The 68,600-nt window shown below is 56.8% G+C and overlaps 2 protein-coding genes across 2 annotated transcripts; both read left to right on the plus strand.

The window, feature by feature from the left end:
* The first annotated feature begins 1,374 nt into the window (after positions 1–1,374).
* On the plus strand, positions 1,375–9,018 carry HMOX1 (heme oxygenase 1). Its single transcript, XM_047066903.1, has 5 exons — positions 1,375–1,514; positions 2,979–3,099; positions 5,307–5,798; positions 7,159–7,258; positions 8,278–9,018. Exons 1-5 carry the CDS (start codon positions 1,492–1,494, stop codon positions 8,406–8,408), a joined length of 867 nt encoding a protein of 288 aa, XP_046922859.1. The 5' UTR covers positions 1,375–1,491; the 3' UTR covers positions 8,409–9,018.
* Positions 9,019–11,315: 2,297 nt separating this feature from the next.
* On the plus strand, positions 11,316–31,019 carry MCM5 (minichromosome maintenance complex component 5). Its single transcript, XM_047066692.1, has 17 exons — positions 11,316–11,416; positions 11,567–11,741; positions 13,637–13,763; positions 13,852–13,980; positions 16,865–17,037; positions 18,909–19,064; positions 20,453–20,619; positions 20,963–21,134; positions 21,544–21,655; positions 23,225–23,368; positions 23,690–23,755; positions 23,946–24,122; positions 24,772–24,884; positions 26,070–26,198; positions 27,422–27,564; positions 29,370–29,497; positions 30,673–31,019. Exons 2-17 carry the CDS (start codon positions 11,575–11,577, stop codon positions 30,772–30,774), a joined length of 2,205 nt encoding a protein of 734 aa, XP_046922648.1. The 5' UTR covers positions 11,316–11,416; positions 11,567–11,574; the 3' UTR covers positions 30,775–31,019.
* The last annotated feature ends 37,581 nt before the right edge of the window (positions 31,020–68,600 follow it).

Consider the following 68,600-nt stretch of genomic DNA (forward strand, 5'->3'; position numbering starts at 1 on the left):
GCTCATGGGCCAGAACTCTGAGCGCGGATTAGATGGACCCATTGCCCACCTGTCCCTGCCTGGGACTTGCAGACTGTCTCCAAGCAGCAGAGCTTTCTAGACATGCACAGACGGAAGGGACCTCAGGCCTCAGCTACCACAGTCCTCCAGCTGGGAAATCCATGCTTGACAGGCCATCCTCAAGCCTGTACTTGCATTTTTTTCAGACTTGGGCATTTGCTACCTCTGTTTCCAAACAACATACTTGTACTGAGCCAAAGTTATGTTTTTATGATTGGTTTTATGTTTTTTGTTTGTTTTGTTTTGAAGTAGGCTTCACATCCAGCACAGAGCCCAATGCGGGGCTTGGACCCTGAGATCAAGACCTGAGCTGAGATCAAGAATCAGACGCTTAACCGACTGAGCCACCCAGGCGCCCCTGTGTTTTTGTTTTTAAACTTAGAGTCCAGAATTGTGGCATTGGGACGGCACTTCAGGAACTATTCAGTTTTGTCACCTGGGCTTACCCAGTGTCCTAAGTGATCAATCTCATGCAGAACTAATTCAATAGTAGATCAGATAGGGAACAGCTCTGTTCCAAGATGAGTCAGCTGTGACGAGCCGTGGAAGAGTGCCCTACGCATGTCGGCAGGAAGATAGCTTTGTGACAGACATTGCTCTCAAGTTGTGTACCAAGTGTTAGGACAGCCTGGAGGGGGAGGGCAGACTCAGACTCACTCCCAGGTTTGGGTCCCAGTTTCCTGCTTTATGTGTGACCCGGGGCACACCACTTCATCCCCCCCCGCCCCCTAATCCCCAGCCTCAGTTTCCCCGTCTGTAAAATGGTAGTGGTCTACCCCACAGAATAGTTGTGGCGATGAACTATAAAATCAGTACAGTCTCTAGCACTTAATAGGTGCTTAAAAAAAATTAAAAAGGCCCTAAATGTACATTTAAAGTGAGAATGAGGGAGGTTGTCAGCTGAGAGTCCCCTGAGGAGGTGACATTTAGGGCTCTGCCGGCAGGGTCTGGGACTGGTAAGTCCCGGCTGTGGCCCGCCAGCCTCCTGCTCTGAGACTCAAGCCCCCGAGCTTTCTGGCTCTTTCAGATTCCTGGGGAGCACAAGTCCCATCCTGGCATGGCGGGGGGCCTCTGGAAGGGACAAAATCACACAGTTGCTCAGATTTCCAGACATTGTTGCCTTTTTTTTTTTTTTTTTTTTTTTAAGCGTCCTGTTTTAAATTGCTTTGTTTTCCGAGGGTCATATGACCGCTCCCCCTCCACCCCCGCTGGCCTGGGGCGGGCGCGGCGCGGGTGTTGCAACGTCGGGCCGAATGTGGGGATCAGCTGCTGGCCGCCACGTGACCCGTCCGGGCGATAAATGGACGGCGCGGCGCGGCTCGGCACAGTCGCCCTCGGCACAGTCGCCTTCGCCACTCCTCCCGCGCGTCCCGAGACGTCGGAGCCAGCACCCAGCACCCAGCACCGCAGCCAGCACCGAGCGCCGGCCGGATGGAGCGCCCGCAGCCCGACAGGCAAGTGAGGGGCGCGGGGCCGGGGACCGGCCTCTCCCCGGCGGGCAGCCCCTGCCCTGCCGCCCAGCTCTGGTCTCCAGTCCCTCCCCGAGACAGAGCCGGGAAGCCACATCGCTCACTCCCTTGGGTTTCCCGTTAAGGAGAAGCTGGGTTTCAGTCTCGTCCGGTGGGCCAGTTAGAGGGATAAAAGGTGGCTTACCTGGCTGGCTCCCCGGCCGGGGCTGGGGGACCAGATGGGTGTGACCCTAAGGTATCCCAACTTTTTTTTTTCTTTTTTTTGTATTGGACTTTTGAATGACCTTGGAGGTGCTCTCTGCTTAAATCTAGGATCCCTGGGGCTGCCCAGGCTGGGTGACAGTGGCTGGTTCTCTTACCAGAGCCCCCTGGTGGCCATGTCCTTGTCTTACTAGTTGTCCGGCACTTGAACGAAAACACCACTGTGGCTTTCCTGGCCCCATTTTACAGATGAGGACTTCACAGACCAGGGAGGCAACAAGCCCAAGGTCCCCTTGGCTAGCAGGTGTCTGAGCTGGGATTTGAGCCACCGTCTGTCCGCCTCCCAGTCTGGCTCCTTCCCTTCTCCCAGGAGTTCAATGAACATGTACAGAACAGGGGGTGATGTTTCTGGAAGGGGGGGTGTGGGAGAGAAAGGAGACATGACAGTTCTGCGGGAAGTGGATACAGACATATGGCAGAAATACTCCCAGAAAGGGATTCTTTTGAGTAACGCAGAGTTTCACAGGCTTTTTAAACCAAGCACTTTTATGATGCGCATAACATTTATTTTTTATTATTTAAAAAAAATTTTTTTTAACGTTTATTTATTTTTGAGACAGAGAGAGACAGAGTATGAACAGGGGAGGGCAGAGAGAGAGGGAGACACAGAATCTGAAATGGGCTCCAGGCTCTGAGCTGTCAGCACAGAGCCCGATGCGGGGCTCGAACTCACAGACCATGAGATCATGACCTGAGCCGAAGTCGGACGCCTAACCGACTGAGCCACCCAGGCGCCCCAATTTTTTTTTTTTTTTGATGCGCGTAACATTTTAAGAGATTTGTACCTGAAACGTCAACAAAACAGTTGAATTAAATCTTGGGTCCAAAGCCAATGCAAGCAGTGATGATGTAGAATATGAATGTTCATATTTCTGGGGGCCACTTCTCCCCGGGCGTGGCAAACCGCACCCCCCCCTTTTCGCCAATAACTTGGTATCAGGGTTTCCCAGTCGGTTGTAGGACCTGAAGCGCGTTGATGGGGCTGTGTTGGAAGGCAGTTGGGAAGGAAGGTGGCCTATGTATTAGATGGCAGGTTGGAGCGATTTCTGCAGAGGACTCTGATCGCTCTCTGAGGCCTGCTGAAGGGCAGATGGCAGGCTCAGAAGCTCAGCGTGGGGATGAACCCTGCTCAGAGCCACTCTTATTCACCCTCCCCCTCTCTCCCTCCCTCCCCCCTCCCCTCTGCAGCATGCCCCAGGATTTGTCAGAGGCCCTGAAGGAGGCCACCAAGGAGGTGCACGTCCAGGCAGAGAATGCCGAGTTCATGAAGAACTTTCAGAAGGGCCAGGTGACCCGGAAAGGATTTAAGGTATGTGGCCTGGTGGGGACCAGCCCTGGTGGAGGGTATGACAGGGGTGTGTGTGTCCAAGGCACCCAGGTCAGTGGTTTAAGTGGAAATTCGGCCCAGGGATGCTGAGGGACCAGATGGGCGTGTTCAAGGGAATCATTTTGCAGATGATACCACGGAGGCTTAAAGAGGGGAAGTGACCTGCGCAAGGTCACACAGCAAATTCCCAACCTGTGACGGTAGTGCTGTGGAGGGGCAGGGGCCCTAGTGCCATCAACTGAGCGCCTCCTCTGTGCTGGGCATTTTACAGTTTCTTATTCTGTGCCTCCCCTCTGGGTAAGGAAGATGAGGAAGGGAAGGTTCAGAGAGGTGAAGTAGCTAACAGAAGGTCACACAGCCAGTAAGTAAATGGGAAAGGCTGAAATCAAACCAAGGCTTGGTCGCACTTCAGACCTTGCGCTCGTAACGTAATTCTGATCTGCCTCTGAAGGCAAGGGGCAGCATGGGTTCGAGCCCGACCATGACCATTTCCTAATGGTAAGATTGTGGGGACCTCCTCTATGAAGTGGGGTTCCAACACAGTGTCTTCTTTTTTTTTAATGTTCATTTATTTTTGAGAGAGAGGGACAGAGTGTGAGCAGCGAGGGGTAGAGAGAGAGGGAGAGACAGAATCCGAAGCAGGCTCCAGGTTCTGAGCTGTCAGCACAGAGCCCGACGTGGGGCTCGAACTCACGGACTGTGAGATCACGACCCGAGCCGAAGTCGGACGCTTAACCGACTGAGCCACCCAGGTGCCCCCTCAACACAGAGTCTTCTTAAGCACCCGCTTCATGTGAGGCACTGATTTTCCCAGCACCGTTGTGGAATTCATGCGAATAAAAGGCAAGCACTCCAAGGGTCAGGCGGGTGTCTGGTGGTCAGACCTCAGCGTGAGGAAAGGCTTATTCAGCTTGAACAGAGGGGGTCGAGCAGGTGTATCCCCCCTGCTCCTGACACCCCGCCCTTTTGCAATCGGCACCCTCCCCCACTTCCAGCCCAAGAGATGCTGCAGTGACATGTGACATGCAGTTCCAGGAGGCGTGACACACACCCAGTTGGTGTACTGTAGCTGGGGACAGCGGGAGCCGCGGAGGTGACTGCTGGAGTATCCCATAGCCAACCACTGGGACTTTGGGTCTTGCGTCTGAGCCTCTGAGTTCAAAGTGGGCACAGAGATCCATGAGAGAACCCATGCTCGCGGAGGTGATGCTGATGGCGGTGACGTTTATCACCACAGCCTCTTAACCGAGGGCCAAGGGCCAGGCTGTGCCTAGTACTTTACCTGTGTCACCCTGCTTGACTCTCCCATCAGTCCCCTTTAGTACATGCTTGTCCCCTTTGGCAGGGGAGGGGACCAAGGCTTGACTTGACAGTCACTCAGACCTCAAATCGCCAAGAGAGGGCGAGCGGCTTACCCAAGGTCACACAGCTAAGGACCGGCCGAGCAGAGGTTAGAACCAGGTCGGTCACACTCGATAGCCCAGGCTGCTTTGTATCAGAAAGCTGCCTGGATTTCTGCCCTGTTGAGAAAGGAGGCTGCCATGAAGGTTTGCGGCTTACAAATAACTTGGAAACCTCAACCAGAACATCTTTGTTCTCCTTCAGACTCAGACTTAGAGTATTAATGTGTAATGGCAGTTCCCCAAGCCAAGGTGGACCGGGCCGGTCCCCCTAGACTAGACCAACATCTAGAGGTGTGGGGTTCGGAGTGCGTTTCCAGGGAGAATCGGCCGGCGGATAGTTACCCAGAGGTCAAAGTCCAGAGGCGCCGGGAGTCTCCAGTAAGCACTTTCATTCAGGTCCTCCCTTGCTCTAGAGCTGTGCTGGTTCCCTAGCAACGCCTGGGCCTGACTTCAGTTTCATCTCTTACTAGCTGTGAGACCTCGGTTTCCTCCCCTCTCTGAGCCTCCGTTTCCCTTTCTGTAAAGTGGGGACAGCAGCTCCTCTGTTCATAGGGACTAAGTTAGGCTGCGTGTTCATCCCATGGAATAAAAGGGTTTAGGCTCAGCAGGTGCATGATCGAATTCTCTGGCTGCTGTGTAGAGAGGATTTGTGGGGTGGGGGGGGGCAGCAAGAGGTGGGAGCCCAGCCTGGGGAGGTCGTGAGGGTCTCCTCGGGGCGGTGGGGGGAGGGGCCGGATGGGGTTCTTCCGCGAGGCTGGCAGCCTGACCTGCTCGCTCCGGTTTCAGCTGGTGATGGCCTCCCTGTACCACATCTACGTGGCTCTGGAGGAAGAGATCGAGCGCAACAAGGAGAACCCCGTCTATGCCCCCCTCTACTTCCCCGAAGAGCTGCACCGCAGGGCCGCCCTGGAGCGGGACATGGCCTTCTGGTACGGGCCCCGCTGGGAGGACGCCATCCCCTACACGCAGGCCACCAGGCGCTACGTGCGGCGGCTCCACGAGGTGGGGCGCAAGGAGCCGGAGCTGCTGGTGGCCCACGCCTACACCCGCTACCTCGGCGATCTGTCTGGGGGCCAGGTCCTCAAGAAGATTGCTCAGAAGGCCCTGGACCTGCCCAGCTCCGGGGAGGGCGTGGACTTCTTCACCTTCCCCAACGTCGCCAGCGCCACCAAGTTCAAGCAGCTGTACCGCTCCCGCATGAACACTCTGGAGATGACCCCCGAGGTCAGGCAGAGGGTCATCGAAGAGGCCAAGGCTGCGTTCCTGCTCAACATTCAGGTGAGGAGCTGGCTGGCAGCCCAGGGTGGCCACTGTCTCCCCTCACTGCTCCTGTGGGGACATCGCTCCTACACAGGGGCCGTGGGCTGTGGGTCATGGTTAAAGGCATGGTTAGGGAGTCAGGCTCCTAGTTCTGCCACTTCCTAGCCGGGTGATCTTTTTTTTTATGTATTTATTTATTTATTTTTGAGAGAGAGAGGAGAGAGCGGGAGAACACAAGCAGGGGAGGAGCAGAGACAGAGAGAGAGAGAGGGAGACACAGAATCCAAAGCAGGCTCCAGGCTCTGAGCTGTCAGCATAGAGCCCGATGGGGGGCTCGAACCTGTGAGCTGTGAGATCTTGACCTGAGCTGAAGTCAGACGCTTAACTGACTGTCCACACAGGCGCCCCACTAGCTGGGTGATCTTACCTCAGTTTCCCCATCTGTAAAACGAGGATGTAACAGCGCCTGCCTCTTAAGAGTTGTTGTGAGAGTCAAGTGAGTTTATACCAATCAAGTCCCAATGGCAGGACCTAGCACAGGGCCAGCCTTCTCACGGTTGGTTCGTGGTCTCTCAGGGTGTGAGAGGCACAGTTGTAGCACTCTGTGGCAACACCGTGCGACAACATAGACTTGTGTGTGGCCGGGTTGGCATTGCAGGGGTCACAGGTGTGGCCGGCAAGGCAGGATGCAAGTTTCTAGCATTGCCTCAAACCCAAGGGGAGCGTGGGCTTTGAGCAAGACCTTGAAGGATGACTGGGCGGAGCTGAGGGTGAGGTTCCTTCTAACCCGGATGTCGTAGAATCCTATAGCTCTCCCCTCCTCCTGGGGGCGCTGTGGGGACTGGGGTCTTAGCTCATGCCTTCCTGGGCCCCTTGGTTCCCAGCATGGCACCCAGCACCTGTTAGGGAGCACCGTCCCTCCCTTGCAGTCCCCTGACCGATGACAAGGGCAAACGGACCTGGTCAAGCCTCCCAGAAGGCTCTGTGTCTTTCGGAGGGCTTCAGAAAAACCCCTCCAGGGGCTTTGGAGCCGCTGGAAGGCTGGCTCTTGCTGCCTGACCTCTGGGTCAGCCTCGGTCCAGGCGCTTCCCCTGCAAAGCCTGGCTAGTGAGCATCACGAAACACACGGACCAAGGCTGAGTGGCGCAGGGGGCGGCTGGGTGAGGACAGCGGGCTGCAGGAGCCACGTACACTGGGTACCGCTCGCGGAATAAGACTTGGCCCAGGGACACGGGACAAGGGCACGAACAGCCCCAGTGAACCCTGACGTCAGGATGCTGGTTACCGGGGAGCATCTGGGGAAGAGCAGGCAGGCGGTTCTAACGTACTTGTCACCTGTGATGTCACTGAGACGGGCTGTGTGTCTTCTGTCTCTCAGCTGTTTGAGGAGCTGCAGGAGCTGCTGGGCCAGGACGCCGAGGACCAGAGCCCCTCGCAGGCACCGGGGCTGCGCCGGCGGGTCGGCAGCGGGGCGCGAGGTGAGGGTCCCCCCGGGGATGGCCGCTGTGGGAGGGGCGCGGGGCCCAGCCGCGTGTCTCGGGCGCCGCTTGGCTGCCCCGTCTTCCGAGTGTTCCGAGTGACAAGTAGGGCGCAGGCACAGGGCAGCAGCCTTCACAGTGGGGCTCGGGGCCAGTCCTGCAGCCTCTCCACACCTGTTTCCCCATCTCTGAAATCGAGAGCGGTCGATTGGTTCTCGTTCACCGTCACCCCCTCCCCCCGCCCCCCGCCCCTTTCATGGTTTCTGAGTGGAGACCCCCTGATGGGGGGCAGGGTGTCTGGAAGTGGTTCTAGCAGTTACCCTGCCGTGGGACCCCGGGGAGGCACGGGACCCCTCGGTCTTCTTGCGTGTTAGTCCTCCCTCATGTGCCTCCGTGGCAGTCCTGAGAGAACATCTGGAAAACTTCCAGAAAGACCAAAGTGCTCCATGAAATGTACCCTCATCGAGCCCGACACGGGCGTGGGCAAGATTGTGGTTTTGGGGGCGGGGGTGAACAGAGAAGTGAAGGCCAGCCCCCTGCTTGGCGGGTTACTGTAGGTCTTGCCCCTCGAGCCACCAGCAGCCTACCTCACCTGCCCTGTGGCTTTCCCACCTGTGCCAGGACCCTGTGGAGCCCTCTGTGGGTGGAACTGCGCCTGGGCACATGGGAATGAGGCCAGTCCTGATGGGATTGGCTAGCTGGTGTGCGGGGAGGGGGGGGGGGTCGTTACCCTAACACAGCAGTTCTCAAAGTGGGGTTCCCCGGAGTACCCCCGGAGGATGTGTCCTCGCCACGCGGGCTGGCTGAAAATGGAAGAGCAGACAGCTGGGAGAAGGAGTAAGCTCCCCGTCTTTGGAGATAACCGAGCAGTGGCCAGAGGGCTCTCTGTCTGCTCTAACAGACACTGAGGAGGAACTGTACCAGAGGCTGCCGAGACCCTTTTGCTGTGTTTTTCTGTGACACCCATACCCCCACCCGTGTCCACCTGTTGGTGACGTTGCCCCCTTTCTCTCTCTCAGATGCTGCTCTCACGGAGACTCCCAGAGGGAAGCCCCAGCCGAACCTCCTCTCCCAGGCGCCGCTCCTCCGATGGGTCCTTACCCTCAGCTTTGTGGTGGCAACGGTTGCCGTGGGGCTTTATGTCATGTGATTGCAAGGGTGCTGGCCCCTCAGGCTGTGAACTCTGTCCCACCGAGGGCCCTCTTTCTGGAGAGGGCACGTCTCTTGGCTGGCTTCCTTACTGTAGGCAAGGGGGGCTGTCTGGGCCCCCCGCCTGCCCTGTCCCTGCGTCCCTCTCTCTCTGGAAACGGAGGAAGAGCCTGCGGCATCTTCCCCAACCGAAAGCACATCCAACTCAACGACTTGCACTTCCAAACTGGGATGAGGGGTCCTGCCTGGACCCTCAGCAGCCCCCGTTCCTGCAACAGAGCCCAGAAGACATGGCCAGAAGTGGCAGCTGTCTTGAACCTCCCCATGCCCCGAGTTCGCGGTCTCCTTGACACGCCATGACCGCTTGCCCCGTGGGCCATGGCAATTTTTATACAAACGTGCAAAGATGTTGTGTCTTGTGTTTGTCTTGTTTTTGTCGGAGCCACTTTGTGTTCCTGGCTCAATGTGAACTGTGGTATTTTGTTGTGTTCTGTTTTTATAGCGGGGTTGGGGCGAGTTTGGGGAGGGGTGGGGAGGGAGGTGTTTAACGACACTGTGGCCTTGGTCGCTAACTTTTGTGTGAAATAATAAACTACATTGCCTGATAGTAACTTGAAGTGTTTTTCTTGGGCGCTGTTACCCTTGGGGAACTGACCTTTCCCCCACTTGTTTCTTGAATGCCCGGTGGGGAGAAGGGGCGAAGGTGGGGTGGAAGGAACCAGTTTCGGATGTTGGTCCCCGGTGTGGGAATGTGGGGGGCGAGCTTTTGGGCAGCGGGCGTGTGCAGCTTTGTGCGGAACCTTTTTGGATGCAGGACTGCTTTACTGAGGATGGCATTGCCCTGTTAGGCGGCAACGAGCAGCTTATGGGATAAAATTTATCTAGTCGATAACAGCGAATCTTTGGGACTACAGTGAGATGTGACACTGCTATGGAGCGCGGCTGTGGACGTTCGTTATTAACCTCTGTGGGGCTCAGTCCTGTCATCTGCAACACGAATGCGGTGAGACCCACATCACCTGCCCGTCTGGAGAAGCAAACGAGAGGCGTGTAAAATGTCAACATCGCCCAGCGTCAGCTCCTATTTTGAAAGGAGGGTGATCGGGGTTTTGTGATTTGGGCTAAGCGATTTTTGTGTCACCCCACCTGTCATCTCGTTTAATCCTCGCAGCAAACCTGCGCAGGGTGCTCTGGGGGTCAGGAAGGATTTAAGCCAGGTCTGTCCAGCTCTAAAGCCCCGATTTTTTTCCCCCTAAGTCATGAGAGCCACTGAAATATTAATAGTGCAGCTTCCCAATTTGGGAAAGTGAAAAGCCCTCGCTTAAGGTGTAGTTGAGAAAGCAGGGGACAAAGTGTTTCCTTATACCACTAGCACGTGATGACTGGGGAGTTTGGAGAACTTTGTCCTGGCTTTGTCACTAAGTCTGGAACCTTGGACAAGGCACTTGGCCTCCTTGTGTTCACTGGCAAAATGAAAGTAATACAACTACCTTCCGCAGCTGGTGGAGGGGCCAGGGGTGTCTAAACACCCGTCTGTGGACAGGGCTGTCAGAATCACCCCAGGGGATCTTGGGTCCCACCTGAGAAGTTCTGATTCTGGAAACCTGGGGCAGGATTCTGGAATCCTGTTTTGTGAAAAGCTGAGAGAGTTCAAAGTGCAATCAGGTCCAGGAGCCACTGATTATGATGACATTATGTTTGCAAAGAGTAGGCATTCAAATAGCGGCTGTAGATCTTCCCACCATAGGCCTCGTTTCCAGTTTTCTGTGAAAGGGACGTCAATATTCCTTATTTGTAGTGAAAAGGGAAAAGAGGGAGGGGAAAGACAGGGAAACAAACCGTCTTGATTCTACTCACAGGAAAAGGGCTGAATAATCTGTATTGTATGCATACTATGGAGAATTAGGAGCTGTTAAGTAGAATGAGTTCAGGGGCACCTGGCTGGCTCAGTTGGAAGAGCATGCAACTCTTGATCTCGGAGTCGTGAGTTCAAGCCCCACGTTGGATGTGTAGAGATTACTTAAAAAAAATAAAAATAATAGAATGACGTAAATCTATCCTGTCCTCAGAGAGACTTCCAGGAAGTATTAACGAGAAAAGCAAATTTCAGATTTATCTGATTTTGTTATACACTGTAAAAACACTGGTATTTTACACTCCCCAGTAAATAGGTTTACATGCCTGTGGCAAAGGGTAGGAAACATTTGCCGTGGTTCATCGTGGAGGGTGGGAACGGAAGACAAGGGAAGAGAGATGATGCAGCCCTCGCTGCTGCTTGAGAACGCCAAGTTTTACCAAATCTTCCCAGTTTTCCAAGCGAGGTTGGGTATCTGGGGTCGTGAGCTTTCGCAAATTTTAAGCACTGGCAAATCATGAAAAGTCGTCTACGATGGAAAAAGAAAAATCACCCTTTGGGTCGAAGAAAACACCCATGGGACCATTTTGGATCCAGAGGCGACTTATTTCTAACTCATCCCCACCGTCTGGAAGGGTGTGTGCCAGGGAGAGCCCGGCGCGGGGGGCGAGTGGGCTTGCGCGGGACCGACAGCTTCGGAACCCCCACTTCTCCCAGCCCCTGGCTCTGGAGGCGGACATGGTCTCACGAGGCTTGTAAAAGGCCTGAGGAGTGTCTACAGGCAGCCCTCGCACCGCGCCTGCCGCCCCCGGCGCGAAGGCCTCCTCTCCGCCATCTTGGCTCCCACCCCGCGCCGCCGCTTCCTTCCGGATCAGAAGTTTCGCGCCAAATTGTCCGGCAAGCAAAATGGAGCCCGGAAGGAGGCCAGGGACGTGACGTCACTGGCCCACAGCCAATCCGCTCCAGCGGCCTGTCCGGAAGGTGGGGCTCGCGGGCGCAGAGCGGCCCAATCGCTGGCTGTGGAACCTCAGCGAGCCAATGGGGACGCAGCGGCCGCGGCGCCCGAACGCGGCGTCTCGTTTTTCCCGCGAAACTCGGCGGCGGTGCGTGGAGGTGCTGTTGTACCCGAGTCTGGGGGTTGTGGGGTCGTAGAGGTGAGACCGGGGTCGGGGGGTCTGCAGGTCTCAGCATCCGAGGGCGCTGCAGGGTGGGCAGGCGTTCTCGCCGGCGAGCTGGGGTCCCCCCGCCCCGCATTCGGAGCCGAGCCCACCCCCGCCGGCTCCAGCTGTTTGTCCCCGCGCCAGGCGCAGTCATGTCGGGTTTCGACGACCCCGGCATCTTCTACAGCGACAGCTTCGGGGGGGACACCGCGGCCGACGAGGGGCAGGCCCGCAAATCGCAGTTGCAGAGGCGCTTCAAGGAGTTCCTGCGGCAGTACCGAGTGGGCACCGACCGCACCGGCTTCACCTTCAAATACAGGTGCGGGCTGGAGCGGGACAGGAGGAAGGGGGGCACACAGACCCCTCCCCCCCCCCCAGTGTGGCGCCGACAGGGGTCGCACGTCATCACTCAGAGCCGGCTAGTGTCGTAGAGCACGAATGGGGGGACACGGGCCCAGAGAAATGAGGGAGCATGTCCCAGGTCCGAGGATCGGGGGTCCCAGCCGTACTTCATCCGGCCGCACCCTTGTGGCCTTTGGTTTTGTACGTGTTATACCTGAAGGTAACTTTTGAGTGGTCACCTGTTGAGTGGGCTCCTAACAGCCAGCTAGAGCTCCTAGGGTCCTTTGATTTTTTTTTTTTTTTTTTTTAAACCCATGACTTGTTTCTGGTCGTTTGCTTCTTGCTGTTTTTCCGTGTACTGTCTCTGATGTCTCCTAAACTCAAGTTCTCTATGGGTGTAAAAGGTGAAGATGGTAGTTAGGATTTACTTCATTCATGCAGTCATTCCGATTTGCAACTTCCATTGATCAGCACCTGCTGCGGGCCAGGCACTGTTCCCTGAACCTGCTCTTTGTCATTGTATAATCCGCGGCATCATGTCAGATCCTTGTAGGTCCAGCCTCTGTCCCTAGCACCTTAAAAGGCAGAGGTGGCTTTGTAGGTTCAGGCTTGGGCAGGACCAATTACTGAGTGACTTCCAAGTAACAGTCTCTCTGTGTCATCAGTAAATGGTGCCTCCCCCTATTCATGTACCAGCTGACATTGACCATCTGTGTGCCAAGCATTGTGCCAGCATTGAGGTACGAAGATGGAAAGGCCTATTGCTTACCCTTTAGGAGCTCTTAGGTCCGTGAAGCTTATAAGTCAGTGGGAGCAAGGCATAGAGGCCAAGAGACGAATTACAAAGTGACAGTTACCTCACAGGAGGACTATATGGGTGCCTGGGTGGCTCAGTTATTTGGGCGTCTGGCTCTGGATTTCAGCTCAGGTTGTGATCTCGAGGTTCATGGGTTCAAGCCCCACTTCGGGCTCTTTGCTGACGGTGCGGGACCTGCTTGGGATTCTCTCTCTCTCTCTCTCTGTCTCTCTGTCTTCTCCGCTGCTCGTGCTCTGTCTCTCTCTCAAAATAAATAAATAAACATGAAAAGAAATTAAAGGGAAAAAAAAGGAGGAATATAGAAGGAAGTTAGGGAGGGCTTCCAGAGGAGCCCAAATTTAACGCCTGCCTGAGAGAAGGGTTTCAGGTGTGGAAGGCATTCCTGAGAGGAGCAGTTGCATGCATGGGCAGAGAGGTAGGGGTGGCTTTTTATAATAGCAAGGGGTTTTTTGGGCCAGGGTGGTCATTTTGTGTGTGGCTCTGGGACATAAGGCGGGGGGGGGGGGGGATAAGGTCTGAGATGAGGCTGAGGAGAGGGCCCTGTGTGGGTCAGTGGTCCCTAAGTGTGTTTTGGGACGAGAGTCCCATAGGATGCTCTGTAAAAAGTGCATCTGGTGGTTGATAAGACGGACACAGTCTCTGCTGTCTCTGGGCTCCCAGGTTTGAGCTGTGTGTTAGGTTAGTCTCCAGGAGAAAGTAAAAGGCTCCAGGGAGTCCTGCAGTGAAAGAGCTGAGTCTCCCAGACCGACCTGTGCGTGCACACAACCCTGTGTTGGAGTGTTGAACTGTGCTTCGGCCGTCTTGTGGACCATCTCCACGGAACCTGTTTTGTTTTTTTTTTTTTTTTTTTGGGAGGATATGCCTCTGTCGGCAGCAGGGAGCCTCCGCGGGGTTCCGTCACAGAACCACCTGGAACTCGATGTGTATTTGGGAAGAGGAGGGGGCGGGCAGTGGTGGTGCTGGTGTGGGCAGATTTGGGGTGCAGGTGCGCCTCGGCCAGTGTTGGTCTCCTCTGCACCCTCCCCCTCCCCCACCCTGCCACCTGCCCACCGCAGGGATGAACTCAAGCGCCATTACAACCTGGGGGAGTACTGGATCGAAGTGGAGCTGGAGGACCTGGCCAGCTTTGATGAGGACCTGGCTGACTACTTGTATAAGCAGCCAGCCGAGCACTTGCAGCTGGTGAGTGGGACCCCGTGCCTGAACCTCCCCTCCCCGCTCCAGGGCCGGTCCTGCTCTGGTCGCCAACAGCTGTCTCCTTCCTCTTCAGCTGGAGGAGGCTGCCAAGGAGGTGGCTGATGAGGTGACTCGGCCCCGGCCCACTGGCGAGGAGGTGCTCCAGGACATTCAAGTCATGCTCAAGTCCGATGCCAGCCCGTCCAGCATTCGTAGCCTGAAGGTGGGTCCCCTTAGAGGCTGGTCCGAGGGTGGCAGTGGCTGCTGCATGGTGCACAGGGGCTTCAGGCAAAGGCAGATCTAAGTGCCAGCTGTGTGACCCTGGGCAGCTCACTCAACCTCTCTGAGCCAGTTTCCTCCTCTGTAAAATTAACTCATAGGACAAATGTTTACTGAGCTCCTTCTGTGGTCAAGGCATTGAGTTGGTTCTTGGAGAAATCACATTGAGCTAAACAAAAAGCTCTTGTGTGGGGTTTGTGTCCACCCGTGGGGTGTGGGGGGAGCCCTGAGTAAAGCAGTGAATATCACCCAGGGTGATTTTAGTTACCTATTTTTTTTAATGTTTATTTTTGGGAGTGAGCAAGCGTGCATGCGAGGTGGGGAGGGGCGGGGGGGGGGGGGATTCCAAGCACAGTGCAAAGCCCGACGCAGGGCTTGATCTTGAACTATGAGATCATGACCTGAGCCGAAATCAAGAGTCGGATGCTCAACTGACTGAGCCACCCAGGAGCCCCACCCGTGATGATTTTTGGATGTTCCTAAGTGCAGTGGAAGAAATCGGGGGGGTGGCCCTGTGGGAAAGACAGAAGGCTTCCCTGGTGGAGAAACATCTGAGTGGAGACTGAGCAGTGGGCAGACAGTTGGGAGAACATTCCAGGGAGGCAGAGGTACAGCCTGGACAAAGCCTGAGTGGTGAGGGGGGCATGGTATGTATGGTCAAGGCCATGTTGAAGGACAGCTGGCGAGGCTAAGAGTGATCGGGAAGCAGGAGGGGCTGGCATCTGAGGGGTTTATTTGTTTTAGTTGACAAATACTGAAGGCTGCTGTGCTCCACGTGTGGGCTAGACCCTCATGTGAACAGACAGGACTCGGTTCTCACAGAGCTTATGGTGGGAGAGACAGATACAGGACTTTGAGATAACTTCAGGAGCCGTGATAGGAGTCATGAAAGAAAGAGAAACGCGAATAAATATGACAGTGGCCAAGGGAGGTGGATGGCGGTCAGAAGAGGCCTCTCTCAGGAAGTGATGTTGGAGTGAGTCTGAGTGAGTCATAGTCAGCTGCGCGACAGCCCACGGGAAGAACATTCCAGGCTCAAGGAGAAGCAGGTGCAAAGGCACTGAGGTGGGGACAGTGGTATGCTTCAGGGAACAAGAAGGAACCAGTGTGGCCGGACCCCAGTGAACATGAGGGTTGAGGGAAGGAAGGGGGAAGGGAGGAAGAGGCCAGAGGGCCCGGGCTTTCCAGCCATGGAAACGCACTTGGATTCTGTATGGAGCGCGGTAGGAAAGCAGGGGGTGTTTAGGTATTCGAGTGGGCTGGTTCCATTGGCAAACAGTCCCTTTGGCTGCCACGTGGAGGACAATTTATAAAATTGGCAGGAGTGAGAGCCAGGGGAGCAGTGAGCAGGAAGTGATGGTCGTGACGTTAGTCGTTCCGTTACAGGGTGGTGGTTAGAATCTAAGGAGGTGATGCACTTGGCTGTACTCGGCATGCTCCGTAGTGGGGCCCAGATGTCACCCTTTTAGCTAATGGCACCTCCTCATCGTGCGTCGTACCCACAAGGCCATGCTCTGGTCTTTGCTTGACAGATCTACTCCACATCCTGCAGCTCTCTTGGGGGTCCCTGTCAAGCCGCCTTTGGCTGGCATGATGGCAGGTCTGTTCCCGAAGCAGGTCTGTGAGTTCTGGAGCTTGTCGGCTTTATCTATTCCCAGCACCAGGGAAGGGCTCCGTGACTATGTTTGGAATTAAACTCAGTATCACGCTTTTCTGTGGAAGCGGCATCGGACCTGTTTTGGGGGGCAGCTGTTTCATGAGGGAGGCAAGCCTCCACTTCCCCCCAGGGACACGCTTCCGACTGTCAGACTCATTGGAGAACACATTGAATGACCCACTTCAGGTGATGGGTTTCCTACAGTAGAGGAGGAGCCCTCTCTAGAAGGATCACTGGTCAGGGATGGCTCGGAGGGGCTGAGACTACCCCAGTCCTTCGGGATTCTGGAGTGCCAGGTGCCCGCGTCTTTGTAGATTGTTGTCTGAAAAACATGCTCTGTGGTGGTTCCAACAGTTCCGGTGTCCCCAGCTTGTGGTGGGCACATGTGGCCTTACGTAGCACAGAGGGGGCCAGCCTCTTTCCTTCTCCGCCTCCCATCTCCCAGGCTTTGGTGGAGGGGGTGCCAGCATGAACCTGTAGCCTGCCTGTCCCAGGAAAGCCACTGGGAACTGGAAGAAAAGATAGCGAAAGGAACTTTTAAAAAAAAATCTTTTTAATTTTGGGCTCCTGAGTGGCTCAGTGAGGTGAGCGTCCGACTTTGGCTCAGGTCATGATCTTGTGGTTCATGAGTTCGAGCCCCGCGTATGGCTCTGTGTTGACCGCTCAGAGCCTGGAGCCTGCTTCGGATTCTGTGTCTCCCTCTCTCTCTCTGCCCTTCCCCCGCTCGTGCTTTGTGTCTCTTACTCTCACTCTCAAAAATAAATATTAAAGTCCTTTTAGTTTTAATTTTTTAATTTTAAGGAAGCCTCCACCCAACGTGGGGCTTCAACTCAAGGCCCTGAGATCAAGTGTCACATGTTCTACTGACTCAGCCAGCAAGGTTCCCCTGAAAGGAACTTTTCTTGTTTTGTCTTATGGAAAATTACATATGGAAATGGAATAGTGTAATGAATTTCATATACCTTCACCTAGGTTTAGTGGTTAACATTTTGCCTTTGTTCTTTTTTTTCTCTCTTTTTTTCTTTTTTTGCCAAAGTACTTTGAAATAAATTCTAGAAGTGCCACTTTATCTCTCAGTACTTCTGCATACGTGAGAAAAAGATTTTCCCGTGCACTCTCTGGGGTCCCTGTCTCCCTTTAATCAACCTCCCTTTGGATGGCTCTCTTGCAGTCGGACATGATGTCGCATCTGGTAAAGATTCCTGGCATCATCATCTCGGCGTCTGGGGTCCGAGCCAAGGCCACCCGCATCTCCATCCAGTGCCGCAGCTGCCGCAACACGCTCAGCAACATCGCCATGCGCCCCGGCCTGGAGGGCTACGCCCTGCCTAGGAAGTGCAACACGTGAGTGGGCCTTGCGGGGGCCCCAGGGCCTTGTGCGGGGAGGGACATCTGAGTGGAGACGGGAAGGGTAGGGACCAGCCTGCAGCCCCTGCAGGGAGAGGGGCTGGGGCAGAGGCGTGCCCTGTGGGGGTGGTGTGGGCCGATGCGCTGGGGCTCAGGGCTGAGAACCAGGGGCCATGTCCTTCTCCATTGGTGAGTTCTGTGCCCACCGGGACGTCCAGACGACTTGTGCGGGGAACCCAGGGTTCGAAGGGCAAAGCACTCCAGGGGGATGAGTCTGGAGTCTTCTGAAGCAAACTGGCTTGGTGGGGCAGCCGGGCCAGCGACATAGCATGCTTGTTCATTTACATGTTGCCTATGACCACATTTGCACTGTAGAGACTGCGTGTGTGGCCTCTTGGCCCGTAACACCGAATGTTTACACTCTGGCTCTTACAGAAAATGATCTCCACCCCTGGTCTGAGGGCCCACGCCCTCTCTCAGGCTGCTCATTGGCCTCTGCTGGTCCCCCTCAGCTACCTGACCTAAGTGTCGGCAGTGCCCTGGGCTCAGTCATGCTCCCTTCTTCTGCACTCATTCCCTGAGTGGTCTCGGGCTTTAAGAATCATCCGCGTGCAGAGGACACTCACATGTGTCTCCCCTGAACTCCAGCGTCAGACCTGGTTGTGGGCGGGATGCCCCCGAGCCGGTGCCCAGGGGACACTGCAGATTTGAACCACACTGACCTGACCTCCATCCCACCCCCCAGATCTGTCCTTCCACAGCTCCCCTCCCCCGCCCCAGATGGGAGCCCCATCTTTTCAGGTGCCCAGGCCCAAGTGCTCGGTCTCAGAATGTTTCCGGGAAGTCCTTTTGGCTCTGCCCTTAAGATTGCATGTAGAGAACCAGACCTTTTCCTAACCTCCTGGGCATGTCTGTTGTCCTCTCACCTGGAGCGGTGAATCCCGGGCCCACCCTCATCTCTCAGTCTGTTCTCCACTCTGCAGCCACAGGTGACCCAGTCGTTTCCATGTCACCCAGAGACCAGCGCTGTCCTGGCCCGCACGGCCCTCCACAGCCCTCTCTGGCCTCGGTCCTCCCCCAACTCTGAGCCCAGCCTCGCTGCCTCCCTCCTAACACAGGGCCTTTGAACATGCTATTTCCTCTGCCCAGAACATTCTTTCCTCTGACCTCCACAGTCCACATTGTCACTTTTTCCATCAGCTTTCTCTTCTGTCCTCTCACAGAGGTCCTCCCCCAGGCCTCCAGCTTACACTGGGTGTGTGCGTGCCCAGTCACTCTCTTACCCACCGACTTCACGGCATGGAGCACTGCCTGTCGTCCTGTTACGGAGTCATTCGCTGGCTGGCTTTTGCTTCCCTGACTAGACCATAAGTTCATACGAGCAGGGACTCACTGCCACGTCCCTGGCCTGTAGAACTGTGTCTGGCACGTAGGGGGTGCTTTGCTCTAACGCCTCGGTAATAGTTGAACTGTGACTTCATCACGTGGAGGTGAATAGAGGCCTGGACCCTGAGGATGGTCTCCGGGTGCCCAGACCCTCACCGAGAGGTCCTGGGATTTGAGCGGGGGTTTCATAAGGTCACTGGTGATTTGGCTCCTCTACCTGTGGGGACCCCGAGACCCTCGTGGGGCTTGGAAGTGTGACCTGTCTGCAAGGGGGAGGAGCCGGGCCTAGAGCAGACCTCCCCGTTCCTCACCTGGCTCGTGGTACCCCACAGAGCTGCACTCCTTTTAAGGGCCTTGCCCCGCTGTTGCGGAGACCCTCAGCTTGCTGTGGACCAGAGCTTGTCACCGACTCCTGGGGTGGGCTCCCTGGGGTTTGGGTTCTCAGGGGAGCTCTGGTGACCCTTTCTCCTCCCCCTGTGCAGGGATCAGGCTGGGCGCCCCAAGTGCCCGCTGGACCCGTACTTCATCATGCCCGACAAGTGTAAGTGTGTGGACTTCCAGACCCTCAAGCTGCAGGAGCTGCCCGACGCGGTGCCTCACGGCGAGATGCCCAGACACATGCAGCTCTACTGCGACAGGTGACACGGGCTGGGGCTGGGGGCAGGGAGGGGCTCCCACCGGGGCGGCGGCCAGGCCGAGTCCCCAGCTCAGGTGCCGGGTGTGGCCGAGGGAGTGTGGTGGGCGGAGAGGGTGGCTCGGCATGGAACACCCCTTCGCTGGCACCCTGGTGCCTCCCGTGTTTCCGCTCGTCCTGTCCTCCCAGGGTCTGTGAGGGCGTGTAGCCCCTGCCGTGCGGGTGCTGGACCTGGAACCCCAAGAGGCCGACTGGCTCCTTGAGGGCTCTGGTTCTGGGTTTTTCCGGGGGGGTCCCCGCAGCCCTCGGAGCCGGGAGAGCCCCTGCCTCGCCTGCATCCCTGGCTCTCTGTTTACCCTCTTCCTTGGGTTTGCTGAAGGATCGGGAAGGAGGGGAGGGTGCTTGACTAGAGTCTGGTCCCCTCTCGGCCACCTGAGCGGAAGACTTGGCGACGTGATGGGGGTTCGTCACCTGGGCTGGTGCACCTGGGTGTGTGTGCAGGTGTCCTGTGCTGTGTGGTTTCCTGAGGTGTGGATCCACAGGTCTTGTTAGCTTCGTCAGTGGCAGTGGGACGTGTAGAGGTCAGACTCGAGCGAGTTACGTGAGTTGGCAAAGCCTCGGTTTGTTCATCAGGAAAACGGGCATAATGACGGTCCTGAATCTCTAGTTAAGCTGCTGGGAGATGGTAATTGGAAGATGCACGTGTTTAGCATAGTTCCTTAATACAAATTGAGTGTTTGTTGTTGATTAGGTTATTCTCCAAGCAGTCAGTAATCCAGACTCAAGCAGTGGTGTGTGGGAAGAAGGGCCTTAGAATCCTCTCAGAACAGTGACAGTGATGGTGACGCTCCTTGGTGGGATGTGACTCTTTCCCGCACAGAAAGCACTTTTGGGTTGTTTCCTCTCTTGATCCCGTGATATCGCTGCCCCCACCCCCCAAGCTCAGAGATGTGCGGTGACTTCTGAGTGGCAGGGTCCAGATGTACACCCCAGCGTCCCCAGTGCTCCAGCTCTGGCTGGAGGGGCTCGGAGACTGCCTTCTTCCAGCACCTTCGTTTTGAGAAGAGAACGTGGAAGTCGAGAGGCAAAACGAGTTGACGGAACGGAGCTCATGGGGCCTTGAAGAGGCAGAAGTGGGGGTGGCCCCTGCAGAGAGGCTGGAGGGCCTGCGGAGGAAGGCTTGGGGAGCCCGCGGCGAGTCTGACAGCAGATGGGGCTTGTGAAGGGGTGGGGAGCCAACACGGAGCCAGCTGGAGCCAGCTCAGGCGGGGAGGCCTCTGGTATAGATGATAAGGTGGACCATGAGTGTGACAGGGTGGGTGAGCGGGTCAGAGACCTCCCTGTCCCCACCAGGCTCTCATCTTTGTTTCTCCTTCTTCCCTGTTTCCTCAGGTACCTGTGTGACAAGGTCGTCCCCGGGAACAGGGTCACCATCATGGGCATCTATTCCATCAAGAAGTTTGGCCTGACCTCCAGCAGGGGCCGCGACAGGGTGGGTGTGGGCATCCGGAGCTCCTACATCCGTGTCCTGGGCATCCAGGTGGACACAGATGGCTCTGGTGAGTTGGCTTTGGGGTCCTGGCTGTGCTGCACTCTGGGCCGAGCCCCTGTCCTCTCTCCTCTGGATCATTGCCGGGCCTCCTGATTTCCCTGTCCCCACCCTTCCCAGCGGTCCCCAAGGGCGTCCGCGATCTAGCCCCCTAGCTCCTCAGAACCCGTTCCCCTCACTTACTGGACCCTGAGCACAGGCCGACTCCTGAGGGGCAGAACCGGGGTCTCTGCTCAGGCTTGTGGCGTCCCAGCTCTGAGGCCCTGCCCCGCAGGGCGCCCTGATCGGGCGGTGGGCTGGCCAGGGTCTCCCTCACGTAGCACTCACACACCCTCCCTCCCCGGCCCACCCAGGCCGCAGCTTTGCCGGGCCCGTGACCCCACAGGAGGAGGAGGAGTTCCGGCGCCTGGCCGCCCTGCCCAATGTCTATGAGGTCATCTCCAAGAGCATCGCCCCGTCCATCTTCGGTGGAACGGACATGAAGAAGGCCATCGCCTGCCTGCTGTTTGGGGGCTCCCGAAAGAGGTGGGGGTCTGGGTCCCCCCAGATCTTGGAGGGGATGAGTAACTTGGCCCCTACGAGGGTAGCTGCTGATGGTCAGGACTTGAATGTTCTTTCATTTTCCTGGGACCCTCAGCCTTGCCTGCTGCTCCCAGGCTCCTTCCCCATCAACCAGGCTTGCTGTCAGCTGGCTTGTGGTTCATCTGTGGTCTCCCGTTTCCTTGGCTGTCCGTGCCCTGGAGGCAAGCTGTCTCCCCCATTGCTACCATGGGCGAGGCTAGGGGACACGGCGGCTGTGAACGAGGGCCTCAGCCCGGAGCCCCTGGCTGCCTGCTGCTCTAAGGCTCGTGATACCCCGTTGGGGGGCCGACTGCCAGCCCTCCCCGTGACCAGCCCGAGTGCCAGCCTCGCCCACCTGCCCGTCCTCCCCCAGGCTCCCTGATGGACTCACCCGCCGAGGAGACATCAACCTGCTGATGCTGGGGGACCCGGGGACGGCCAAGTCCCAGCTGCTGAAGTTTGTGGAGAAGTGCTCTCCCATCGGGGTGAGTGCCTAGGGCTCACTGCTCTGCTTGGCCACCCCAGTAGGGAGGCAGGCTGCAGGCAGGGCTACCGGGTCCCCAGGACCCCTGGGGCAGCTGGCTTCCCGGAATCTCTTTCTCGTTCCTCTCGCCTGTGGTCAGGACGGCACAGAGGGAGGAGGAAGGGAACCAATGGGTGTGGGTCGGTTTGGGGCCGTGGGTGGAGTGCGGCCTGAGAGCACAGGCTCTGGATCTCTGCCTGGCCAGTAGCTGGCTGGTCACGGACCGCAAGCAAGTCACCTATTGTCCCCGAGACTGTTTATCTACCCACTGAGCCGTAATGTTGGTAATAATCACATGAAGATTAAGGGCCGGGCCCTGCTCGCAGTGCATTACGTAGATTTACTCACCTGACCTTCTGCTCGCTGCACAGTGGGTGTTGTGACCCCTTTAAGGAGGAGGAAACGGGTACAGAATAGCTCCGTCTTGCCCGGGGTCCCACAGCTAGTAAGTGCAAGCACAGGGATCTGACCCCAGGTGTGTGGTAGGCGGGGTGCTCTGTGCAGTGATTGGGGGTCTGGGGGCTCAGAGGGCGGGGATGGCCATCGTGGCCAGTGGGACAGGGCTGTGCCAGCGGGAGCTCTAGTCTGGATAGACCGGAAGTATGCCAGGGGCTCAGCCTGACAGGCACGTGTGCACTACAGCCATGAGCCGTAGGGGTGGGCTTACGTTTCTTTAAAAAAACAAAAATTTTTTTTAATGTTAATTTTTGGGGGAGAGAGACAGGCAGAGCACGAGTGGGGGAGGGGCAGGGAGAGAGGGAGACACAGAATTCGAAGCAGGCTCCGGGCTCTGAGTTGTCAGCACAGAGCCCGATACGGGGCTGGAACTCACGAACCGCGAGATGACCTGAGCCGAAGTCTGCTGCTTAACTGACTGGGCCCACCCAGGTGCCCCCAGTGGGCTGAAGTTTCTGGTGGCCATGTTAGAGAACTAAAAGGTTCAGACGAAACTAATCTTACTATTGTGTGTAGCTCGATGTATCTGAAGCGGTGTTGTTTTAGTTCGTAGCTTAACATAAAAAATGCAGTGGGATACTTCATATCCTTTCTTTTTTTAAGGGCTAAGTTTGAAATGGGTGCATATTTTACACCGTAAGGCCACCTGGGTTGGGACTTGCCACAGGGGCAGCATGTGGTACTTGAGTCTGTACAGAGATGACAGGGGACTGGGGCGGAGGAAGCTTCTCCTTGGGGGTCAGGCGTCCCTGTTCCAGCCCTGAGGCCACCTCGAAGTGTGTCCTTCATCTCTGGGTCTCCGTTTGCTCCTCTGTGAGCCGGGCCCCCGAGGGCCGGTTCCCAGGGCTGTGGCGGGACTCAGGTGAAGAGCGCGTGTGGACGCCCACCGGGCCAGACTGGTGCCGGGGCTGCCTTCCTGGCCCAGGGGAGGAGCTTGGGGTTCTGTCCTGGGCTCTGCGGCCGGCTTTGGTGTGTGAGCTTGAGCCAGCCCCATCAGTCTGGGCCCCGGCCTCACTGGGGTCAGAGCGCGGAGCTGGAGATGTGCGGGGCCCTGACCCCTCCCTTCTCCCTGCAGGTGTACACATCGGGGAAAGGCAGCAGCGCGGCAGGCCTGACTGCCTCAGTGATGAGGGACCCCTCGTCCCGGAACTTCATCATGGAGGGTGGGGCCATGGTCCTGGCCGACGGTGGGGTCGTCTGTATCGACGAGTTTGACAAGGTGAGTCTGATGGTGACGTGGCTGGCAGCTGGAAGGTGGAGGTGTGGCCTCCTGTGCTCAGACGGCACAAACCGCCTCTGACTTAGAGCCCGGTGTGGTCAGTCTCCGGGCCTGTTATCGAGGGAAGTAGTTTAACCTCTCTGAGCCTCCGTTTCCTCATCTGGAGAGTGGGTTCGTGGTCACTGGCGCGAGAGGTCTCCACGTTCCTGCCGTCCGCCTGGCATAGAGTTGGGGCTTGACTGGTAGCTGCTGTGGTTTTCCTGCTGCCCTGCTGCTCTCCTGCCCCCTCGCCTGGGCCTCAGACGTTCCTGTCCCACACAGATGCGGGAAGACGACCGAGTGGCGATCCACGAGGCCATGGAGCAGCAGACCATCTCTATAGCCAAGGTGCGCGGCCCCCGTCCGGCCTGGCCCGGCGTGCGTGGGGAGGGTGCTGGCCGGGGGCCGCTGTTCGCCAGGGCCTGTGCTGGCAGCAGCCGCCGGCCTGGGGTCGTGGGGCGCGTGTGCACGGACGCACGGAGGGGACGTGCCCCCGGGTTCTCGTCTCTGCCATCTGCTTCCCTCCCTCTCCCCTCAGGCTGGGATCACCACCACCCTCAACTCCCGGTGCTCCGTCCTGGCTGCAGCCAACTCTGTGTTCGGGCGCTGGGATGAGACGAAGGGGGAGGACAACATCGACTTTATGCCCACCATTTTGTCCCGCTTTGACATGATCTTCATTGTCAAGGACGAGCACAACGAGGAGAGGGACGTGGTGCGTTTGAAGACGGCCAGGGCCACAGGGCGCACAGGGCCGGGTCCAGCCAGGGCTGCGGTTCTGGGGGAGGGTCACTGGGGCTTGGCCCAGAGTCCTGAGCATCAATCCGACTTGCCCGTAAGTGGGCAGCCCAGAGGGGTGGCTGTGGCTTACAGAGAACACTGGACTGGGGGTCCAGTCCTGCCTCCTGTGTGTGCTAGGCTGTGCGGTTTGGGTCAATCATTCCCTCCCCAGGCCTCAGCCCCTTGTATACGAAACAAGGAAGTTGACCTCTGCAAATAATAGAAGCCCGGCTCTGGCCAGGACGTCTCTGGAAGAAAGTAGTGGCTTATGTAATGGGCAAGCCTAAGGGTGTGGGGCTCAGCTGCATCCGGGGCCCCGTGGTCAGAGTTCTCTGCTTCTGCCTCTGCTCTCCCTCCCTGCTGGAGGCTTGTACTCAGGCAGATGCTCTCCTTGTGGCCGATACGGCCCTGGCAGCTCTGTGATTTTGTCTGGTCAGCTCACAGACCCTGAGGAAAGGGGGGCCTCCTCCTTTCCACGAGGTCTGGCCCTACCAGCTCCTCCTTCCTGCCTGCTCAACTTCTGTGTTGGGATCCAGGCTGGGGAGGGCCTGTGGGCTGACCCAGTGTCCCCTCTGCCTCCCCAGATGCTGGCCAAGCACGTCGTCACTCTGCACGTGAGTGCACTGACCCAGACCCAGGCTGTGGAGGGTGAGGTCGACCTGGCCAAGCTCAAGAAGTTCATTGCCTACTGCCGAGCGTGAGTCCTAGGCATGGGCCCTGCAGGAGTGGGGTTGCCTGGCTCTCCTAGGGTGGGAGAGACCCTGGGCCTGCTTCTTACGAGGGATTACAAGAAGGGATGCCTTCTTACAAGTGAAGCCCTCCTGAGGGTTCTGGCTAGGTTCCTTTCTGAACTCGCACAGGTCACTCGGCGGCTTTTGGCTTACGTTGCCACATCTCTAAAATGAGGTTGTAAAAATCACAAGGTCTTTGAAGATCAGCTCGACTCTCACACGCAGGGAGGCGGTGCAGTGTGGACATCGCGCACACGGGCTCTGGGGCACGTCCGCCCCACCGTGTGACCTTGGGCGAGTCAGTTGCCCTCTGAATCTCCCTTTTCCTGGACTGGTGTTGCCTAGTGTTTTTGTAATGACGGCACAGGTGATTAAGTGCTTGGCAGAGTCCCTGCACCGAGTCAACATTCAGGAAATGGCAGCTGAGACTTTTATTCCTGTTTTCTTCACAGCCGGCCAGTAACTGTAATCCTACATACAATAATTACCCTGTGCCGGGTGTTCTCTGAGTATTTCACATGTAAGCGAACTTTAGCCCTGTCTCTAAACCTTTGAGGGACCATAGGAATCCATTTTACTGGGGCTGCGGCTAAGAAGCTGAGGGAAGGAAAGGTTAAGTAGCTTGTCCAAGGTCCTGAGTGGGAGGTAGGAGAGCAAGGATTTGAACCCAGGTACGTGGCTCCAGGGGCTGTGCTGTTAGCCACGGTGTGGAGATGCTGGACGTAAGCCTCAGTGGCCTCTTGTTGGGGGTAAAACCTGAGGGTGGAGGAGTCTTCAAGAGCCCCTCCGATGGGAGGGGAGCACTGTAGTCGGGTAGGTCCCTCAGTTCCCCCCTACCCACCCTTGGAGTGACGGAGTGGCACAGTGACTCCCGTCCTGGGTCCTTGTCACAGTTCTGAGCTCCTGTGGCCCCGTCCTCAGAGGCTCGGGCCCCAGCTGTGAGGCTTGCCCCATCCTGACGCCAGGTCCTTGGTGGCCTTGGGGAGTCGACCCCTCCCTCCTGGCTCTGTCTTCTCACCCTCAGGATGAGGGTTGCCTTAGGTGATCTGAGTATTCCCCTGAATCTGTGACTGTCACTTGCCTGGGCAACATGGTGGGTGCCCCAAGAACCCTTCCTGGCCTCGTGTCAGCTGCTCCCCACCATCCTGCAGGAAGTGTGGCCCCCGGCTGTCGGCAGAGGCCGCAGAGAAGCTGAAGAACCGGTATGTCATCATGCGGAGCGGAGCCCGGCAGCACGAGAGGGACAGCGACCGCCGCTCCAACATCCCCATCACCGTGCGGTGAGCGGGCACGGGAGGGCCAGGCCCAGGAGGGCTGCACGGGCCTCCTCGGTTTCCAAAGCAGGCTGTGCCTCACAAGCCAGGGCTGGGGGCCCTTGCTCACCGCACGGCGCAGGCCTGTACTGAGGGCTGCAGGTCAGGGAGGCTTTTGGGAGTGTGAACCCTCACGGTATGTACTTCTTGGCCTGTTTTAAGGTTGAGAAGACCTGGGACCCTGTTTTCTTGAATTTTGTCTGGTTTCCCTCGTTGCAGGGCAGCGTGAGGGAAAGGGAAGGGTCCAGTCATGGGAGTTTAAGAGACCTGGGTCCTAGACTCTGGCCGACTGACTGCAGGGAAATGGCTTTCCTTCTCTGGATCTCAGTTTTCATGGTTAACTCCTCATTTTTGTGAAATTATACAGTAGAAGATAGTGATGAAGAGTTTGACCCCATCTCATCTGAATCCTGTCTCTAGCACTGATTAGTTAGAAGTGATTTTGTTTGTATGTAATGGAAAATACAAACAGAGTAAATAAATTGGAGTTTATTTCTCTCTCACGTGTAAAAATGTTAGAGGGTGGGTGGTCCAGGACTGATGCGATGACTCCTCAGAGTCGTTGGCAAGTGGGGCTCTTTCATGCTTACCCTTATCCTCCTAGTCTAAGATGGCTGCTGGAAGTTAGCCATCACCTCTGCATTCCAGGAGACAGGAGAGGCAGGAAAAGAAGGGCCCATCTTTTAAGGACATTTCCTGAAATTCCCACAAAATGTTTGAACTTCCATCTTCTTGGCCTACGTTAGTCACATAGACACATGTAGATACCAGAGAGGCTGGGAAATGTCAAATTTGAGCTGGGTGCCACATGCTGGAGTAAAAATTGGGGTTCCATTTCTTTGATGTGTATTTAATTTTGAGAGAGAGCCGAGACTGAGCACGAGTGGGGGAGGGGCAGAGAGAGAGGGAGACACAGAATCTGACGCAGGCGCCAGGCTCCAAGCTGTCAGCCCAGAGCCCGATGTGGGGCTCGAACTCATGAACCATAAGATCATGACCTGAGCCAAAATCGGACGCTCAATTGACGGAGCCACCCAGGCGCCCCTGGGGTTCCGTTTCTGAGGGTCGTGGGGACCGCAAGCAGTCTCCCCCGTAGTCTGACACCTTGGGCAGGCACCTCCCTGATGCGGTGCTGGGACAGGGGCGGGGGGTGAGCTGAGTCCCCGCCGCGTCCCCTTGCTCCCACGCAGGCAGCTGGAGGCCATCGTGCGCATCGCCGAGGCCCTCAGCAAGATGAAGCTGCAGCCCTTTGCCACGGAGGCGGACGTGGAGGAGGCTCTGCGGCTCTTCCAGGTGTCCACGCTGGACGCTGCCTTGTCCGGCACCTTGTCAGGTGAGCAGGCGCAGGGACCCGAGCTGGGGGGGGGGGGGGTGGCCACAGCCGGGAGGCCCGGAGCATGTGTCGCGTCTGTGCCTTTGCCGAGCATCTCCGAGCGTCCTCCCGGCGGTGAGCCCCCGTTCCCAGTTCCGCCCCGGCCACTTCCTTCCACGATGACAAGCGGTGGCTTCTCTCCACACCCTTGGACACACTCCTCTTGACCCAGTTAATTAGGAAGAACTGTCATCTTGTCCTCATCTGAGAACGATGGCACTCCTTGTGAGCTCGTAACCGTTCTGAGTGCTTCCAGAACTCTTTCCCGTTTACTTCCAGCTGTCCCCACATCCCCCCCACCCCCCGAGAAGCCAGGCGGGGCACTTAGAAATAAGACAGGCATTCAGAGGCCTTTTCATGGTGCCAAGGCTGGCTGTTCGTTAGCTGGAATGCAGGTCTCGACCCGGAGGGCAGTGAAGGTCAAACTGCTATAAGCCCTACAATCTGCTTCAGGCTCAGTCTTTGAACAGATTGTTCTGGATCACTGACTGTGCCAGACTCTCCTGGGAGTAGATTCATTCCTTCACCGAGCAGGGTGTGGTGTTTGTCAGGCGTTGTTCCAGGTGCTAGGGGTGTAGGAGTGAACAGATCTCGAAGTCCTTGCCGTGTGGGCCTCATTTGAGATGGGGAGAGACTCGACAAAGGCAGATAGATGGGGTTCAGGCAGTCAGAAGTGCCCTGGGCTGCGGGGGCGGGGGGGGGATCCTGGCAGGCCGGATATGTTGGAGGAAGATGGTCTGGAGGGCTTCTCTGAGGAGGTGACGTTATTCAGGAGTGGTGTGAAAAGAGGAAATAAGGGCAGGGGGAGAGGACACTGTAGGGAGAGGCTGAATGCCACGCCTCCAAGGAGGGAGCAGGCTTGGCATGTTCAAGGGTGAGTGTGGCTGGTGCCTTGGGTGGTGTGAGGGGCTCGATCGCCCCCACCCTCCCCTTGGTGAAGACTCAGTCTCTGCCCTGGAGGGGATTCCCGTCAACATGAGAAATTTGCCTATGGGGGCTCTTGGGTTTGCTGATGGCCAGAGGTCAGGTGTGCTTTGGGACAGTGAGGTTTGAACCGGGCATCGTAGGCTGCGTGCGTAGCAGTTTGCCTTGCAGATCCGTTTCATCCTGGAGCCCAGTGGCTCCGCTGACCGTGCCCCACCCTCTCCGCAGCTGACACCCCAGGGCATCTGTAGGCCTTGGTGCCCTGCAGCAGCCTGGTGCTTGCCCGGGCCCCTTGGGGCACCTCACAGCCGTGGTCTCCGGGCAGCCTGCCCTCCCTCCGTGGGGCTCTGGTGGGTTCGGCTCTCTCAGATCTGCTCCTCCAGGAACTTTGTCCCTGCTGCCTGACCAGCCGGGTGGGGTCCAGGTATTACGGGCTCTGTCTCCAAGTCCGCTCACGTCCTTCCTCAGAGCCCTCCCCTGGCCGTTCCCAGAATCAAAGCAAAACCCGTGCCATGGCCTAGGGCCCCCAGGACCTGGCCCCTGGTCGCCGGTCTGGCCACGTCCCTGGTCTCTGGACAGGGTTTCGAATGAAGTCGGGTTTCTACCCCTGTGCCTTTGCACCTGCCAGTCCGTCGCCTGGAGCACCCTTCCACACAGGTGTGCTGTGTCCCCTGACTCACGGCTGTGTCCAGCCATCTCCACGGGCCCGTGCTGTCCCCCACGCACCGTTCCCCGGCCACCCTTTCTTGGCTCAGGGGCCCTGTCCCTTCAGGTCTCCCACCACGAGCAGACTGAGGTCTCTGGTGCCCCGTCCCCACCTGCCCGTCTCTCTCTGCCCACAGGGGTGGAGGGCTTTACCAGCCAGGAGGACCAGGAGATGCTGAGCCGCATCGAGAAACAGCTCAAGCGCCGCTTTGCCATCGGCTCCCAGGTGTCGGAGCACAGCATCATCCAGGACTTCACCAAGCAGGTAGGCCCTCCCGTGGCCTGGGGGGGGGGGCGGGGGGGGCTCCCGCGGGGGGGTGGCTCCCGCGGCCTGCCTCCCACCCGCCCGGCACCTGTGTCCTGTTGCTCAGCTGACAGGCCTGGGTTGGGGATGGGGATGAGGTGGCTCTTCCTCGCCCTGGACCTGTTCCTGTCATTCATCCCCTAGAGACGGGCTCAGTCTAGGGCAGGGGTGGTCTTCTGTCCCATCAGGGGAGAGGACGGGGGGCGGCTGGTGTTCTGGTACAACCACACCCAGGCTCCCCCAGCACCTCCCGTGTATCTCTGCCCTCGCTGCCTGGCTTTTGTGGGGTGGGGAGGGGCAGAGTCAAGAGGGGGAGTCTCCAGTTCATGGAGGACGACGTTCGAGAACCCAGAGAGGAGTGGGGCCTTCTGGGTGCTGTGGAGAACTTGTGGTCTTTTTTTTTTTTTTTTTTTTTTTTTTACATTTCTTTCTTTTTGAGAGAGACAGAGCACAAGCTAGGGAGGGGCAGAGAGAGAGGGAGACACAGAATCGGAAGCAGCTCCAGGCTCTGAGCTGTTAGCACAAAGCCTGACACAGGGCTCGAACCCACGAACCGTGAGATCATGACCTGAGCTGAAGTCGGACGCTCAACTGACTGAGCCACCCAGGCGCCCCAACTTGTGGTCTTTAAAACCACAGGAACAATCCACGCCTTTCTGATTTCAGCTCCTCTTAACATAACGTCATGTCGTTTGAATCTTAGAGCAGTTTCACGCAGCAGGTGGTACCACGCTCGTTCTATATGTGAGCAGACTGGGGCTTAGGGAGGTTTAGGGGGTCAAGAGCTTGGGTTCTAGAGTCAGGTGGACTCCGTTCAAGGCCCAGGTCTGCCACTTAATTGCTGTGTGACTTTGAGCACGTGACTTAGCCTCTCTCTGCCTCAGCTCCTGGCCCGTAAGATGAGAGTAATCACAGTACCGGTTGCGTGGGGCTGTTGTGGGGGTGGAGTGAGTTGAGGTACGAAGACTAGAACGGTGTCTGGCACGTAGTAGAGTTCAGGAGGTGTGAGCCCTTCGCCGGAGCCAAGGAGATGGGTGTGAAGGCCTTTGATAAACCGGAAGTTCTCTGTGAGCGGGGGGGGGACACGTGGGGTCCCCTCTGGAGGCACGCTCCTGCATCCAGCCTTGCGTCCGCAGAAATACCCGGAGCACGCCATCCACAAGGTCCTGCAGCTCATGCTCCGACGGGGCGAGATTCAGCATCGCATGCAGCGCAAGGTCCTCTACCGCCTCAAGTGAGCCCTCGCGGCCTCGGACTTGCCCGTGCCTCCCACACGGCCCGCGCCTCCCGCACGGCCCGCACCCCGAACGTCACTGCCCTCCGCCTCCCTGCTGCCATCTTGAACTTCCCACGCGCTCTCCAGCTGCCCTGGAGGAAGGAGTGTCCCCCCTGCCTTGCCGCCTCCGGGCGCCTGCCTCTGGCGCAGGTCCAGGAGGCGTGCTTTTGGAGTTTGTTGAAATAATAAAGCCACGGTGCGTTTGGATGTCTCTGGGCTTCTGCACTGGGTAGCCCGTCCCCGCCCCCACCTTGCCCTGCAAACCAGCCTTGGAGCCAGACCGAGCGGGACATCTGACCTGCGTCCGCCCCTCAGGCCCTTGGGCAGCGCCCTTCCCTTTTGTGCTCCGGGTTCTTGAACTGCTCGCCAGCCGGCAGCGGTGAGAATCCCACCAGATCCGGATCGTGTGGAGGGCTCCGGGGGGGTGCGCAAGATGGGCTCTGCTGCTCCCCAGAGCCTGTGGGGGCACGGGGGCCATGCTCCTGCCTCAGGCCCGCCCAGTCCCCACACCTTTCTGTGCCTCAGTGTCCGGACCGTTAAGGGCTGACGTTAGCACGTGCTTTGCAGGGTTGTGTTCAGGATAATGACAGCGAGGTGCTCAGGGAGGACGGGGCAGTGCGGTGAGACGCCAGTGGCTTTTGGGATTCGGGGACCTGGATTCCCACAGGCCTTAGAGCAAAGTGGCTGAGAGTGGAGGTGCCAGTGTTGTGTGCACTGGTTTGCTCCCCGCGGGCTCCCCGTAGCTGTGTGGCCTTGGCTGAGGCAATCGACTTCTCTGGGTCTGAGGATACGCCTTTTGCCGTTTCCTTTTTCTGGGGCGGGGTCACCACAAGTAGTTAATTTTTGTGTGTGTGTCATGGGAACTTCAATTTTAGGTTGCATGAGCGGGGGAGGGGCAGAGGGAGAGAGAATCTTAAGCAGGCTCCATGCCCCGCGCAGAGCCCGACACGATGCTCGATCCCACGATCCTGGGATCATGACTTGAGCTGAAATCAAGAGTCAGACCCTCAGCGGAGCCACCCAGGCATCCCTGGGATGGGAACTTGTAAGATCTCTCTTGGCGACTTTGAAACATTATAAGACAGTATTAACTGTGGTCCCCATGTTGTGCGTTACCTCCTCATGGCTAACTGACTAGCAAGTACGTACCCCTAGACCCCCTTCACCCATTTGCCCACTCTCCACCGCCCACCTCTGGCAACCGCCCATCTATTCTCTGTGTCTCTTGAGGTGTTTGTTTTGTTTTTTTGTGTTTTTTGTTTTTTTTTGTTTTTAAGACTCCATGTATAAGTGAGGTTATACAATATTTTTCTTTGACTTCCTTTTTTATGGCTGGATAGTGTGTGTGTGTGTGTGTGCATACACCTCGTTTTCTTCATCCATTTTTCCGTCAGTGGACGGATTCCATATCTTGGAATTAGGTCCAAGGTCGTTTTCGTATCTTGGCTGTTGTAAATGTTGCAATGAACCTGCTGGTGCTAGGTCTTTTCAAATTGGTGTTTTCATTTCCTTTGCTAAAAAATTGGTGTTTTTATTTTCTTTGTGTAAATACGGAGATACTGACAAGTGGAATCGCTGGGTCTTATGGTATTTCTAGTTTTAGCCCCGCGGTGACTCTCTCTGCTGTTTGCCGCGGTGGCTGCCCCAGGTTACATTCCCAGTGGTGCCCGAGGGCTCCCTTTTCTCCACTTCTCGCCAACACTTGTTATGTCTTGTGTTTTTGAGACTAGCCATGCTGGCAGGTGTGAGTGACGAGCTCGTTGTGGTTCTGATTTGCATTTATTTCCCTGACGGTCAGTGATGTTGAGCATCTTTTCATGTGTCTGTGGGCCATCTGTATGTCTTTGGAGCAATGTCTCTTTAGATCTTCTGCCCATATTTTAGTTGCATTATTTTGCTGTCCAGTTACCTGAGTTCTTTATATATTTTGTTTTTTATTTATTTACTTTTATTTTTTTTAACTCTATTATTTTTTGCGAGAGAGACAGAATACAAGCGGGGGAGGGGCAGAGAGAGGGGGAGACAGAATCTGAAGCAGGCTCCAGGCTCTGAGCTGTCAGTGCAGAGCCCGATATGGAGCTCGAACCCACGAACTGTGAGATCATGACCTGAGCCGAAGTCATATGTTTAACTGATGAGCCACCCAGGTGCCCCTATATGTTTTGAGTATTAGTCCCTTATTAGTATGCAATCTGCAAACACTTTCTCCCATTCTGTGAGCTTTTTGTTTTGTTGATGGTTCTCTTCTCCATGCAGAAGCTTTTTAGTTTGATGTGGTCCCTTCACCTCTTTGTTCTACTTTTGTTGCCTCTGCTTTTGGTGTCAGATTTAAAAAGTCCTCACCAAGGCCCATGTCCAGAAGTTTCCCTGTTTTCTAAGGCCTTGTGGCTTCAGGTCTTTCTTCCTTCTTTAACCCATTTTGAGTTAGCTTGTGTGGTATGAGATAGTGGTCCAATTTCTTTTGCACATGGATCTCCAGTTTTTCAGCACTGCTGCCTGGAGAGACTGTCCTGTCCCCATCGCATGTTCTTGTCTCCTCTGTCCTGAACTAATGGACCGTGTATGCCTGGGTTTATTTCTGGACTCCCTGTTCTGTCCCATTGGCCTGTGTGCACCTGAATTTAGCATCAGTGAGCTGGAAGTCATAGGATTCAGCACCGCAGGTTGTGAGGTTTGAATGGTAGAAAGCACGAGTAACAGCAGTATCGGAGAAAATCAATAGTCCTCGTTGTTTGTCATTATTTTGCTTAATACCGTAATACCAATAAAAGGGTATAGTTCGTAAAATTCACGAAAAATCCACGAAATAAGATATTTGCCACTTAAGATACATTTAGGAATGCAGAACCTCAAGCAAAGCATGAATTCAGAAATGCATTACACATTTCATTCTATTAAATTACTAGCAGATACAGTGTCTAAAAATAAGCACCATGTTAAAACGAAGACCGCCGCGAACTGAAAGTCCGATTATACGATCTTCCTAAAACCCCGACCAGGAAACCTGTGTGCGTCAGTGTGGTCACTGTTGAGTCACTCATGTACTTACCTGTGGCAATTTCCAGCCGCTTACAGCTCTTTCCAACTGCCCGGTTCCAGGAAATGGAGGGATGAGAGACGCTCAATCAGTTTTCCTCTGATTCACTCCTGCTCAAAGCCCATTTCTCCTTGGGTAATTTGGAGAACTTCTGAAGAGCTCTTTGTCGCCTGGTTCGGACGCCCATCTTCTGAGAGCATCGCGAGCGCTTCCAGATCCTCTGCTCCTTTCATCTTGTGCAGGGGGAGACGCGAGTGTTGGCAGCATCCGCTGCAGACCCGAGCCTTCTGTTCTTGTGTTTGGGGGTGCGGGAGGCAGGGTGAGCTTTAACCCTGCCGCCAGGGCTCGCGTTTCTGGGAGGGGGAGAGGGATCTCTCTCCAGGGAGCGCATTCACTCGGGGTCTCGGCCGTGATGGATGGTGCCCCATCAGCGGGGACTGCAGGGTGGAGGCTCTGTCATCCCACATCGTCAGCTGGGATGCACTTAAGCCCCTGGCAGTTGTGGATGTGGGCACCGTGGTCACCTCTTTTATAGATGGGGAAACAGGCTCAGAGTCCCGTGTCACAGCGAGTGAGGGCAGGGTCAGGATTCAAACCTGGCTGTGCTCTGAACCCCCCATGTCACTCTCCAGCAGCCCCTCCCCAGGCAGGCCCCGTGCTCGGGCTGAGCGGGGTGCCGGGGCAGACACGGTTCTGGCCTGGAGGAGGTGCTGGTCCAGGGGGAAGAGTGCCCTGGCATAGTCCCCGTCCCCGGCGATGTGGCACGGCAGGCACAGTATGGAGGGACCGAAGCGGGTACTGGCTTGGCTGTGACTGGGGAGGGCGGAGCAGGGCTCAGGTGGGTGGGCACAGAGGGAGTCCCACGGAGGGAGCAGCAGGGCCTGGCGCCATGAAAATCCTGGGGGCGTCCGGGGAGCCCCCGAGCCTCCACAAAGACTGAAGGGTGAGGAGGGAGGCAGCCGGGATCTCCTGTGGCTGGCTGGGGTGGGAGGCTGTGCAGGCTGCCCGGAAAGGAGCACCCAGGCTGGGAGTCAGGGCCGGGCCGGGTCTCCGTGAACTCCGGGGAGAGGGATCCTAACCCGGGTGGGGGCTCCGCTCCCACTTGCCCCAGCCCGCTGCGGGTGTGGCCCTCTCCCTCCCCTGGCCCTCCGTGGGCTGTTCTGTGGACACCACGTGGTGCGGGCGGCTGCATCTTCGGTTTTGGTTCCTCTTTTCTCATCCATAGAAAGGGGGTGCCAAGAGTCCTCCCCCCCCAGGAGGGCTGTGAGGGTTAGCTGAGGTGACAGATGTCCATGCAGTCAGTCCCTTCAGGCACAGAGCTGCTCCTGGGAGGGCTGGAACTTCTCAGATCACCTTTTCCTGCCCTGATGACTCCAGGCCTCTTTGGGCGCCCCTCCCCCCGACTCCACCCCCGGCTTCTGTGCCTCTTGTCCCTTCTATTCCCACTAAGGGAGCCACCCTGTCCCCCGTGTCCATGAGGAGCGACCGGAGGAGCATGCTTGTCATTTAGTTCTTCTGCCTGTTGGTTTGGAAACTTAGTTTTTTGTTTCCTAGATCTTGTTTTATTTTTAAGAGTTTATTTACTTTTGAGAGAAAGAGAGCAGGGGAGGGACAGAGAGAGGGAGACAGAATCCCAAGCAGGCTCCACGCCGTCAGCACAGAGCCTGATGTGGGGCTTGGTCCCATGAACCACGAGATCATGACCTGATCCGAAATCAAGAGTCTGACACTTAACCATCTGAGCCACCCAGACAACTTAAGATTTCATTTTTAAAGTAATCTCTACACCCAATGTAGGGTTTGGACTCAACCCTGAGATCAAGAGTCACATGCTCTCGGGGCGCCTGGGTGGCTCATTCGGTTGAGTGTCCGACTTTGGCTCAGGTCATGGTCTCACGGTTCACAAGTTTGAGCCCAGTATCAGGCCCTGTGCTGACCGCTCAGAACCTGGAGCCCGCTTCTGATTCTGTGTCTCCCTTTCTCTCTGCCCCTCCTCTGTTTGCACTCTGTCTCTCGCTCTCTCAAAATAAAATTAAACATTGAAAAAAAAAAGTCACACGCTATCCTGACTGAGCCACTCGGGCCCCCTGGAGACTTAGACTGTTTTCATTGCCCTCAGTCACGTATTGTTAGGTTTCTACCCACAGTTGGCCCCTGGTTCCTAACGATAGGAGGCTTAAGCCACTGCGGAGACCCGAGGTAACTCGACGCTGTCCTCACTGGGCCTGCTCATCTGTGCCCACCAGATCACAAATCTTACAGAGCCCATGTACTTATAAACCCAATATTATAAAGGAAGGTGTAAGAGGATGATACCAGTTTGGGTTTTTATACATTGGAAACACAGGTGGCCCACACTTGAAATGGGTTATTTCAGAGAAGTGCTCACAGGTACCGGCCTAAAACCCGTTCTCTTGTCTGTAAGAAACAAGACCACCAAAAATACTGGATTTAAAAAAATGCAGAAGACAAGTCTTCCACATATCAGTTCGTAAAAGAAGCTTTTCCATTTGGGGATATAGTAACAACTATTTTTCACATATATTTGAACATGAATATAAAAGCTTTGCATTTATTTGATAGCTGACGTAAACGGAAGCTTCAAGACTGGATGAGCAAAAGTAGACTTTTTTTAAAGTTTATTTATTTTGAGAGAGAGGGAGAGCACAAGCAGGGGAGGGGCAGAGAGAGAGGGAGAGAGAATCCCAAGCAGGCTCCGTGCTGTCAGTACAGAGCCGGATGTGAAGCCCAATTCCATGAAGAATGAGATCATGACCTGAGCCAAAATCAAGTCGGACGCTTAACTGACTGAGCCACCCAGGTGCCCCCAAAAGTAGGCATTTTTTTCCCCACACGATATGGTAAGGCGAAAGAGTACATCATAATGATTTCTGATACACCTTTTGGTAATGTGCAGTTCAAAAATAAGCATTTTCCACTTAAAATATGAGGCAGCAAAGCACAGTGGTTGAGAGTGTCGTCTCAGAGCCAAATGGCCTGGGTTCAAATCCCAGCTCCGTGGCTTTCCAGCTGGCCACCCTGGGCCACTCAAGACACCTCTCTGAGCCTTCATTTCCTCACCTATAAACCTGGGGGTAACTCTATCATAAGGAGGGATGTGAGGGTAACGTGGGTTAATGTTTATAAAGCACTCAGGACTGTGCTGGGTTCGCAGTAAGAGTTTCAAGTGAGTGCTAATATTGAAGTTACAGACCTCAGCGTTTCAAAGCGGGCTCAGAACTCTGGGTGCATGTTACTGTTTATGGAACAAGAAAGTAGGGTTGGGCGTGTGGCAGGCCCTAGGACCAGTGGATCAGCTACCTTGACTGAGCATTTAGAACACCCTGGCACAATGTTGGTGAACAACGTTCACCATGTTATTTGGAAACCAAATTCTTTGCAAGAAGCAATTTATGATTCCCCCCACCCCCGTTTTGTGAGTCTTGAGAGCTATTTTATTTTTAATGTTTATTTTTGAGAGAGACAGAGGGTGAGCGGGGGAGAGGCAGAGAAAGAGAGAGAGGGAGACCCAGAATCTGAAGCGGGCTCCGGGCTCTCAGCTGTCAGCACAGAGCCCGATGCAGGGCTTGAACCCACAAACCACGAGATCGGGAACTGAGCCACAGTCTGACACTTAACAGACTGAGCCACCCAGGCGCCCCTCTTTAGAGCTCTTTTAGTGGGAAGTTGGAATCGGCTGGGAGTAGTAGACTGGTGACTAGTAGCCTCCAGAATTCAGCAAAAGGCCAGTGTGGATGAGCCTTTAATATGCCCTTTGGATTTAGGGGGTGGGGTGGCTACTCATCTGGGCTGCTGTAACAGTTCCTCAAACTCGGGGGCTTGAACAGCTCTGGAAGCTGGAGGCCCCAGATCCAGGGGTTGGCAGGGCTGATTTACTCTGAGGCCTCACTCCTTGGCTGGTGTATGGGTGCCTTCTCCCCACCGTGTCTTCACATGGCCATTCCTCTGCGTGTGTCCCAGTCTCTTCTTAAAAGGACACCAATCAGGCCGCCTGGGTGGCTCAGTCAGTTAAGCATCCAACTTTGGCTTAGGTCATGATCTCGCAGTTCATGAGTTTGAGCCCCGTGTCGGGCTCTCTGCTGTCATCAGAGCCCACTTCAGATCCTCTGTCTGTCTGTCTGTCTCTGCCTCTCTCTCTGAAAAATAAAATAAAAAACATTAGAAAAAAGAATTATAGGGGTGCCTGGGTGGCTCAGTCGATTGAGCATCCGACTTAGGCTCAGGTCATGATCTCACAGTTCGTGAGTTCGAGCCCTGCGTCGGGCTCTGTGCTGACAGCCCAGAGCCTGGAGTCTGTTTCAGATTCTGTGTCTCCCTCTCTCTCTGCCCCTCCCCTGCTCATGCTCGGTCTCTCTGTCTCAAAAATAAATAAAACATTTTAAAAAACTAAAAAAAAAAGAAAAAAAAGAATTATAAAAAAAACAGGGGCACCTGGGGGGTGCACTCAGTTAAGCATCTGACTTTTGCTCTCCACTCAGGTCATGATTTCACAGTTTGTGAGTTCAAGCCCCATGTCAGGCTCTGCCCTGATGGCATGGAGGCTGCTTGGGATTCTGTCTCTCCCTCTCTCTGCCCCTCCCCAGCTTGTGCTTGCTCTCTCTCAAAGAAATAAACTTAAAAATTTTTTTAAAAAGACACCAACCATAGGGGCGCCTGGGTGGCGCAGTCGGTTGGGCGTCCGACTTCAGCCAGGTCACGATCTCGCGGTCCGTGAGTTCGAGCCCCGCGTCGGGCTCTGGGCTGATGGCTCAGAGCCTGGAGCCTGTTTCCGATTCTGTGTCTCCCTCTCTCTCTGCCCCTCCCCCGTTCATGCTCTGTCTCTCTCTGTCCCAAAAATAAATAAACGTTGAAAAAAAAAAAAAAAGACACCAACCATATTGGATCAGGATCTGTCCCAACAACCTCCCCCTCCCTTTTTTTTTAAGTTTTTATATATTTATTTTGAGAGAGAGTGAGTACAAGCAAGGGAAGGCCAGAGAGAGGAGAGAGAGAATCCCAAGCAGGCTCCGTACTGACAGCTGGACCCTGACGTGGGGCTCAAGCTCCTGAATCATGAGATCATGAACCAAGCTGAAATCAAGAGTCAGAGCCTTAAGGAACTGAGCCACCCAGGTACCCCCAGAGATTTTTAAAATAGAAGTGAGCACCTGTTTTCCCGGGGTTTGAGGAGGACAGTGCCCACGAGGGGGCGCCCGAGCGCCAGCCACGGCAGCAGCCGTCCACCGCGTCCCTTCCCACCGAGGGCTGTCAGAGGGCTCTCCCCACTGGCTTCCCAGCGACCTCCCAGCCTGACCCTGGGAATCTGGAAACTCCCTGGCTCCGACTCAGCCTGGAGAGTCCAAGAGGCTCTGGGTATTCACCACCCCGCTTGGTTTAGACAGAGGCTTGAAGGTGCCAGACCCTGGGGGATGCCTGACCTGCTTTATCCCATTTAATCTTACACTGTTCCTGGAGAAGCAAGGTCTCTCTGATCACAGATGGGGAAACTGAGGCACCAAGGGGTTAGGTCACACAGCAATGGGGAAAGCCTGGATCCAAACCCGGGGACATCTGATGCCCACATCTTTGCCCAACAGCCTCTGAGAATCCCAGAATCTTAAGTATTAGGAGAATCTTACAAACTTAGAGGCTCCAAAGGCTAGATTCAGAAATTTTTATTCAAGTCCCATATATATCTGTTTTTACTTTTATATACTTTAATATATTTATTATTACTATGTGCACTTAGATTGAAAAGCAAAAGGATTAGTTCTCCTTCCCCTCCCTGGAGGAAACCACAATTGGTTTCTCGGGTTTTCCCCACGTACAGGCTCATCAAATATTAGAATTAGATGGGATTTCTGGGTGACCCAGCTGCTCCTGCTGGCGTCACTATCACAGTCTGGCTGGCTTTGAGGATCTGTCTTGGCTCCCGAGGCCCCCCAGCTGCAAGCCCACCTACCTCTTCACAGGGGTTTGCTGGCACTTAAGAGGGTGTCCCCTCCAGTTCAGGGAGGCTGAGCCTGATTCCTCTCGGCAGCCCCACCCCTGGGGGTCCTCACCCTGGAAAGCCTGGACCTGTACCTGTGGTGGGAACCTGCGTTCGGTTTGCCCCTCGGAGGGGAGAGTGGGAGCTCCCACTCGCGGGCTGGGTGTCGGGTGTTGAGATGGAGTCCCCCATGGGGATGCCTGGCAGCATGGGGGCTGATGGGCCCTCCAAGGGCAGGACTTAAGACCTCCCCTGTCTCCACCTGGGAGGGCAAGGGCCACGACGAGGTCTGGGTTTGAGGGCCCACCTTCCTCAGCTGGGAGATCTTTTCCAGAAGCTTTTCCTGTTCTCTGGGGGCCAGGTCAGGGGCCCCTCTGCGCACCCCTCTCCTCTATCAGAGCTCTAGTCTCGCTGGATTGTACTTTTCTTCTGTTTATCTGTTTCCCTGTGAGCAGGTGCACTCTGGGAGGACAGGGCTCTGCCGAATTTTGTATTTCTTCTCAGTGTTCAGCACAGTGCAGACACTCCATAAGTGACTCCGTTAACCCAACATCTTCCACCCCAATTCACAGTTCCCCCTTCTTCTGGGCATGCTGTAGATTACACCCCACCTTGTCCCTTGAGTTAGCCACGTGATACGTTCTGGCCAATGACCTAGGAGCCAAAGTGACACGTGTCAGTTCTGGGTGGAGCCCAATTCTTCCGATTCCTTTCGTCCTGAGCAGTGACTGGGGAAATTCCAGGTGGGTTCCTCTGTAGGGACAACAGGGAGCAAAGCCCTGTCCCCACCCTTCTTATGGATGTGTCACCTGAGTGACAAAGAAAGCTGTGTTGTTTTAAGCCACTGAGATTGGAAGTTGTTTGTTACACAGGTTAATCTTCCCTGTCCTGACTGCTACAGATCAGGAAAACGGGGATCGTGGCAGACTTTCTGCCCTTCGTACATTCCTGGGGAGGTGTGGCCATCAAGAGATGCGTGTGATAGGAACCGGTTATCCCTCCCCTCACACCCTCTCAGGCTTTATGCCTGGTGATGTCATCTCTCCTGGGTCAGTGCCTTCCCCAGAAAGAACAGGACGTTCACTCATTCACTGGTTCATGTCACGGAGATGTTAAGAGGACCTCAGTGCAGGGTTAGGATGAGGCTTAAATGCGTTAGCATAGGGAGACTTCTTGGACGAATCCTCAGCACGTGGTGCAATGTAAGCGTCACTATTATCATTACTGATTTTTTTTAGTTCATTCAACTAAATTTTCTGGGCATCTGCTACGTTTCCTAGACACCGGGAGTACGGAGAACAAAGCTGGTTTCTTCCTGCCTTGGGGCGGCAAGGCCCGGAGAAGAATGTCAGGGCGGCTTTGGAAGGACCTTGTGTAAGGAGACCGGTGCTGTGACACCTTCCAAGAGGAGGGACTCCATGCAGGCCTGGTGTGGGGGCACCCGGTGGCCTTGGGCCTGGAGGTGGAGCCCAGGGCGGGGCAGCTGGGGTGGGGGTGACAGCCATCAGTTACGTAAGCCCCCAGCCTGGGAGCCAGATGCAGCTTTGACAGTCCTGTTCACAGCCCCCATGAGGAACCTGCTCTTCAGCAGCAGAGCTGGGGGGTGGAGGGGGAGGAGGGGCCCCGAGAGCAGCTGCTCTGAGTCTGGAGGCATCTTTCTCCCCCTTCCTTGAGGAGGGAAATGGGGGCCAGCCTCCAGCACCAACACCTGGCGACAGGTGGACAGCTTCTGCCACTGTCTAGTCCCTGGCTCAAGCCATCTGCTTAGCCCAGACGGGCCTCCTTGGCTCTGTGTAGGGAGGGGTTGGAGGAAGGTGGGGGGCTGCTGGGGGCTGAGGGCCAGCTGGGCTGCAGGGACACAGAGATGGCAGGTCAGGAGGGAAATCAGGGAATCAGGTGCTTGGGAGAGAGGTGGGGGGCAGGGAGGGAGAGGGGCTGCTGGGGGCAGGTGCCTCGGGCAGGTGGTGGAGGCCCAGGCCAAGCCCCTAGGTTGCCTCCATCCAACCGAGAACGTTGACCCTTGGAGTCCAAGAGGACCTTGGGGATATCAGACCACCATTCTGCATTATAGCTGGAGAGACTGAGGCTCAGAGAGGGCATGCGACTTGCTCACAGATACACAGCTAGTTAGGAGCTTGCCCAGGGCCAGAACCCAGTCCTCTCTGCTCTTAGCTCAGGGCTCCTGCATGACATTATGCTGGCTTTCGGGGCCTTGGGACCTCCTGTTTTATTGGGAATGTCTGACCTAAGGGGTGCCCATGTTGCTGCCATTGCTGAAGTGTGGAATCCTTACTCCTCCGTCCTCCCCCTCTTCCAGGGGGCTGGCCCTGCAGGGAAAAGGGTGGTGGCCAAAGGCAGCTTCATTTCAGCCTCTCCATCTGCAAGACCCGGGGCTGGGCACATCGGGTGCAAAGGGGCAGGGGGACAGCCACCCCTGCTGGCCCAGCCCACCCTTCTTCTCAGAGGCAGAGTGAGTCTCAGACCCCACCTCCTGGGAGAGGCTCTCTTGTGTCATCCTCTCCCCCTGAGTGCGGGCTGATGTAGTGACTTGAATCTAGGAAGTAGAATACAGCAGGAGTGATGGGATGTCCCTTGTGAGATTTGGTGGCTTGTGTTCTGGGTGCGCCCGCCCTTTCGCTTCCTTGAAAACCAGTGTTGTGAGCTGCTGGCCTCTGGCCGAGAGCCAGCCAGGACCTGCAGCCGACCAACAACCATGAGCGTGAGCTTGGGAGGGAACCCCTGGCCCCAGATGAGGCTCCAGATTAGACCACAGCCCCGGCCGCCTGCCTGCTGGCAAGCTCACGAGAGAGCTGAGCCAGAGAATGCATAGAAACGGAGATAACGAATGTTTGTTGTTTTAAGCCACTAAGTTTTGGGGACATTTGCTCTACAGCCATGGATGACTTAATACAACCCACTACCACCTCCTCCTGGAGCCATCCCCCGACCCCCTGGCTCCCCTGTCCCCCTTCCCTCCCCCCACTCCCCTCAGCCCTCAGGAGGAATTCCTAGTCCCAAGTCCTAGTCTTCCACACCGTATCGCCTGAACGCCTGACCTTGGGGAAGGCATATCACCCTCTCTGGGCTCATTCTCCTCTTGGTTAAAGCCGCTCTCCCAGGTGCACAGGCCCATGTGCAGGTTTTTCTCACTCTTCTCTCACCTTGACCTTCATAACTGCTTGGAGATGTGTTTGGGACAGGTCTCCACATCCCTGAATGACAGCAGAACAGACTCAGGGTGGCATGGGACATTGTGACAGCATCGTCTGGGACGACAGTGGTGACAGCAAGGGTCAGGCTGCCTGTGGCACGTGTCTGCTGGGCTGCAGAAGGTGGAGAGCCCAACAGCTCTGTTTCCCAGAGTCACCTGCCGCTGGTCACGGATCAGTGGCAACATAAATCCCCCCGCAGAGAGTGCTCCTGAGGGTGAGAATTTGGAACCGGATTTCGTGGGCAGAGAGGCTGGGCACAGAGCACGCATTCTGCTGTGTGGATCGTAGCAGAGCAGGGGTGGTTCTGGGGCCGGCAGCTGAGAGGTGACCTGATGCCCCAGCTTCCCGAGGGAGGCAGGAGCCGCAGCCCCCTCGGCGGCCCAGTTCGGCAGTCGTTCTTGGACACTCAGCTGCCTAATATGATTAAAAAAAACAAAAACAAAAAAAATTTTTTTTTTTTTTTTAGATTGGGGATAGATTCTGTTGTCTGTCACTGAAGCCTGACTGATGCTCACACCTTCTCCAGAATATGCGGGACAAAGTCACAGGAGGTCTCCACTCCTCACCCCGCCCCTACCGAGAGGTCCAGACGTCAGTCCCCGGGGAGCGTTCCGATGGGCTCTGCTGGGTCAGTCCTTGTGCTGACCCTCTCACAGTTGCCAGAGAGATGGGGAGTGAATGACTGGGTCATGTCCTACCGCTGCGGCCAGGGGACAGGGCCCGTCTCTGGAAGAGCGGCTGGGAAAGTTTGGCGCACACAGACAGCATTAGCTACCACGTCCGTCTGACGCCGCCCGCCACAGGGAAGCTCGATTAACGAATCCCACGAGAGACAGAGTTGTAATTAAGCCCAGGGGGCAGGAGATGATTGCAGGAATCCCAGAGTCCCTGCTCAGGGGCGATCGTGCCTGTGCTCCAACTTAACCACCATGGAGGAGGCAGGACTACCCCCGACAGCGCTTTGGGTGCGGAGGGGGAAACTGAGGCTCAGAAGGGCTGAGATGGCCGGGAGGCTGGGAGACGGGGAGGGAGGTGGGGGTTCGGATCCAGGCTTCCCAGTTCCTATCCACAGCTCGGGGCTGTGACTCTGGGCGGGGGGCTCCGTCTCGGCCCCAGGGCTCTCGTCTGCAGAAGGACCACAGCAGCGGCGGGACTCCGGGGCACAGCGGGTTGTGAAAGTGGCTACCCCAGGGCCTGGCCACAGCAGGCTCCTCCTGGTGACGGTGAGTGCCCGATTCTGCCTCTGCTGAGCCACTTTCCTGTTGCCATGGGGACCAGACTCCTGGCGAGTTCGGCTCATTTTAGCACTTGGTCTACCCAGCAGCAGCTTTATCCCCAGGCCCTCCTGTCCTGCGGGCTTGTCCCCTGACACAGGGGCTGGGAGGGGCAGGCAGAGGAAGAGGGGGGCCCAGTGGACTCCCTCCGCCGGCCACCAGCCTCCCCCCATGCCACCTCTCCGGCCTGGCCTGAAGGCTGAGGTCTGGGTTCCAGTCCTGCCTCCACTATCTCTTGGAGAGTGGAAAGGGCTTGTGTTTTTGCTCGGCTTCCCGAAACCGATGGAAAATATCTAGCGCCTGCGTGGGCCGGAGGTCGAGTGGGCCCCCTGCCCTTGCGAATCTTCACACCAGCTCTGCCAGCCTCCGCACCCAAGGGGCCCCGTGGTCCTAAAGCCTCGGGCTCCTGCGCGCTCTGACTCAACAGTTTCCTGGTGTCCCTCCATCTCGTGGCTCCTCTGCCACGTGTGACACCAGCTCAGGTGTGGAATCCAGCCCCTGCCTCAGTTTCCACAAAATGCCTCTCCTGCGTGGGGCAGTGGACTTTATTGAACCGTGAGGGGAAGGCGGTGGTGGGGGAGGGTTTACACTGACTCCACACCCACAGCTTCACATTCTCTAGAGAAGTTTCTGGCCTTTCGCCCTGTCCCAGGCACGGTGTGCTCCTTCCCTCAAGCCCGCCGGACCCCTTCACTCCCTTGTGGGCTCTCCTAGCCCTGACTGACTATTGTCCCCACCCCCTCCCCCATCCCCCTCCCCAATCCAGCGGGGCAGGAGCACAGGCCCTTCTGGGTCCCATCACCGTCCCTCCCCTCCCTGCAATCTTCACAAACAAAAGAGATCTGGGGATCCGCCCTGTGGATTGTGGGGTGCAGGGAAGACTCTCATCTCTGGGACCAAGCCCTGCCCAGCTGGAGAGGGAGAGGGTCCTTTTGCAAGTGCCAAGGGCAAGTTCCACAGCCAGACGGGGGGAGGGGGGTGCCCCAAGACTTGGCACTGAGCCACACATCACTAGGACCGCCTCCTTTTCAGATGTATAAAGGTGGTTGGTCAGCTTGGATCCACCAGAAATTTCCTGAACACTGCCACAGCTTCCTGACTCCCAGACAGGTAATTGCTGAGGGACAATAGTTTTGAGTGATTGTGTCACCTGACCCCTGTTTATGCAGGTCAGCCCCCAGAAGACTGGATGGTCCATCCTGCCCCCTCCTACAAAGGCTCTGTGGCTGGCCTTTGACGAGCAAATGGGGAGCAAAGCAGACACACTGCTGTGTGTCCGCCCAGATGGCCTTCCTTGGGTCACGTGACCCGGACCGGCCAATCAGAATGCCTCATCCCCTGGTAGAGCAATTGGCTCATGGTGGGCACATGACTCAGGCAGAGCCAATCAGAGTCTTCCCTGAGATTGGTACATGGACACCAAAAACAGAGGGTCTCTTGCTGTCCATTGGCTTGAAGCGGGTTGGACTATCCAGCAGCCATTGCCATGCCATGTAGAGACAGAACCCACCAGAAAATGAAACCAGCACACTGATGAAGTAAGAACTTCTGAAAGATGAAGTGACAAGCCTTGAGAATGTTTGAGTTCCTGGATCCAGCTGGGCCTGAAGGCAGTCCCACTTCTGAATTTTCAGTATGTCAGCAAATAAATTCCCTTCAGCTGGGGTGGGTTGCTTTTTGACATTCTGGTGGAAACGAGCCTATCAGAAAGAGAGGATGGGAGCTTCCAGGAAAGGCCATGGGTCACAGGGTGTCCCAACTGGGGCCACGGAGACTTTTTTTAGTCCCTCATCCCTAACTCTGGCCTATTGTGAAATCAGCTGGGCAGTTTGTTAAAAATACATGCTGGGGACCTGGAAACCTGCATTTTCACAAGCTTCCCAGGGAATTCTGGTATCAGCCAGGTGGGAAACTGCTGACCTAGGCCTGTTCCCTCACTTTCTAATTAGGGAAACTAAGGCCCAGAGGGGGAGGACACACAGCAAATTAGTGGCAATTCCCCATCCATTCTTTTCCCACTTTCTTGCCTTCCTGTCTCTCCACCCTTCCCCGGATCAAGGGCAAAGATGGGGAAGGTTTAAGATTCTCCAGGCAGAAGGGCCCCAGCACAGACCATTGTCCTGTAGGCAATGCCACCACCACCAGTCAGACAGAAGCTGAGAGGGTGTACAGAAACTACTGAACTGTTAGCTCTGGAGCTGCTGCTTGCCTGATGTACGTCCATCCATCCATCCATCCTTCCATCCTTCCATCCGTCCATCCATCCCCCCATCCATCCTTCCCTCTGTCCATCCATCCGTTCATCCGTCTGTCCATCCATCCGTTCATCCGTCCATCCATCTATCCGCCCATCCATCCTTCCATCCATCCTTCTGTCCATCCCTCCGTCTATCCATCCATCCATCCATCCATCCATCCATCCATCCATCATCCCTCTGTCCATCCGTCCGTCCGTCCATCCATCCATCCATCCGTCCATCCCTCCGTCCATCCATCCGTCCATCCCTCTGTCCATCCGTCCGTCCATCCGTCCGTCCATCTGTCCATCCATCCATCCCTCTGTCCATCCGTCCATCCCTCCGTCCCTCTGTCCATCCGTCCGTCCATCCATCCATCCATCCATCCATCTGTCCATCCATCCATCCATCCATCCAGTACTAAGCACTGTGTGCACCTGGATAAACCTGTTAAGAGGCCTGTGTAGGTTAGTTTTGTCTTTCCTCCCTTGCCTCTCCCTCCCTCCTCTTTGCCACCTTCCCTGACTCTCCACCCCCTCCCTCTCCCTAGACTGGGTATCGGAAGTCTCATGCTCACCTTCCGCCTCTACCACTTAGTAGCTACGTGAACTGGGCACATGCTTTTTCTAAGCCTCTCTGCCCCCCATTTTCCTTGTTTCGGGAAGCGGGGGTGACAGAGCCTTACAGGACCGTGGCAGCGATACAGCCGAACCACATGAGTGGGTGTGTGGGGACGCGGGTGGCCACGCCCTTCCTTCTGTGTGGATTTCAGAGCCACGTGGAAGTGTTAAAATGAAAAGAAAGGGAGGAGAACGGGGCCTCCTCGAATCCCACCCGTCTTCACAGGTTGCTCGCTGTCAGTTTTCCCCATTTCCCTGCAGGCCTAACTGCACACAGACATCATTCCCCCGGGACCCTGGCCCGTCCCCTAACACCAGGTCGCAGTGCTGAGATGCTCGGAATCTTTGACGGGGACCCACGATGAAGGATGTTAATGAAGAAAGTCATGAGAAAGGGGGATTTGGCTTGGAGACAGAAGCCTGAGTGAGATAAACAGGACTTTCTGGGGCCTTGAGAAGCATGCAGAGGGCCCCTTGGGGAGTCACGCTGGAAACGGCTGTGAACCGGCCACGTGACCTCTCTGGACCTCAGCTCCTGCGTCTGTGAAATGGGAGCATTGGACTGGCCGATCCCTGAGGCCCCTTGAAGCTCTGAGTTTCTGGGGGCCTGCAACCCACAAACCTGGCACGCCAGGTGCTACAAGGGAAGCCTGGACCCTGCCCTTGGCGACCTGACGGTCCCGTTGGAGACACAAGGCCGGGCCACAAAGCCCAATTCAAGAACTCTTATTCAAGAATTCTAAGAAAGAAAAGTTTGGGATTCCAATCACAGCAATGCAAACAACTGCACTTGAACGTGCTCTTGTCCCAGGCGGCAGGGGGACTCATGAGTCCTTCCAAAGGCCCCGAGGAGGCCAAGAGCTGCTCCGGAGACAGGGATAACACTGTCTTTGCCTCAGTGTCCCCAGGGCCCAGCACAAAGCAGGGGTCCACTGAGCACTAATGAGAGGGCTTTGTGTCTGAGGCAGCCCTGTCCAGGAATGTGCCCGGCTGTGCAGAAGGGCCTGGAAACCTCACGGGGGGAGGGGAAGGCTAGGGGGGACTGGGCCGTTTTGCCAGGAGGCAGGAAGGCCCGGGGTGCTGGTCGCTGCCTTCAGATGTTCACAGGTGCAGGTGGAAGATGGGTTGGATGTGTGCTGGTGGCCAGGGGGGCAGAGCTGGGGCCAGTGGGAGGAGGGAGGACATCCCAAGACCCCCCGAGCCCTCAGTTTGGCGGATACGACAGCACAGGTTCACACCTGCTGGTTGCTTAGCACGGACCCACAGGCCCTCTGCCCTGTGGGCTCCGTGTGAGGATATTGACCCTGCCTGTCGGTGCTCCCATAGTCCTCCTCTTACAGACGAGGGCATCGAGGCACAGAGAAGGTAAGTCACGTGTCCAGAGGTGGAGGGGATGGGATTTGAACCCAGGTGGTAGGGGCATCCTGGCTGTGGGGCCATGTGAGCAGAGGTGAAGAGGGATGGAAGAGAGCAGGGGCAGGGGCTGGGCGAGATGGCTTTACAGGCTCATCAGGGAGGGCTCTCAGGAAGAGGTGCCCTTGAACCGAAAGTGAAGTCTGGGAATGATCAATGGAGAGGAGCCGCAGGGGTGTTCAGGCAGGAAAGATGTAGGTGCGAAGGCCTGGAGGTGGGAACGCGGCGTGGGTGTGAAGGCGGCGGGTAGGGGGAGACCAATGGGCATGGCCAGGACTGTCTCACGCAGGCCCAAAGCCACGGGCCGGGCCCCTTGCCTGTGTCCGGAGGGCCCTTCGGCTGACCGGCCAGCGTATCACAACAGCATCCTGACTAGCGTCCTCCCTCTGTCCTTCCGGCCTCCCCACTCCTGCCCGGTCCCTCAGCAATCTGATTCGATCCAAAGCTGATCAAGCTGCTCCCTGCACAGGACCCGCCGTGGCTCTCCGCCGCCTGAGCACAAAGCCCAAGCTCCACCAGCTTGGTGATGTTTCGAGGCCCTTCCTGTGCCGCACTCTCCAGCCCCACCTGCCACCACACACACGGCCCAGGGCCCGGTGGACGGCCCGCTGCCCCTAACGCATCTCGTGCTTTGGATGCCCGCCGCGTCTTTGCCCCTGTGCTGACCACCCCCGTCCACCCTCCTGAACATCCCTCACCCTTCTCTCCCTGCTCCTTGTCCCGGGAGATGGTGTGCGGGTCTCCTGTGGCTGCTGAGATGACCGCAAACTCAGTGGCATAAAATGACATAAATTTACCCTCTAACGGCTCTGGCGATCGGAAGTCCAAAATCAGCCTCACTGGGCTAAAGTCCAGTTGTCAGCGGAGCTGGGTCCTTCGGGAAGGTCTGAGGGGAGAATCGGTCTCCTGGCCTTTGCCGGCTCCTGTGGGCGCCTGCCTTCCTTGGCTCGTGGTCACTTTCTCCATCTCAGAGCCGGTCGGGGAGCACCTTCCAGTCTCTGACCCTCTGCTTCTGGACTCCGGCCTCCTCCTCTGTCCCTGACCCCCTGCCTCCCTCCTTAAAGAGCGCTGTGATTGCACCAGCTCGCCCGGATTATCGGGATGATGTCCCCATCTCAAGATCTTTCAATTAATCACACCTGCAAAGCCGCTTATGCCATATAACGTTCCAGGGACCCAGACAGGGACACGTTTGGGGAGCACCACCCTGCCTGCCCGGGAGGCATCAGCGGGGCTCCCCGTCCTCGTCCCCTGTTTTCCTGCTGGGTTTGACTCACAGGTGCTGGAGTTCAGTGGAGATGGATGGTGGGAGGGGAGAGAGACGGCGGGGGTGGGGGGTGGGGGGCTGCTTGTTCTTGTCTCCCTCCCCTGGCCCCTGGGCGCGGCACCCTCTTCTGGCAGCCGTGGAATGGCCTTGGCTCTCCTGCCCTCCTGGGTCTCACCCCCACACTTCTCAAGTCACCTCGTTGAAGTCCAGGCGGGGCTGGAGGGAGGGTGCAGCATGTGAGGCCCCTGGGCTGCAGATCTAAGGAAGCGCTCGCACTAAGGGCCGAGCCAGCGCCTCGCCCACCCCACGTGCCCTGGCCGCCCTTCCTGCCCGGTTCGCGGCTCTTTCAGCGACGGCCAGGGGGTGCCCCTGTCCGTCCAGGTGGCCAAGCTGCTGCCCCGTTGGACAGTGAGCTCGAGAGCAGCCCCTGCTCCTTCTTCGGGCCCAGGTCCCTCGAGCCCGGTGCAGGCCCTCTGGGAGAGCGCCAGGCCACAGACACAGAGGAAGGAGCCGGAACACCTGGGCTTGAGTCCCTGCTCTGTTGGTATTAGGCCAGCGGTGACAGATCAATCTGAGTTAGTATCAGTGCTGAGCTCATCGCTGGGGACTCAGGGAATGTTGGCTGCATGTAATAGAACCAGAAGACAGGACGGAGGGAGGGGAAGAGAGGAAGGGGGAGAGAGGGAGAGAGTGGGAGGGGGAGACGGGAAGGAGGGAGAGAGGGAGAGGGAAAGAGTGGCGGGGGGGAGAGAGAAGGAGAGGGAGAGATGAAGGGTGAGAGGGAGGGACAGAGGGTGAGGAGAGAGAGGGAGAAACAGAGGGAGAGGGGGGAGAGAGAGAAGGAGACAGAGGGGGAGAAGTAGGGAGAGAGAAGGAGAGGGAGAGAGAGAAGGAGAGGGCGAAAGGGGAAGAGAGGGAGGCAGAAAAAGAAGGAGAGAGGGAGGGAAAGAGAGAAAGAGGGAGAGAGAAAGGGACAGAGAGAGGAAGAGAGGGCAAGAGAAGGAGAGGGAGAGAAGGGGAGTTAGAGGGAGAGACAGAGTCAGAGAGAAGGAGAGGGGAGACGGGAATGAGAGGCAGAGGGGAAGGGAACGAGAGATGGGGAGAGAAGGTTGGGGAGGGGATCATGGGTGGGAGAGGGGAAGGGGGTCATGAGGCTGGGAGTGAAGGCTGCCAGGTGCAGGGGGAGGCAGAGAGAGCGAGCGAGCAGAGGGCGGCAGCCAGGGTCTGTCTGGCTCAAGTGAGAACTGCTCCATCACGAGGTGCCACCTGCCAGCCAGCGGCTCTCAAAATAGCTGTCCCTGCTGGGGCTGCGGCTGGGGGAGGGGCAGGGCTGGGAACCCTGTCTGGACACGTCCCGGGGCCCTTGGCTCTTGTGTCTCGAGCCTGGCAAGAAGCCTCTGTGACCTGTGCCTAGCGTAGCTGCAGTGGGGGCTCAGGAGGCCGTCCTGGGGGTCTGTGTGCGTGCGTGTGTGTGTGTGTGTGTGCGTGTGGCGGACTGGGGTCGGGGAAAGTGCCTTCCTGTCCTGGGGCTGGTGATGTGCTGGCGACAGGCAGGGAACAGCCATAGTGATAACGATAATCATTGTATAATGATCACCGTCAACGTCATAAAAAATGAGGCAGACACAGCAAAGTCGCCCACCCTTGTCCCTCCCTCTTCTTCCTTTTGCAAGAATCCGAGTCTGTCTGGGGCGGCCCGGAGGACACACGCACCTCTCAGACTCCCTTGCAGCTAGGTCGGCCACGGGACCCACCGTCTGGCCACGGACACATAAGTGAAGGTCGGCAGCCAGGGCCCCGAGAAAGCCGCGTTTTCCTCTTTCGTCCCCACCTCGTGGCGCGCCTCTGCGCTGGCCTCCTTCCCTCCTGCCACAGACAGTTTTTCTCCAAGAGGCCGAGAGGACAAGGCAGGAGAGAGCCCAGGCGGCTGGGACAAGAGAAGGAACTGAGCTGTCGCGGAAGGAACGCATCACGTACGTGAAGGCCGCTCGCCTCGCACGGGACTGACTTTGCTTCCCAGCTGTGCCTTTTCCCAGCCGCGCGACCTTCCTTGGCCTCAGCAGTCTCATCTGTGAAATGGGAAGAAGCGTGAGTGACCAGGGCTGAGACCCTGCTCTGTCTCACAGGCCCGTTGCGCCGCTGGGCCGCTGAAGGAAAATGTAACATCACGGTGAACGCATTGGACTGTGTTTTGGAAGTCTTTTTGGCATTCGGTTTAATCCAGTTTGGCAGATGCTTTGAATAATCCCTGATATGTGGAATATTGGGGTGGCCGTGAGGGCGCCCGGGTGGCTCAGTGGGTTAAGCGTCCGACTTCGGCTCAGGTCATGATCTCCGTGAGTTTGAGCCCCGCGTCGGGCTCTGTGCTGACAGCTCGGAGCCTGGAGCCTGCTTCGGATTCTGTGTCTCCCTCTCTCTCTGCCCCTCCCTTGCTTGCGCTCTCTCTCTCTCTCTCAAAAATAAACATTAAAAATTTTTTTAAAAAAATTGGGATGGCCACACAGACGGTGGTTCTCCATCACCTTGTTTTGCAACTATTTGACCTGTGCCCACTGAGGCCAGTGACGGGGTGTCTGCTCTATTCTATTCATTCTATTCTATTCTATTCTATTCTATTCTATTCTTTTGTTCTATTTTGGTGCCAGGCTCTGTACTAGGCATTGAAACAAATAAAACCAAGAACAAACGAGGACTCACTGATGGGCAAGGCCAGTGTGTTCGCCTTTGGTGAGCGGATTGGGATTTAACACAGAACAATATCCGAAGCGAAAGGAAGAAAGCCCTCTTTGGGGAAAGCCAGGCTGTCGCGGGAGAGGAGGTGGGCCGCAGAAACGAGTTCTTGGCTGGAACATTCTAGCCCCTGGTTTCCCCACCGAGGAAGCCAGCTGCCCCCAAAGGAAAGCCCCCTCTCCTCGTTCTTCCTCTCACACCAGCGATACCTGAGACCTGGTCCGTCATACCCATCACTGTAGCCCCAGCACCGAGAGCTGCCAGGCGCTCTGTAAGTGAACGCGCGAGTGAACGAGCCCATCAGAGGCTCAAAGTCTAGTAGGCAAGGCCAACGCGGAAACCCACCAGGCACATATCACCAAAGAGCACTATAAACTGTGCAGAGGAACTGTCCAAGGAGGGAATGGCTGCCAGTCTGAGGGAGGAGGACGGAGGCAGGAGCTGGAAGCTTCTCTGGGGCTCTGCCTACGGAATTTTCCAGACAGGCTTCTCCTCTGGTTGCAGCCCGAGCAGCTCTGTGACTCGGCCTGACCTCAGCCCTCACCTTTCTCACTGTTTCCTCCCCTCACTTCTCCGAGCATCTCCATCAGAGCCGCATTCTTTCTGAGAGTCTTTTTGAACATGAAGCTCCTTCCAAGGAGTCTGGCTCCCTCCATGGAGACAAATCTGTGGGGGGCCGACCTGCTACCCAGTGGGTCCCCAGGCCCCTGTGTGGGCCGCCGATCCCTCACCCTCAAGACGTCAGCCTGGCCCAGGCCTCCAACCCCTCTGCGTCACTGTGGGGACAGAGCAAGCGGAGGTGGCCGTCAGACCAGGGCCCCGTCCAGCTCTGGTCCTTCTAGGTGTGAGTGCGGGGAAGTCAGGAAGCCTCCGTCCTGCAAGGCCACCGTGTGGGAAAGCGCTCTGTAAAACTGCCAAGCGCAGGCAGATGGGAGGGCTCCCATCCACGCCTCCTCCCACCCGCTTGGGGGTTCCCAGCCCGGAGGAGTTTTGGGGGCCTGCACAGAGACTCCCTTCTGGGTTTGCTCAGCTGGCCTCTGGCAGATGCCGAGGTTCTGTCACTAAGGAGTTCTCTCTCTGCTTTGTCTCTAACCCTGGCAGGGGCGTGTGGGTGGTCTCCACGTGGGTCCTCAATGCTGGGACGAACCATCCACAACGTCTTCCAGGGTGGGGCGAGCAAGGGAGAGGAAATGGGGAGAAAGGGCAGCTGTGGGGGCTGCTGAAACCCCCCTCGCGGCCGGAGTTCAAGTGTTCACAGATCCTGCCTCCCCCCAGGATCCCCGGGGCAGAGGGGGCCTTCAGGAGGGGTGGGGCTGGCTTATGTGCCCAAGACCCACTCCAGGGCATTACCCAGCGGGTTGAACTAAAGGGCAAAGAGCAGCCACGCCCTTTTTCTGGTCCCCCCCACCCCTGGTGGTGAGCCATCCCAAATGCGCTGGGGGTGCATTTCTCTGCCCCCTCCCCCAATGCCATTGGTGTCTCCGGGCCCCCTGAGGTTGCTCTGAAATGTGACACGGAAACACAAGAGCGTGGTCCAGGGGGTCAGCGTGAGGACCCCGGGGCTGGACTCCTGCCTCGTTGGGCAGCCATAGCTCACTCACTGCATGACCTGGGAAGGCGATGACCCTCTCTGTGCCTCGGTTTCCTCTTCTTGAAAATGGGGGTGATCGCAGGACCCACCTCGTATGGTGGTCTGAGGATTGAATGAAGTGGGATGTGGGCAGAGCCTGGCCTACAGGACGGGCTGAACCAGCCTCAGCTTTGTGGTTAATCATCTCAAGTCTGTCGGCCTCTCTGTTCATTCCGGAGTCCTGGCCACCTTTGTCTCCTTCTGGACCATGGCGAGAGCTTCTTCCCTGGGTCTTCTGCAAATGCCTCCCCACGTCTGTTTCCTCCTATGGCAACCAGCTGTCGTCCTCACCCACGTGTCTGCTCCTGCCTCTCCTCTGCTCACGACCCTTGAAGACATTGCATTCATTCATTCGCTGGCTTCGCATGTGTTTGACGGTCTCTCGTACGTCAAACCCCATACCGGGCGCTGACCATACTGCAGTGAGTGAGACAGGCGTGAGTCCTTGCCTCGCGGGGCCTGTGGTCTAGTGTGGGTCAAGACAATGGTGGCTGAGTCGGGGGATAGGTGAGAGCGTGTTACGTTCTGCAAGCCAGTCATCGGTGGTCACAATTATGCCACCCAACAACCCCAAACTCAGCGGCTTAAACGACAATCATTCATTCTCGCTCCCGAGGCTGCAGACGGGCTGGGGATCTGGGGATCTGGCTGGACTTTGCAGGGCTCGGCTCCAGGACTGTTCAACGGGCCTCTCCTCTTGGGACTACCTGGGACGTGTCTGTCCCATGGGGATGGCCGAACGGCCAGGGTGCAAAGAGAAAGCAGCGGAACCCCGGGACGCTCTCACTTGTGCCCACGTTCCACTGGCCGAAGCTCGCGTTGTGGTCAGGTTCACCATCAGTGTGCTGGCAAAATACGCCCTTCCTCTAGAGGGAGGTCCGGCAAAGCCATGGGGCGAAAGGTGTGCGTGCAGGGCTGGGTGGACAGCTGGGCGCAGCGGAGCCACCCGCCACACGATGTGCGGGAATCAGGGGGTGCCGACGCGGATAATCCCCGAGTGTCGCTCCTGATGGCTGCCCGGGGTCAGCCGCTCTGCCCAGCCCACACTCACGCTTCCACCTGAAGGAGGAGGAGAGCCAAGGGAAAAGCTTTCCAGGCAGAGGGAACAGCAAGCATGAAAACTCAGAACAGGAATGAATCGCCGTGGCGTTGGAACTGGCCGGAGGCGGGTGGGGCAGGTGGGGTGTGTCTTCTCCATCGTCTCGGCACAAGGCCGGGCTCCTCTGCTTGCCCACCAAGGCCCCCGCACTCTGGTCTGTGCTGAGCACCCCCTTCAGGCCCTCTGCCCGAGCCACGCTGAAATACAGCAGTCCCCTGCGCCCGTGCTCCCCCCTGCATCTGGGCCTACGATGGTCAAGTAGGTGCATCAGGTGATGCCAGGAGGACTTAACTACTTTGAAGGAAGATAAACCAGGGTGGCGGGATACAGACAGGTGCAAGGCATGTTGGGTTCTGTAATCCACTGTTTAAAAAGCTTCATTATGGGGGCGCCTGGGTGGCTCAGTCAGTTGAGCGTCTGACTTCAGCTCAGGTCACGATATCACGGCTTGTGGGTTTGAGCCCCACGTCGGGCTCTGTGCTGACAGCTCAGAGCCTGGAACCTGATTCTGATTCTGTGTCTCCTTCTCTCTCTGCCCCTCCCCTGCTTGTGCTCTGTCTCTCAAAAATAAATAAATGTAAAAAATTTAAAAAAAAATAAAAAGCTTCATTATGGAAAATTTCATGATTGAATTTTTTTTTTTTTACATTTATTTACTTTTGAGAGACAGAGTAAGACAGAGCGTGAACAGAGGAGGGGCAGAGGGAGAAGGAGACACAGAATCCGAAGCTGGCTCCAGGCTCCGAGCAAGCGTTCAACACAGAGCCCCATGCGGGGCTCGAACCCACGGATCGTGAGATCATGACCTGAGCCGAAGTCGGACACCTAACTGACTGAGCCACCCAGGCGCCCCTCGTTGTGGAAAATCTCAAACATAGAAAAAGATAGAGATAAGTGAGCAATGAAGCCCGAGGTTCCCATCCCTCATTTGTCCAGCACCGCCTGCCTCCAGAGCTAAGCGTTTTAATCAAACGGGGTGCCTGTTTCACATAAGGTGGTCAGAGGAAGCCTCTCCATGGAGGGGACATTAAAGCAAAGTTCTGGGTAGAGTGTGAGCAGCCATCTGGGGGAAGAACATTCTGGATGAGAGGGGGAGCGGGGACCCAGTTCCTAGGGAGGCAGACCCCCGGATACAGGCGCACAGATCGAGCCCGGGTCTCAGGTCTGCATGTCCCTCGGTCCCTGTGAGCCTCCCTTAATGTTTCTGCACCTTGGTTTCCTCCCAGCTGCAGACACAGCTCCCCGCCCCCCAGGGTCACCTCCTCCTTCCCCTCTTCCCCCATCTGCGGTCCTCACACCCTGAAGGGGCGTCTGGTCTGCTCTGTGCCGCTCGGACGTCTGGTCTTGCCAGTTCTAGTGAAGGAGCAGGAAAAACAGAGCTGTCCTGTCCCAGCGGCCTGCCTGGTCTCCCAGCCTGTCGCCTGCCCTCCACGTGGCCACAGGGCCTCGGTGGCCCCCCGCCAAGCCTCTCTCTCCTATCCTGCGGCCAAGCCCAGGTCCTGGAGAAGCCGGGAGTTGGAGGGTGAGGGTGGAACAGAAATGATGGACTTCCGTTAATTCCCCTCCCGTCTCCCTTCGCAGGGGTGACTTCCCCTGCAGGGCTGGGGGGTGGGGGTGGGATCCTGGCTCCAGGTCTGGGTGTTTCGGCTGAGGGGGTTGGAGAGGAGCACGGAGGAGCTGTGTGACCTCAGGGGAGCGGCCTAGCCTCGCTTAGCATGCGTTCTGCATCAGCGAACGGGATAATGGAATCCGCCTCCTAATAGAGTGTGAGGGTTTTCTGAGGGGTTCTGGAAGGAACGCGGCCCACGGGTGAATTCTGCCTCAACGTGCCTGCTCTCTGGGTGACCTCGTTCCACCTCTCTGGGCCTCAGTTTCCTCATCTGCCAAACAGAGGGAGAGAAAACGGCGTCATGGCGTTGCCGGGATCCAGGGAGACGGAGCTTAAAACCCCTGGCGGGCAGGCCCTCCTGGACTCCCCCTTCCTGCCCTCGGGTGGGGGGTGGGTGAGGACCTTCCCTGCCTGGCACAGCCCCAGTGTCCGCGGTGCGCCCCCACCTCCCCTCGGGAGCTGCCCGGCCCCCACCGGAGAACCAAGCGGGAGCCAGGGTCATTGCCCGCATTCCTCAGGTGCAGCAAGCCCCACTCGGCGTGTTGTTATGGGGTCGCGGGTTGTTTGCTGCCCCCAGTATCTTCAGAAGCAGGTTCTAGTCTAACGTTCAAATGGGGAAATGAGGAGAGTCAGGGATGTAAATGAAAACCCATGTCTGTCTCCAAACTCCAAAGCGGATGCTCTTTTCTGTTCCCGCTTTTCCATGTGGGCCAAGTGTATGCGTGCGTGTGTGTGTGTGCGTGCGTGTGCGCGGAGGGTCCTTGCATCCACCCAGCCCACAGGAAACAAAAGAGCCAGAAAACAGAACGGATGCTCGAGTGGTAGGGTGTGGAGGTGAGGGAATGAATGAATGACTTCCAAACTAGTGAAGGAGGGAATGAACGAGTGCATTCGTGGAGGCCCCTTGTCCTCTTTCTGGAACCCCTTCCCCGCCATGTTCTACCCCAAACTTGTTCGCCCCACCCCCCACCCTGTCCCCCATCGCCCTGGACCCCGCCTCTGCCCACCGTGCCGTCGCCACCTTGCGCCCACCGTCGACTGATCCCCGCCCCCACCTTGCGCCCACCTGCAGCCTTGGGGTGCTTTAAGGAGGTTGCCTTGGCAACCGTAAGTTGCCAGTTGAAGCGAAAAGTTCCTACCACGGTTTGCTGCGATGGAGAATGACACGGGGAGGACCCGCCCGGAGGACGTTGCCACGGCAACCGCATATGTCAGTCAAACTTCTTGGTGGGTCTCGGGGTGGGGGGAGGGGGACTCTCAGCAAGTCAGACTCAGACTCGGCCCCCTCGCCGGCCAGTTCTGCCAACGCCGAGCCGTGCGCTCGCGGAGAGGGGGGCAGCCGCGGCCTGACCGCAGGGCCCGTTGTTCCAGATTGATCTACCGTCTGCAGTCTTCGCTGACGCGCGACGCCACGCGGGACAGTCTCTGCGGGGACAGCTTTTGTGTGTTCGTTCATCTCCGTGTTGGGCTGTGCTTTTTGTCACAGCCTCACTTTTCACCTCTTCCCCCCCCCCCCCCACCTTTGGGTAACTAGTCTGTCCTTCGTCCCCTACAGAAGCCGGGAGGGCTCTCGGCACTGGAGAAACGGGCTCCTGAGACCTGGCTTTGTCAGCAGCAAAGAATGAGCCCCTCTCTCTAGGGAGAAGAGGCAAGGCCGCGTAAAGGGAATAGGGACCGTTGGCTTCTTTGGGGACTGTCTGAGCCCCCTTGGGGATCCCTTTTTCAAAGACTTGGTCCTGCAGGGCAGTTGGGTGGGGCTGGCTGGGGAGGGGTCTGCCCTCTTGCCCCTCTCTCCTGCCCCGATCCTGGCTTCGACCCTTGCCCAAACCTGCTGGGGCTCACATCAGGTTGAGCCGGGCACCCGCCTTGCTCGCGGGGGCCATTGGGATGCACATCTCCCGCTGCCCCTGCCCCGCCACAGTCCCCTTGGCCACAGATGTCCTAGCGATTCCGCCCTTCTTCCTGGTCCCCCGATGCACTCAGCTCAGTCCTTTGCGCCTGCAGAGCCCTCGGCCCTGCCCACGCTGGCCTGGACCCCGCTGCCCTTCTCCCTTTCCGAGTTGCGTGTAATAAATACAGTGAGAAGAAAGCGCCTGGGAGTAGAAGCCTGGCTCTTCCTCAACGTTTCAGTTCGTGCTTAGTCGTGTGTGTGTGTGTGTGTGTGTGTGTGTGTGTGTGTGTGTTTGTGTTAAAGAGTAACTTTCACCCACCCTCTGGGGCCGTGGTGCCCGCCTGGCCAGCTCTTGTGCAAATAGAATGTTTCTAAATAGTTCTGCCACTTGTGGAGTTCATTCTCGCTTGGCAAATATTTATGTGCGATTTCCCCTCTCCTTTTGGCCTTCCTTCGAGGCCTCTCCTGCCTCCCTCTGCTCCACCGCGTGGGCCGGGGACATTCTTCAGGACCTCACCTCCCTGCAGGACAGGCCTTCCTGGAGCTCTCGGTGGGTAAATATTTACACCTTGAGGGTGTCCTGGGGAATGCTGTTACCCTCCTTTAAGCGAGCAGCTTTCGCCAAAGGCAAAAGGGTTCCCTGAACCTCTCCCTTCCTCCCCCTCCTCTCTACCGCCTTGGCCTAGAGCAGGGAGCCGGCCAGCAGGAGCCGAGGGATCTCATTAGCTGCCTGTGCGAGGCTGTGGGGCCTACGAGGTCCCATTCCCATCCACGCAGTCCTCATAAGGACCTTAAGGCATTGGTGCTACGACTCCTTCTGAGCTCAGAGAAGCTGGACAACTTGGCCAAAGCAGCACAGCTAGTCATGACAGAGACGTAACTTGAACTCAGGTCTGCTGGTGGCACTTGAATGGATGTTCTTTCTTTGGAAACCAGGTGGGGGCCCGCTTCAGAGAGAGGCCGGACAGACCGCGGCTGCCCGCAGGACAGTGAGACTGAGGAAGCGTGCACAATTCATGAGCGGGTGTTGGGTGGATGAGGAGACACCCGTCAGAGGCTCTGGGTTCTTCTATCAGCGTGGGCAGTCTGCCCACCCCTCTCATATTCCGGAGGGGAGCACTAGCCACTCTCCCCGGACGGTGCCTCATTCCGGGGCTTCAGATGTGGGAGCTGGGGCTCCCCAGGAATCTGGTCTCATAGGAGAGTTTACCCAGTGGCAGCCACAAGCCCTCTGCTGTCAGAAACCATGGCCCAGGGAGGGGAGCCAGGCCAAGGAAGGCCCAGTAATTCTCACTCTAAGCAAAGTATGTCAACCCTGCTGTTTCCTTGTGACCCCGTAATCCGATTGTAGACGCATCGGACTCCTTTGAGCAATACGTATACAAGAGGGGGGTTCAGGTACTCCTTTGGAGCGTGGAAAATTGGAGTCAGGAAGCCAAAATGGGAGCACTGTGCCCTCGTCTTGTTCTGTGACTTGGGGGCAGCGAGCCCCCTGTCTCTAAACCTCCGTTTCCTGGTCTGTACAGTGGGGGAGAAAGTAATGTAACCCGTGGGTAACTGTGTTCCACGTGGTCCAGTCTTGGCTTGGCGACACATGGAAAGAGTCACAGACTCGCAACCAGGGCATAATACAAAGAACTTTAAATCTTTGCTTTGGCCTTTCTAGGAGATCCCAAAGTGGGCAGCAGGACTGGGGCCGGAGAGAAGTTTATTCCTAATTCATAACGATACTGAGAAGCCCCCCACCCCCACGGTGTCTCAGTATTCTCCACACACACAGCAGTGGTTTCTTCCCCCACTACTCCCGTCCAGACTCCCCCACACACAGAGCCCAAGCCGCCTATCAGCATTTCTCCACCTGGATTCTAACATGTTGATCCAATAAGTTTCTCCCTTAGGCTTCTTCTCACACCGGGGAGGGCGGGAAGCTGACTGGACCCTCAGAGAACCCCAGGGACCTGGGGGAAGACAAGGAGGGCCCCACATGCATGCTGACTTGTCCCTGCTCCTTGTCACAGGCCACGGCGCTAGAGCTGATATTTATGGCGTGGGCACCAGGCACCGCGCAAATCGAACTCACAACGGCCCTGGGGGGGGGGGTGGGGTGGACTGTGAAGGCCCCCGGGGCACAACTGAGGAGTCTGAGACCCTGGGAGGTCACCTTGTCCAAGACCTCACAACTGTAGGTTAGAAGGGCCAAGTTTCAAGGTCAGGCCATTGGACTGCAGAGCCCATACTGGTAAGCATTGTGCCGGGCTGGTAGTTGCCTTCTCAAGGGTGTGGACCACCGAGTCCCACGAAGGGCCCACGAAAGCGTGTTCGGAGGCTTGGACAGCGCTGGGCACACGGAGCGCAATGAAACTTGACTCACTGACTGCCTAACCAGCCAACCGAGGGAGGTACTTTATAAAACATGGCGTGCTTTTTTGGGTGACATCTTTGAAAAGCCAAACTTTTCTATGCAATGTTTTTGACCTTCAAGTGGAGGGACCCATAGGTAAGGCGTGGGCTCCGATCTGATGGGGAAGGCCTGGGTGCCAACCTCTTCATCTGCACGGAGTTCCCGCAGGTGCTGAGCCCGGCTGCGCACCCCCAGGGGTGCCTCCCCCCATTATCTGCAGAAGGCAGACACGTCAGAAGGGCCCCCCCGGGCTCTGAGACCACACGAGGGAGTCCTGTGAGGAGTCCCGACAAGGCTTCTTTGAAGCTGTGTGACTTGGGACAAGTTCCTTAACCTTTCTGAGCCTGCATTTTGTCTTCTGGATGTTCGTGCTACCTTGCAAAGTCATTGCGAGGTTAGGAGCTCCTGATACAAAATGTCTAAAACTGGCCGAGGACGAGGACGTGGACGTGGTGGGCATCTGAGTAAGCCAGGCTTTCTCAGGCTCAGCACTACTGACATTTGAGGCTGGATAATTCTGATTTTTGTGGGGCCATCCTGTGCACTGTGGGGTATTCGGCAACATCCCCGGCCTCTACTCCCTAGGTGCCAGGACCACCTTCCAGTATGACCACCAAAAATGTCTCCAGACCTTGACAGATGTCCCTCAACCCTGTTCGAGAGCCACTGGAACAATCAAAGCTATTTTTTCCCTTAATTTGAAGATCTAATTGGCTTTATTAAACAATTCATGAATCAGGCAGCCTCCCATCCAGCAAGGAGAGGGGAGCTCTTGGAATAATTGTAGCTATTGTTATAAAAAATAAGAATGTTTTTTTAATTTTTAATTTATTATTATTTTTGAAGTTTTTTTAATTAAAAAAATTTTTAATGTTTATTTATTTTTTTTTTTGAGAGAGAGAGACAGATTGTGAGTGGGGGAGTGGCCGAGAGAGAGAGAGAAAGAGGGAGACACAGAATCCGAAGCAGGCTCTGAGCTGTCAGCACAGAGCCCAATGCAGGGCTCGAACCCACGAACCCTGAGACCATGACCTGAGCTGAAGTCAGACGCTTAGCCGAGGCGCCCCAAGAATGAGTTTTTAAAAAGGGCCATGATGAGCACAGTCCCATCCCTGGGATGCTAGACCCTGCTTGCAAAATGGTTACGAACACGTGGAATGTAGGTGGCAGCTGGAATGTTCGATCTGGAGAAGATGAAACGTGGGAAAAGAACTAATATCTGTCTTCAAACAAATGATCACGCCGCCTCCCGGGTGGGAGGAGCCACCGGACTCCCGCTGTGCCCAACGTTCCTCCACCCCCATGGCCAGCTCGGGCTTCTACTACTTTCCTGGGTGAGGAAATGAAGGCGGAGGATTACGCAGCTCAAGGAGGTCCCCGGAACCAGGTTATTTTGGCGTCCGGTGTGTTTTTCTCTGCCCGGGTGTGTTAATTTCCTACGGCTGCGGTAACAGATTACCACTCACTTGGTGGATTAAACAATACGCGTTTGTTAACGTAGATTCTGTGGATCAGAAGTCTCCTGCCGAGGTCGTTGGGCAGGGCTGTGTTGCCTCCCTCCCTCCAGGGGGCTTTAGGGAGAGTGTTTCCCTGCCCTTAGCAGCTGCCTTGCATCTCTTGACTCCTGGCCCTTCCCATCTGCAGAGCCAACAGTGCAGTCACGGCCTTCTCCGCCTCCTTCCCACCCAGATAATCCAGGATAATCTCCCTGTTTTCAGGTCAGCCGATTAGCAACCTGAATTCCACCTGCAAATTTAATCCCCCCTTTGTCATCGAACCACGTATTTGCTGGTTCCAGGGGTTAGGACTTCTCTGGGGAGCCATTGTGTGGCCTGCTGCACAGGGAGTCCGAGGGGTAAGAAACTATCGTGGGCATGTGCAACTGAGGAGGCTTCTCAGAGGAGGGGCCGACAGATCCCCCCATCTGGAGCTGAGGTTCTGCGAGGGGAGCAGGGAGCCCTCAGAGGGTACAGGCGAGAAGAGCCAGATGCTTGGGAGGCATTTTGTGCCTGGCTGGGGGTTTCTGAGTCGATTCTTAGAAGTCATGGGGAGCCAACGCAGGTTCTTGAGCAAGGTTAGGACGGAAACACAGCGCAAGGTTTGGGTGGGAGAAGCACCTCTGCAGGTGGGTCCGGGATGGAGCAAAGTGGAGGGAGGTGCAGGCCGGAGGCCACGTAGGTGGGGGTGGGGGGGTGCGGGCAAGAGGAGAAGAGGGGTGGCAGGAGGGGACAAGTGGAGGACACTGAGGCCTCCCGCTGTAAAGGGACAGAGCGAGGGCTTGGCAGTTTGGATGCACAGTTCAGTCCCTTCCTGGCTGCGTGCATGGGGCACTCCGAGCTTTACTTTTCCAAACCTCAGGGTCCTTCTGGAAACGGACACGGCGGGCTTGTGGGCGCAGTCCCACTTGCACGCAGCAGCCCGTCTCTTCTTCCCTGCTGAATAACAGTCCCCGTGCTCACGTGGCACAGGCATCTTCACGTGCCTGGGCACCTGCACTCTGCTCTCTGCGCCCAGGATGTCACTGAGCGTGGGCGCCCGGGGGGGGGGGATGCGGGGTGCAGGCAGGAGCACGGGGCGGGTCTCGGGTGGTGCAGGTGACAGCGCCTGTCCCAGGAACCCCGGGGGGGGGGCTCAGACCGTCACTCCCCAGCTTCCTCATCCCTTGTTTTAGCGCCCCTCCCACCCCCCGTGGGGCTCCTTCCAACTCTGGTCACCAGCGTGCTGATGCCCAAAACTGAGGGGCCTTTTAGTCACAGGGGTCAACCAGTTGTCTTCACTGGGCTGGAGCAAGACTCTGCCATTTGCAAGAGCCCTGAGAAAACAGGAGGTTAGGAAAGGAGGGGAGGGGAGGGGAAGGAGGGGGAGGCGGGGCGGGGGGGGGAAGAGAGGGAGGGGGAGGGAAGGGGGAGGCAGGGAGGGCAAGAAGACACGAGAAAGTTCCTTGTGTGGTGTGCGCCCCTTGCAGATGCGTCAGGAAGGAAGGAAGGGTACTTGCTGGCCAGGCCTCTGTATTTTGAAGGTGGTCTGACAGCTTCTTTGCTCCAGGGCTGACAAAGGCAGTTTGCCACAGAAGGCGGTTGCCCTGAAGGCCTTGTTGTCTGAAGGTCTAGGTCACCAAGGGACTGAGCGGGACTGCCCCGTGGGGGTGTGGGCTATGTTGGTGTCTCCGGGGTTGAGGGGAGGCCTCGACTCCAGGACAGGCAGGAGGGCAGAGGGGCCCTGGGCCCAGTGGCCTTGGGCACCACCAAGGGTGAGGGGCTGGGAAGGGGTCGGCTGGGGCTCAGGGCCGTCTAGGCCAGAGCTGGTCCTCGTGTGGCAGGGATCGAAGTTGTTGGTGGAGGGACCCGCTGTCCTGTACAAGGCCGCCCCGCTAGTCTGCTGGGGCGCTGTCTCCACAACCCCACACACGGGGTGGCTAACACATCAGAAATGACTCACGGCTCTGGAGGCTGGAAGCCTAAAACCAAGGTGTCCGCAGAATTGTTCTCTCCTGGCCGGTAGATGGCCGTCTTCCCCCTGTGTCCTCACGTGGTCTTTTCTCTGTGCACGTCTGCGTCCACGTCTCCTCTTCGCAGAGGGACACCAGTCAGACTGGACCAGGGCTCCCCCCTGAAGACCTCATTCCAACCTGAATTACCTCTTGAAAGGCCCCATCTCCAAATATGGCCACATTCTGAGGTACTGGGGTGAGGACTTCAATGCACGAATTTTGGGGGGACGAAATTCAGCCCACGGTAGCTGTGTATGGCCGGAGCCACTTCTGTTTCCTTGGCGACCAGGTAACCTTGTTCTCGTGGGATCCATGGGAAGGAGAAGGAATTAAAGATGGCGACACTATGAACTTCCGGCCAGTCTTGGGGGCGGGGGGAGCTGGATTTAATCCCATTTGCTTATCACTATTTTCTGTCTGAATAGATTATATGGGCACCTGGAACAGAATTCTCAGGGCCCACTGGTGTTCAGAGGAAAGTTCTCCTCCTTCCCACACCAGCGCCCCAGGCCTCCTCGTGTCCCTGGCCACCACCGGGTTGCCCTCCTCAGAAGTACTGCCCACTGTGACCAGGTCTTGGGTCTCTGTCCCAGTCCCTGCCTAACGCACACACATCCACTTAGATCCCAGCTGCTCCACGCTGGCTGCCCAGAATCTCTTGGGGACCCCACATCAATGAGACCAGTCTCTGGGGGCAGGCCCAGCACCTGTCCCAGATGCCTCCCGCTGATTCCTGAGCGGGCACGGAGGAGAAACACAGCTCTGTCTGCACCTCGACTCTCTGGGCACCTTATGGTCCATCTGGAATGAGAAGAGGAAGGAAGGCAAGATGGTGGCCCTGCCTGGGTTCCAGATCCTCTCGCGTACTCTCTAGTTTCCTTTTTGTGACACCCCTGCTAGGCGGCATCCTTGTCACCCCCATTTTACAGGTGAGGAAGGTCACACTCAGAGGGTCCACACAGCTGTCCAGGGTCCTCCAGATGCGGGGCGGGGATCAGGATCTTGGTTGGGGAGGGGGGGGGGGGTCCCTGCGCTGATGTCTTCCTTCCCAGGGCAGAGCTGAGGGAAGGATAATCCCGAAGCCGCTGCAGGGACCTGGGATGTAGTGAGACTGAGCTGGCTGATGGAGAGGAAGGGTGCTGGGAGTCAGGCCCATCACTGCCTTTGGGGACTCAGGGAGCCCATTGCCTCATTTGCCTTTCCTTTGATCAAGTTCTTCCCTCCACCTCCAGCTCTAGTTTTGCTGCCCCCTCCCTCCCCGCTTTCTCTTCCTCCTGAGGAACAGCTCTCTGCTTTCACAGACCTTTATTCCAGCTGCTCTGCCCCCACCCCCCCTCCCTTATCCCAGCTTCCCCCAACTCCTCTTACCTTTATCCTCTGTCGGTTCTGTTCTTTAGTCTGTGTTGTCCTTGTCTGGGGAGCTTGGGGACTGACTCACCAATCACAGGGATCAAGGTCCCTCACAGGACCAGTGGAGGAGATATCATAAGCTGTCAACCCTAAACAGCAGGTGGAGAGGAGGCGAGTGATGTCCCTGAGCCCCCAGCTCCAGCCTTTACTAGGCATCATTTGTCCAGTCTACCCATCCACTCATCCACCCATTCACCTACTTATTTACCCATCCATTCACCCACCCACATGTCCATCCACCCACCCACCCATCCATCCATGCATCCTCCTATCTATCCATCCACCCATTTATTTACCCACTCACCTACCAACCCATCTACCTACCACACACCCATCCACCTACCCACCCACACACTCATTCATCTACCCATCCACTCATCCACTTGTCTGTCTATCCATCCAGCCATTCATCTATCCAACCATCCATCCATCCATCCATCCATTCACCCACCTATCCATCCATCCATCCATCCATCCATCCATCCAACCATCCGTCCATCCGTCTAACCATCCATTCATGCATCCGTCCATCCGTCCATCTGTCCATCCATCCAACCATCCATCCATCCATCCAACCATCCAACCATCCATCCATCCATCCATCCATCCAACCATCCAACCATCCATCCATCCATCCACACATCCATCTGTCCATTTGTCCATCTGTCCATCCGTCCATTCAACCATCCATCCATCCATCCATCCATCCAACCATCCAACCATCCATCCATCCAACCATCCATCCATTCACCCACCTATCCATCCATCCAGCCAGCCAGCCAGCCAGCCAGCCACCCATCCTCACTTGCCCTATAGAAACAGCCCCGAATAAGAGAAACACAGACCCTCTCCTCATCCATCTGGAAGATGGCCATTAAATAATGGCATTAAACAAAATGCTGCAGGACGACACTGCACTCTGGAGAAGGTAGACTTTTGTAATGATGCTCATGGTCAAGGAGAAGACAGACTATTTTAGCACAATAAGATACAAGTGATAGAGCAGCAAGTCTGGCTGTCTTACGGGGAGACCACCCCGGGAGCTGATGTTCGTGCTGGCCTCGCCCCCTCCCCTTCCTCAGCTGTAGGGTCTGAAGTCTCCCAGCCCTCCCCTCCCCCACCCATCCAGCGGCAGAAGAGATGGACGGACAGACAGAGCGCCGAGGAGGAGTTCCAAGGAGGGGATGCTGGGTGGTCGTGCAGGAGGTGATACACAGGGTCTAGCTCTGAGGCCTTGCCTTTTTGATGCCAGTAAGTTGACAAGACAGGAACAGCCCCCACTCCGTATAGGGGGGGATCTGTCACTGGGGCTTACAGGGTGTGTGAATACCCTCTGGGGTTCTGCTGCATTTGGACCGTGTTGTTTTGGCCTGTGCCTTCCTCCCCTTGCATAGCAATGAAAGTGCTGGTCAGGACACCCTGGCTAACTCTTCTGGAAAGTGTGCCTGTGCCAGGCGCTGCTGTGTGTGCACATCCACTCATCAGAGGCTCACAGCAGCCTGCGAGGGTGGTGCTACCCTTGTCACCTAAACACCTGAGGCCCCAGGCACGGAGGGGCGAGGTGACTTCCCACAGTCCCCGTGCTGAGGCTGAACAAGAGAGATGCTTCCAGAGGGGACTTACGCCGGAGGAGCCGTCGGACGGCGTTGTCCAGAGGTGGCTGTGTGGCACCCTGTCACGGGACTGTGCTGAGGACTGTCCCACCCGGCCAGCTCAGCTCTGAGCAGGAGGTGCCTGGGGCCGGGGGACACCGCCAAGGACAGTGACAGCTCTGTAGGGGAGAGGGGCGAGGTGGGGGCTGAACCCCGTCGGGAGGGAAAAGGGAAAGGCGGCCAAGGGCCAGACCGCGGGGCCCGTCTCCCACGTTCAAGCTCTAGGGATTTTTCCCCCTTAAAAATCACACATCTACCTATTTGTTTATATTCACAGATATGAATTTTAGTCAGGGTTCGCGAGGTGTAATCTGCTTACTGTAAAGGCCAGGCTCTGTCGTGCGCAGCACTGAGGGTTTTGACAAGCACGCCCCGTTGTGTTACCACCATAACTGAGCCGCGGAACATCACCCCCAGATTCTGTAATCTCGGCCCCCGAGCGTCTCCGAGTGCCGAATTTAACGTGGGCTGCCCACCCTTGGCAGAGGGAGCACCGAGTCAGGCTGCGTGTCTCTGAGCTGTGGGCGCCGGGTGAGGAAGCGAACGTTCCAGGCCCGTGGATAAGCCAGAGGCCGGGGGCGTCCTTCCCAGCTGACCTTCCCGCTGCCTGGGGACGCGGGGCCGGCAGCCTCCACGGGGACCTTAGGCTGGGCTGGCGTCCACGCGTTCCTGGCCCTGCTCTTGCTGCCTCTTTGAACATTCAGGCATGTAGGCATACTCTGCAGATCCAAGCATGGCCCTGGGGTGCCGAGCAACCGTGCCAGCTCGGGAACCCTGCGTCCTGCCCCGTACAGGGGCCCGGGGGCTGCCTGACGAATACCATTTGT

This window comes from Lynx rufus, unplaced genomic scaffold (assembly GCF_022079265.1).
Source record: "Lynx rufus isolate CCGP_SWC_20201006 ecotype Redwood Valley unplaced genomic scaffold, mLynRuf1.p SCAF_7, whole genome shotgun sequence".
NCBI lineage: Eukaryota > Metazoa > Chordata > Mammalia > Carnivora > Felidae > Lynx > Lynx rufus.

What these genes read in the sequence shown, in the direction of transcription:
- HMOX1 (XM_047066903.1), top strand. Translation starts at nt 1,492, where the DNA reads ATGGAGCGCCCGCAGCCCGACAG. An exon ending in TGACCCGGAAAGGATTTAAG is followed by an intron (nt 3,100 to 5,306) that starts GTATGTGGCCTG and finishes CTCCGGTTTCAG; the next exon opens with CTGGTGATGGCCTCCCTGTA. An exon ending in GGTCGGCAGCGGGGCGCGAG is followed by an intron (nt 7,259 to 8,277) that starts GTGAGGGTCCCC and finishes TCTCTCTCTCAG; the next exon opens with ATGCTGCTCTCACGGAGACT.
- MCM5 (XM_047066692.1), top strand. Translation starts at nt 11,575, where the DNA reads ATGTCGGGTTTCGACGACCCCGGCATCTTCTACAGCGACAGCTTCGGG. An exon ending in CAGCCGAGCACTTGCAGCTG is followed by an intron (nt 13,764 to 13,851) that starts GTGAGTGGGACC and finishes CTTCCTCTTCAG; the next exon opens with CTGGAGGAGGCTGCCAAGGA. An exon ending in GGTGGACACAGATGGCTCTG is followed by an intron (nt 20,620 to 20,962) that starts GTGAGTTGGCTT and finishes CGGCCCACCCAG; the next exon opens with GCCGCAGCTTTGCCGGGCCC.